At 39.0% G+C, this 67,163-nt stretch overlaps 2 protein-coding genes across 3 annotated transcripts; both read right to left on the reverse strand.

The window, feature by feature from the left end:
- Window positions 1-530: 530 nt before the first annotated feature.
- On the reverse strand, window positions 531-44,112 carry RNF168 (ring finger protein 168). Of its 2 annotated transcripts, XM_019839937.3 has the most exons (8): window positions 43,890-44,112; window positions 43,677-43,770; window positions 38,031-38,367; window positions 21,866-21,942; window positions 19,045-19,224; window positions 16,393-16,514; window positions 6,967-7,048; window positions 531-3,699 (listed from the first exon to the last, which is right to left on the reverse strand). In XM_019839937.3, the coding sequence occupies exons 3-8, from the start codon at window positions 38,329-38,331 to the stop codon at window positions 2,764-2,766; spliced, it is 1,698 nt and encodes a 565-aa protein (XP_019695496.2). In that variant the 5' UTR covers window positions 38,332-38,367; window positions 43,677-43,770; window positions 43,890-44,112; the 3' UTR covers window positions 531-2,763. The 2 variants fall into 2 exon arrangements, with proteins under 2 accessions (XP_019695496.2, XP_003991820.4); XM_003991771.6 differs by lacking the exons at window positions 43,677-43,770; window positions 43,890-44,112 and adding an exon at window positions 38,701-39,064.
- On the reverse strand, window positions 42,811-48,330 carry SMCO1 (single-pass membrane protein with coiled-coil domains 1). The gene is made up of 3 exons (XM_003991752.6): window positions 47,741-48,330; window positions 44,211-44,360; window positions 42,811-43,770 (listed from the first exon to the last, which is right to left on the reverse strand). The coding sequence occupies exons 1-3, from the start codon at window positions 47,788-47,790 to the stop codon at window positions 43,326-43,328; spliced, it is 645 nt and encodes a 214-aa protein (XP_003991801.2). The 5' UTR covers window positions 47,791-48,330; the 3' UTR covers window positions 42,811-43,325.
- Window positions 48,331-67,163: the final 18,833 nt, after the last annotated feature.

The raw sequence follows: 67,163 nt of genomic DNA on the forward strand, positions 1-67,163 counted from the left end.
TATATAGTATTTCATCGTACCATCATTTATTTAGTATCTATTGATGTGACATTAAGTCTGTTTCTAAGCTTATTATTATAAACAATGCCATACAAAAATGTTTTGTGCAGGTCGTTCTACATACATGTGAAGATAGTTTTAGGAAATTCCTAGAGGTTGAATTGCTAAGTTCAGAATTGGGATTTTAAATTTTCTATTGATACCAAGCAACGGGATAAGAGTGCCTACTTTCCCACACTCTTGACAAGATTAAAAAACACACAAGGGCGCCTGGGTGGCTCAGCCCATTAAGCGTCTGACTTAGGCTCAGGTCATGATCTCACAGTCGGTGAGTTTGAGCCCCACATCAGGCTCTGTGCTGACAGCTCAGAGCCTGGAGCCTGCTTCAGATTCTGTGTCTCCCTCTCTCTCTGCCCCTCCCCTGTTCATGCTCTGTCTCTCTCTGTCTCAAAAATAAATAAAAACATTTTTAAAAATTAATAAAAAAATAAAAAAATAAAAAAAACCCAAAATACACATACAGACACAAATACAAAACAAGAAACACCTTTATCTTAATTAATTTGAAGGGTAGAAAAATAAAAATGTATGCACATTAGTGTAAGTGATATTATGAATTTCACATATTTAAGAGTCATTTGTATTTCCTTTCCTGGGAAGGATATTTCTTGGGATTATTTCTAATTTTCCCTCTGAATTATTAGTCACTTTCATAATGTATTGGCAGACACTTCATATAAAGGAAATGACCTCTTTGTGATGAATTGTATCTATTTCTTCCCCAGTTTGCCATGTTTTCCAGTTTTCATTATGGTAATAGTTTTAGTTATGCAGAACTTTTAATTTTTATGCAGTTAATTTTTATTTTTTTAATTGTGGTAAAATACATGTAATAGTCCATTTTTAATTATTTTATTTTCAGATTCTCCACTTCCGCGGTCCTAGGTGCTCTCTGAGAAGTTAATAACTCTCACATCCCTTCCACAAAAAGGAGAGAAGCAGCGATACACTCTAATGACTGACATAACATTTAGTAGTTTCTAACAAAAAGACATATAAGGTCAGATTATCCGAAAAACTAACAGAGAAATTAAAACTTATCTTAAGGTCAGGAAGACTTCTTCACTGACAATTAAGTGGTTAAATGTATAAATCCTAAAGATGTCACACTATTTCCCTTTTTGGTCATGGACTATTCCAGGAAAATTTAATTATATAATTTTTGAGGAGTTCCAAGAGTATTCAACCTAAAATGTAAAGTGAAATTGCTCTTAGAAAAATACTGGTTTGATGAAAATAGATTTTAGCATATTTTAGAGAAATCTGGTTAGCTTCTGACTAGACTTCATTTCAGCACGATCATTACTCAGAGGGCAATCATTCTTTTGTTGAGAAAGGGCAAACTAAATTTCAAATTAGATTCAGAAGTCTACCCATAATTACCCAATCAATACTGAAGTAGATGCCACCAAATATGCAAAGATTAACAGAATTTCAGTTACAAAATTTGGAGGGAAAAATAACAAGGGTATAAAAATACTGACAAATTTAAGCTAGAATTAGCTCCAGGACATTTTATTATACTTTTATTTTAAAAGGACGAATAACTAGAGATCAGCAGAAATGCTGTTAAAACTGTTATTTGCTTAAAGCTGTTCATATTAATGAACAAGAGATTACATCTCTAAGTTAAATTTCACAAAACGAAATCACTGCCTTCTGACTTAACTTTCAGGGTAAGATGGCAAAACTCAAGCATCAGACTTTTTCTGTCCATAAACACAAATAAAAGTCAGCATCAATATAAATGATATTATAAGGAAATAAACACATGGTTATGTCTCAAGTCCCATAATATGAGATGATATTAATTCCCATTTATTCCCCTAGAATACCAGAATAATAGAAATGTGAATTCCCCAAATTTCAGGCAATTTAGTAACTGATTTTTATTTTGACACCAGATACTGCGGTGTGAAAAGCCTAAACCCAAATGTTTTCCATGTCATTAAGCAGAGAAAGGAGGAGGGGGAATCCTCTGCCAAACCCCACCTGCTACTCCATCCTAGACCTTGTTTCTAATTATTCACTCAGTTCTAGCGTTTCCAAATTGTCAATCCATCCCACTGAGCCTCACCCCAACTCTTAACTCCTTTTGCAACAAGAGTCTAGTTTCCTTTGTCAACTAATTCCTAATTTTCCAAGAAATTCTGATTTTTCTGATTTCACATTGATCATAAACCATTTTAAATGGAAGAAAATGCTATAATGCTTAAAATAATTAAAGTGGAGATGAAAACTAGATTACTTTAGTGTTATGGAAGATGCATGTCATGTGCTCTGCAAATATATGGGAAAGTTGTAAGAAAACTCCTAACTACCTGGTATAGTATAATCTTACTTTGATTACTAGTTAGGACAAAAAGGGAAGGAGGCAAAGGCCATAAAACATGCATTTTTTGGAAAGAGAATGGCACTGGAAAATTTCTTGGGAGTTCACCAAGGCATTCTTATATCCATAAGGATTGTCCAACAGTATATCACAGTTATTAAAAAAGGAAAGGATTGGGACTCCTGCTTACCACTGAGTTTGGCAGAAACACATTTATATATTTCTCTCTTGTAATCACCAGTCCTTTAATTAAGGACAATGAGTGTGACCACAGAGCAAAATTAACGAAAAAATTTATAAAGATTCTATGATAGAAGAGAGCTTCACAATCCAGCTTTACTAGATTATGAAACACTCCCTTTACCCACACATTACTTCGTATACCTCTGAAACATCTGAAAAATACTTTTCTGTGACTTACTAGGCTGTAGGGAATGAGCACTTTTAGATACATTACAATTATCTCTAGAAGAATTTGGCACCTTTCTCCCATTAACATTAACTGAATGTTTCAACTGGATCTTAAAAGATGGCTGCCAGTTTTCATTTTTTGAGCCTCTCCGAGATTCTGAATGCTCTATATCAGTCTGTCTTTTGAAGTTCCTGTCTTTGGAATTCTTCCTCTGTCCATTTAGCAACTTGTCTGGTGGTGAAGATGTAGGACGTAACTGATACTCATCTGGGGATCCTTTTTGCCGGTTTGGCTTCATTTGTTCTTTATCTACTTGTTTCTGAAGCTGTAATGCTAACAACCTGTCCTGTTCTTCCTGTTTATGTCTCTCAAAAAGTAAGCGTTCCAAATCTATCAGTTTTTGGGTAAAGTTGATTTCTGTTTCCTCTTGGTCTGAGGAAGCTCTGGGGAACATTTTCCTTCTTTTTGCAGAAATGCAGGGATCCCTGACTGCTTCGAATGAAGATTCCTGGTTTTTTCTTTTAGAAGTATCTTTACTGGTCAGGAGACAAGAGTCTTCATTTTCTGTCTCAACTGTGTTACTTTCAATTATCTGTGTCATACCTGATATAGTGCATGCGCTCTCTGTTTCTCCAGAGCATGGAACTCTGGCTTCAGGTCCCTCATGATTCAGGACACATAACTCTTTATCATGATTGCTTGGTCTCATTTTGACTTCTGCTTCAAGGCACCACTCTCTACCACTGGCATATAACTGAGGCATAGGTGACTCTACTGAAGACTTTGCACCTTGTTCTTGAACATCCATGCCTATTTGCGGAGAAAGTGTTGGCATATCTTCTTCAATTTCTGTATCTTGCCTTGTTGGGCTATTTACAATACTACCGTCAGTTTCCTGTAGAAAACAGAAAAAGACTGAGTGAACCAGGGGAAAACATCTAGTCATAATATAGAAGTCTAATTATACTGATACTCTAGCTTAATTGTAACTATAAGATAGTTAGCATTAAGGGTGCCTGGGTGGCTCAGTCAGTTGATTGTTCAATTCTTGATTTCAGCTCAAGTCATGATCCCAGGGTTGTGGAATCGAGCCCCGTGTCAGGATCTCTGAGCGTGGAGCCTGCTTAAGATTCCCTTTCTTGGGGCATCTGCGTGGCTCAGTCGGTTAAGCACCTGACTGTTTCCACTCAGGTCATGATCTTGTGGTTCGTGGGTTCAAGCCCACATCAGGCTCCGTGTTGATGGTGCAGAGTCTGCTTGGGATTCTCTCTCCCTCTCTCTGCCCCTCCCCTGCTCACTCACTCTCTCAAAATAAACAAACTTAAAAAAAAGAAAAAGATTCTCTCCTTCTCTCTGCCCTTCTCCTCTGCTTGTACTCTCTTTTTAAAAAAAAAATTTTTTTTAACGTTTATTTATTTTTGAGACAGAGCATGAACGAGGGAAGGGGCAGAGAGAGAGGGAGACACAGAATCAGAAGCAGGCTCCAGGCTCTGAGCCATCAGCCCAGAGCCCGACGTGGGGCTCGAACTCATGGACCGTGAGATCGTGACCTGAGCTGAAGTCGGACGCTTAACTGACTGTGCCACCCAGGCGCCCCATGCTTGTACTCTCTCTTAAAAAGAAAAAAAAACACAAAAAACAAAAAAAACACATAGCGTTACTACTAATGATATACATTAATTGTTAATAGTATTGTTATTCTGGGGGTGCCTGGGTGGCTCAGTCAGTTAAGCGTCCGACTCTTGACTTTGGCTCAGGTCTTGATCTCACGGTTTCTGAGACTGAGCCCTGCATGAAGCTCTGCACTGACAGCACAGGGCCCACCTGGCATTCTCTCTCCCTATCTGCCTCTCCCCTGCTTGTGTGCATGAGTTCCCTCTCTCAAAATAAATAAAAACTTCAAAAAAAATTTTGAAATAGTATTTTTATTCTGTGTGCCAGTTTAGATTAAGGCATTCCCTCATTTTCACTCCCATGAATACCTACAGATTAAAATGTACAAACTGGATTCTATATATGGCCAATAAACTGGCACTAGGACCTGACCTCTCTTTCACCTTACAAACTTCCTCTAGCCCAGAGGTTTTTAGCCCCGTTTTGTGCTAGGGACTCTCTACCTTTCAGCATTTTGGTAAAGTTTACAGATGTCTACTGAATATTTTTCAATATAAAAATAAACACCTAGGATTACAAAGGGAACAACCTGTATTGCAACACAATTATTACAAATGTTTTACTTTCTGATGTAATAATGTGTACCCATCAATACACTAAATATTAAGACCTAGTGGCAAGTCTAATAACTTGTAATATTGAAGTAGGGATGAATACCAATATTTCAAGAAACCTGCTATAAATGTAAAGTGATAAAAACCTGTGCTTTCCACTGATGATCAAAGGTACAGCTTTTGCTAATAGTATTATGGTTTCCAGTCTACATTCATAATTAAAGGAATGACAGGTTAGGTGAAAATAAAGATAAACCTTTTCTTCCACTGAGGTTCATATGTACTCCCCGGATTCTAACTGTAGACCTTATCAGGTTAAGAAACTTTGTTTTTGCCAGTATATTTCTTCTCACCTACAGGTCTGAGGTAAGTAAAGACCTAGGATTAGTTTTGACCTTAAATTTTTTACCTACTCTGCTTTGCATTCCTTATAGCATTTCTTATGAACCAATGTGGTTGGGCTGGACAAATTCCAGGTTGCTTACCTAGTTTTGCTGTGGGTATGAACAGGAAAAATATCCCACCCTACAGTGCTTATTCCATCCTCAGTTCCATTATGAGCCAGACCATGTGGACCTGAATCCTCCCTCTATCATCTCTACTTAAGGGACTTGGTACAAGTCTCATATCTCTGTGTGCCTTGGTTTTCTTAACTGTAAAATGGAACAAGAATGAATACCTACCTTACAGAGCTGGTGCTTGTGATGGAGACTGAAGAAAATAATACATACATTATCTGGCACATGGTAAATGCCAATTAAATGATAGGTGAGTTTAAAAAATTTTAAGAACCTCTAGGGGCGCCTGGGTGGCGCAGTCAGTTAGGCGTCCGACTTCAGCCAGGTCACGATCTCGCGGTCCGGGAGTTCCAGCCCTGCGTCGGGCTCTGGGCTGATGGCTCAGAGCCTGGAGCCTGTTTCCGATTCTGTGTCTCCCTCTCTCTCTGCCCCTCCCCCGTTCATGCTCTGTCTCTCTCTGTCCCAAAAATAAATAAAACGTTGAAAAAAAAATTTTTTTTTTTTAAAAAATTTTAAGAACCTCTTAATAAAGTGTTAACAAAACTTCTTTGTAGGAAATCAACCTTGGTGTCAGCTCACTTTTTTTTTTCCTGGTTCTATTTTCCTAGAAACCTGATAAAAGTGAAATGTCACCTGTGTTCCTAGGCTACAGAGCTTATGGTAAAAATGAACTTATTTGTGAACTGCATCTATACTGGAAGAACTGTGAATGATCTATAAGCACTTAGCGGGAAGCCAAATGTTAGGGCTTCTGTAAGTGACTTACAACTCTTTTGGTGTATTCCTTACCAGGACCCCTGGAAGCTACACCCATGGGCTGTTACAACAAATAATGGACTTTTATGGGGCATGGGGCTTCTAAGCCGGGGTGGTTTCCAAACTCATTTGCATTGTCTCATTTGTAGGCTGCCCCTTAGGAGCTCTGCAGTGAAGACTTTTGCTGCACAGATATGGCTGATGCTGCCCTGCCAGCATGCTTTGTTTCCCATCCTGTAATCTTCACTGAAAGTGAAGTTAGTACCAGGCACAGGCTGTTTAATTTTGTGAGTTTGATTGTCTAAGTCAGGGATCCATAAACCATGGCCCATGGACCAAATTCAGCTGCTGCTTATTTTTATGAATAGTTTTTGTTGATCAAAGAAAAGTCCAGTTGTTTATGTATTGTCTATGGATGTTTTCCCATGAAACAGCACAGTTGAATAGTTGTGAAAAAGACCATACAGGCCACAAAACATTTACTATCTTGTCCTTTAGAGAAGTTTGCAGACTCCTAGTGTAGGTAAGCCTAAGATGACTAAGAAAGGGGGTTCCATATACAACAGTGATTTAAAAAAAAAAATGAGGGAACTACAAGTATTAGCAATCTATAGCGTTAGTAAACTTGCCAAACTAAGAACATCTTTAGTACCGACATACCTTGGACATGGAGTTTTTCTTGCTTTCTTGTACAACTTCACACTGCGATGCTGATCCAAATTGAGATTTAGGTGACAAATACCTTAAAAAAAAAAAAAAAAAAAAAAAAAAAGCTTTACCAAAGTTTGAATGCTTTGACAGACAAGTGGTATGTAACCAATATAATACATCACATTAGCTATTTATGTGAAGGTGAAGGTTGTCTGTTTGCTGCTTGGCTAATTTATCAGAAAGAGTATAGTCCATCTCCCTGTCTCAGGTATTTTGGCCTAATTCCAGAGCAAAACTTTATTAAAAGGCCAAATATTGATATTTTAGTGAAAAACAGAAAAGTAAAATCTAAACATTTCTTAATTCTCAAAAGAAATTCAAAAGGTACACAGCATCAAAACAACTCAAGACTATACAGTCTTCCCAAAAGTAATGGAAATTAAATTTTAAATCAGGAGAAAGGATATGTTAGTTTCTTTTTAATGCCAGAAATTATGGCTGTTTACTACATTAAAAAGCAGTTTTTTAAATGTTTACTTCTCTTAGAGAGAGACAGAATATGAGCAGGGGAGGGGCAGAGAGAGAGGGAAGACATAGAAACTGAGGCAGACTCCGAAGCTGAGATGTCAGCACAGAGCTTGACACGGGGCTCGAACTTGTGAACCATGAGATCATGACCTGAGCTGAAGCTGGACGTTTAACCGACTGAGCCACCCAGGTGCCCCTGTTTACTACATTTTGAATTGTTACTATTGAGAAAGTATCCATGATTAGATTCTTTACTATTCTGGCATAGAGATTTTGTTAGATACACATTTTATATAAACTATCTGCCTACAAAAATACACATCTATCAATTTATCAGTATAAGAGCATTTCTCTAAATTTCTAAGCATCTTTAATAGGCTATTTGTCACTGAAAACATGAAGTTTCTAATATGAGAAGAGTTTCTTCAGCTATGAAAAAAAAAAAAGTTTAAATGAGACTAAACTGGGCTCCTGTTTTCTCTTATCAGTTGAAAAGGTAGTTCTTGTACTTATAAGTTTGCAGAGTAAGTGTTTAGAAGTGATTCAACTAAATACGTGGTTTAAATATTCTAGTTTATAAGGGATGTTATTTGTTCTTTATATGAGATCTTGGACTAGATTTTATTTTATTGTTTCACACACTATTTATGGTGTTTTAGACACAATGGAACTTACATATTATTTGCAATCAGATGTTTTTCCATTGTTTTCTTTAACTCTAAAAACAATAGCTAGCTACTCTTTGAAAATCACCCGATGTTACCGTTGCTTGAAGACAGCCAGCATTTTAGGAGATTTTAAGCATAGTTGTGTGTATTTGGATTTTTTCCAGTTTTAAAAATATACTTAACCATCTCATAACCTGTCCTTTTATTCCCATTTCTTTTACAGCATTTTTCATCATATTAGAATGCAAAAGTGCAAGAAGGTTCCCGTTTCTCCACATCCTCTCCAGCATCTATAGTCTCCTGATTTGTTCATTTTGGCAACTCTGACTGGCGTGAGGTGATATCTGAGTGTGGTTTTGATTTGTATTTCCCTGAGGAGGAGCGACGTTGAGCATCTTTTCATGTGCCTGTTGGCCATCTGGATTTCTTCTTTAGAGAAGTGTCTATTCATGTTTTCTGCCCATTTCTTCACTGGATTACTTGTTATTCGGGTGTGGAGTTTGGTGAGCTCTTTATAGACTTTGGATACCAGCCCTCTGTCCGGTATGTCATTTGCAAATATCTTTTCCCCATTCCGTTGGTTGCCTTTTAGTTTTGTTAATTGTTTCCTTTGCAGTGCAGAAGCTTTTTATCTTCATGAGGTCCCAATAGTTCATTTTTGCTTTTAATTCCCTTGCCTTTGGGGATGTGTCAAGTAAGAAATTGCTACGGCTGAGGTCAGAGAGGTCTTTTCCCGCTTTTTCCTCTAGGGTTTTGATGGTTTCCTGTCTCACATTCAGGTCCTTTATCCATTTTGAGTTTATTTTTGTGAGTGGTGTAAGAAAGTGGTCTAGTTTCATTCTTCTGCATGTTGCTATCCAGTTCTCCCAGCACCATTTGTTAAAGAGACTGTCTTTTTTCCACTGGATGTTCTTTCCTGCTTTGTCAAAGATTAGTTGGCCATACGTTTGTGGGTCTAGTTCTGGGGTTTCTATTCTATTCCATTGGTCTATGTGTCTGTTTTTGTGCCAATACCATGCTGTCTTGATGATTACAGCTTTGTAGTAGAGGCTAAAGTCTGGGATTGTGATGCCTCCTGCTTTGGTCTTCTTCAAAATTACCTTGGCCATTTGGGGCCTTTTGTGGTTCCATATGAATTTTAGGATTGCTTGTTCTAGCTTCGAGAAGAATGCTGGTGCAATTTTGATTGGGATTGCACTGAATGTGTAGATAGCTTTGGGTAGTATTGACATTTTGACAATATTTATTCTTCCAACCCATGAGCATGGAATGTTTTTCCATTTCTTTATATCTTCTTCAATTTCCTTCATAAGTTTTCTATAGTTTTCAGCATACAGATCTTTTACATCTTTGGTTAGATTTATTCCTAGGTATTTTATGCTTCTTGTTGCAATTGTGAATGGGATCAGTTTCTTTATTTGTCTTTCTGTTGCTTCATTATTAGTGTATAAGAATGCAACTGATTTCTGTACATTGATTTTGTATCCTGCAACTTTGCTGAATGCATGTATCAGTTCTAGCAGACTTTTGGTGGAGTCTATCGGATTTTCCATGTAGAATATCATGTCATCTGCAAAAAGTGAAAGCTTGACTTCATCTTTGCCAATTTTGATGCCTTTGATTTCCTTTTGTTGTCTGATTGCTGATGCTAGCACTTCCAACACTATGTTAAACAACAGCAGTGAGAGTGGACATCCCTGTCGTGTTCCTTATCTCAGGGTCTTAAACCACATTTAAATAAACAAAGAAATAAATAAAATCCTTTATGTAGCCTCCTCTTTGTCCTCCACCTCAGAGTGTTTCTTATCTCTTGCTTTTAAAAATACTTTTACCACACATTTGTATCCTTAACATGTATTGCTTAGCACTGTGTGATTTTGAATGGAATCGTACTACATGCATTCTACAGTTTTTTTCTTCACCCATTTTCCTGACTCATGCCTGTTGTCCTCAGCTAGATTCATTTTGACTGTTGGACAGTATTCAGTTCTACTTTTGGACATCTGGGTGCTTTTGCTTTTTGCTGTTACAAATAGTACTGCTGGGAACGTTTCTGTACATGTCTTCTAGGGTTTCTTTTTTTTTTTAACATTTTTTTTAAAGTTCATTTATTTTGAGAGAGAGAGAGAGAGGGAGAGAATGAGTGGGGGGAGAGGCAGAGACAGAGGGGGACAGGGGATCTGAAGCATGCTCTATACTGACAGCACAGAGCCTGATGCAGGGCCCAAAGTCATTAATTATAAGATCGTGACCTGAGCAGCAAGTTGGACACTTAACTAACTGAGCCACCCATGTGCCCCTTTTCTGGGGTTCTTTAGTGTTTGTATCCCAGAGTTCTAGAGTATCAACCTTTTACATTCCCACTAAACACATAAGTGTTTCTTATCATCTACAACATTTTATATTGCCGGAAACCTTAATTTTTCCAATAGGATGAGTATGAAATGCTACTTCACTGTGACTTTGTGTTTCCTTCTTTTCAAATATATATTAACTTTCAGGGTTTCATTTTCTGCAAAGTCAAAATTTTTTGCCTCTTTTTCTACTGATCTTTTCTTCCTCATAGGTGGGTATTTTTTTAACAGCACACTTTTTTTTTTTCAGTTAAATACCTTAAAATATCTTCTTAAAAGACAGAAGATTATCATTTTATTCTCTAAAGGTATTTTGATAAAGGCATTCTTAATCTTATAATCTAATCATGTTTTGCTCTCTACAATATCCTTCCCCAAAGATAATCTCCTTCATTATCTTCTTAAAGTTTTATTGGTTGTCTTTTTAATGGACCTTTAATCCACCTTAATTTTTTTAAAAAATTTTTAACATTTATTTATTTTTGAGAGACAGAGAGAGACAGAGCATGAGCAGGGTAGGGGCAGAGAGAGAGGAGACAGAATCTGAAGCAGGCTGTAGGCTCTGAGCAAGCTGTCAGCACAGAGCCTGATGCAGGGCTCAAACCCACAAACTGTGAGATCATGACCTGAGCCGAAGTCAGATGCTCAACTGACTGAGCCACCCAGGCGCCCCAATCCACCTTAATTTTTATATATGGTATGAGTAGAGGTCCAAGCTCATTTTTTCCTCATATAATCAACTGTCCCTGTGGCACTTATGGACAAGTTCATCCTTTTCCCACTGATTAAAATGACTACTACTGTATTACCCAAAGTACCCCAAAACTTAGTGGCTTAAAACAACAAACATTATCTCACAGTTTCTGAGGGTCAGGAATCCAAGAGCAGCTCAGCTGGGTGGTTCGAGCTCAGGATCTCTCATTAGGGTCTAGGGAAGATGTTAGTCATCTGAAGTCTTGACTGGGCTTAGAGGATCACCTTCCACGAAGGCTCACTTATGTAAAAGGCTATTCTGGAAGTCCCATTTCGTTATTGGCTGCTGGCAGAAGGCCTTAGTTCCTTACCATGTGGGCCTCTCCACAGGGCTGCTCACAACAGAGCAGCTAAACTTCCCAGAGCAGGTAACCCAAAAAAGAGAAAAGTCACAGTGCCTCTCAGGACTTAATCTCCCAAGTACACAACATCCCTTTGGGTAATTCTATTTGTATACTTAAGTCCAGCCCACATTCAAGGGGAAGGGAATTGGGCTCTGTCTTTTCAAGGGATGAATATCAAAGAATTTGTGGACATATTTTAAAAATACCAAAGCCATCATGAAGGCACTATAAACTGTTATTTCTAAGCGATTACACTGCCTTAATCATTTTATCTATCTCTGTGCAAAAATATCACATATATTTACTAATAAATTAAAAGCACCCAACTCTCCACCACACATTTTATTTCTCTTTGGTGGTATCTGAAAGTTCTTTCTCTTCCATATAAGTTTTTTTTTAATGTTTTTATTTATTTTTGAGACAGAGAGAGACACAGCATGAGCCAGGGAGGGGCAGAGAGAGAGGGAGACACAGAATCCGAAGCAGGCTCCAGGCTCTGAGCTGTCAGCACAGAGCCTGACGTGGGGCTCGAACTCACAGACTGTGAGATCATGACCTGAGCCGAAGTCGGATGCTTAACCGACTGAGCCACCCAGGCGCCCCTCTTCCATACAAATTTTTAGAGTCAGATGGTTAACCAACTGAGCCGCCCAGGCGCCCCAAACTCTTATTAATTTAAAAAATGTATCTCTGAACTCTTGGATTTTTCAATGTATTTTCTACATTCCACGTCTAATAACAATGGCTTCTTCTTCTTCTTTTTTTAAATCCACAATGGTAATTTACTTATTTTTTAAATGTTTGTTTCTTTTTTGAGAGAGAGAGAGCAAGCACGAGTGGGGGTGGGACAGAGGATCTGAAGCAGGCTCTGTGCAAGTAACAGAGAGCCGGCCGTGGGGCTTGAACTCACAAACCGTGAGATCATGACCTGAGCCGAAGTCGGACGCTCAACCGACTGAGCTACCCAAACTCTCCTAATTAACAATGGCTTCTTTTTCAAGCTCTTATCTTTTGTTTCCTTTTATCATCTCACTGTGCAGACTGAAATCTCTAACACACACTGAACAGAAGTGGTAAACAGCAGGCCACCCTTGTGTTTTCCCAGTCTTAACAGGATATGATTTCAATTTTCTACCATGAAGTATGATATCTGATATAAATTTTCTAGTAGATATCCTGTAACAGGTTAAGTTTCTTCCTATTCCTACTTCATTAAGAAATATCATTCCCTTTCTCTCTAAAAAATAAACATTAAAAAAATGACCATTCCCATGCTTTTCATATTTAAAGTTAATAGCTTAACATTAATTCATTTTCTTTTTCTTGGTATTAAATATGTTTAATATCTTTAATAATTCTATTACTTCTAAGTCTTCCACAAAAGGGCATTGTAGTTCTTCAGTTTATTGCAAATGTACCTTAAAAAAAAAAGCCAACCTTAATGTTGAAGCTGTAATACAAATTTTTAATTACTGGCACTATACTACAAAGCAAAGTAAAGAACATCTTATTTAAATAAAACAAGGATAATATTTCACTGGGGAATATATCCAACACATTTTTTCTCTATATATCTACATCCAACAGTGGTATTTTATAGGCTAATTTAAAAACAAATGCAAATTTTAAAAAGATAAATGAGAGCCATGTTTTTCTCAGGAATACTATTATACACATACCACATAGGTTGTTTTTACAGCAAATACTAGTTTGCCAAACTTCAATGGCAAAACTCTTAAGTCATGAGTTTGGTAGTGTCCACCTAGTTGTTTCTTACTGCCCTGGAGATTCTGTTGGTGGGGAATGTTAAGAAATCATCTTGTTGCTACCATTTCCCTTCTTACAGGTGACTCCACTGTGATAGAATATTCATCTCCTTAAGATGCAAGGCCTAGCAAAAAGCCTCCCACAAATCCACTGGATGTCACAATGTTCTGTTTGAAAAATTCTGTTGCTTCCAGGTGCTGCCGTATTTGCTCATTTCTTAATCTTTTCACTTTGTTTACATCTTTTTCAACTCTCTTCCAGTCAATCTGCACATAGCCACTGTGACCGGCAATCCGAAGAAGAAGGCTACCACGTACTACAGCTGCTGCAAGCTTTCCAACTTTCTGGAACAAAAGTCTTGCACACCTTGGGAATGGGGGTTCCGGGTCGCCATGGTACTGCCAGCGGCCAGCTATGAAGGTGGTCCCTGCCCATCCCCATTAATTCATGTTCTAATATTAGGCCAGCAATGTATTCCTGGCATTATCATTTTGAGTATATTTTCAGCCTTTCTTCTTATTTTCTGATATGGCATTTAAAGTTTTCTAAATATTACTTTAGCCACCTCCCAAAAGTTTTGATGTATATAATACTTTCAGTCCTATTATTTCCACCAAGATTTATTCTTTTTTTCTAAGTAGGCTTCATGCCTTGTGCAGAGCCCAGCACAGGGCTTGAACTCACAACCCTGAGATCAAGACTTGGATGCTTAACCAACCAAACCACCCAGGCACCTCCCATCAAAATTTATTCTTTAACTAAAACGAGTTACTTAGCAGTTTTTCTTAATTTTCACACTTGTGTAGCCTTTTTGCTAATCATTTGACATCTGAGATGAAATCCATATAACATAAAATTAACCATTTTTTTCCTTTAAAAAAATGTTTTTTAGTGTTCATTTATTTTTGGTGAGAGAGAGGGAGAGAGGGAGGGATCAGGGGAGGGGCAGAGAGAGAGGGAGACAGAATCTGAAGCAGGCTCCAGGCTCCAAACTGTCAGCACAGAGCCCGATGTGGGGCTCTAACCCACAAACTGCGAGATCATGACCTGAATCAAAGTCAGACACTTAACTGACTGAGCCACCCAGGTGCCCCTAAAATTAATCATTTTGAAGTATACAATTCAGTGGCGTTTTAGTATGTTCACAAAGTTGTACAACCATCACCTCTATTTAGTTCCAAAACATTTTCATCATCCCCAAAGGAAATCATATATATGTTAAGCAGTAACTCCCCATTCCCAGCTTTCCCCAGGCCCTGGCAACTTTTAACCTGCTGTCTCTACAGATTTACCTACTCTAGCTATTTCATATAAATAAAGTCATATAACAGGCAGCCCTTTTTGTCTGGCTTCTTTCATGTAGCATGTTTCTGAGGTTTATTCATGTCACAGCATGTATCAGTAGGTCACTCCTTTCTAGGGCTGAATAATATTCCACTGCATGGATTATACCACATTTTGTTTACCCATTCATCCCTCAGTGGACATTTGTGTTGTTTCCATCCTTTGGCTGTTTGAAGTACTGACTCAAACATTTGTGTATAAGTATTTGTTTGAATTCCTGTTTTCAATTCTTTTGAGTACATGGGTAGGAGTGGAACTGCTGGGTCATATGGTAATTCTGTTTAATTTTCTGAGCAACTGCCAAATCGCACCATTTTATATTCCCACCAATAATGTACAAGATTCCAATTTCTCTAATCCTTGCCAACACTTACTATTTTCATTTTTTTGGTTTACAGACATCCTAGTGAATGTGAGATGGTATCTCACTGTGGTTTGATTTGCATGACTTACGATCTTGGGCATCTTTTCATATGCTTATTGGCCATATGCACATCACTGGAGTAATGTACATTCATGTCCTTTGCTCATTTTGAAATGGGAATGTTTGTCTTTTAAGTTATATTAAGAATTCTTTAGGGGCGCCTGGGTGGCGCAGTCGGTTGAGCGTCCGACTTCAGCCAGGTCACGATCTCGCGGTCCGTGAGTTCGAGCCCCGCGTCGGGCTCTGGGCTGATGGCTCGGAGCCTGGAGCCTGTTTCCGATTCTGTGTCTCCCTCTCTCTCTGCCCCTCCCCCGTTCATGCTCTGTCTCTCTCAAAAATAAATAAACGTTGAAAAAAAAAAAAGAAAAAAAAAAAAAGAAAAAAAAAAGAATTCTTTACATATTCTAGGGGTGCCTGGGTGGCTCAGTGGGTTAAGCGTCTGACTTCGGCTCGGTTTATGATCTCACAGTTCGTGAGTTTGAGCCCTATGTCGGGCTCTGTGCTGACAGCTCAGAGCCTGGAGCCTGCTTCAGATTCTGTGTCTCCCTCTCTCTCTGCCCCTCCCCTGCTCGCTCTCTGTCTGTCTCTCTCTCTCAAAAATAAATAAATACTAAAAACAAACAAACAAAAGACTTGCATGCTCTACTAACTGAGCCAGCCAGGTGCCCCTATTTTTAAAGTCTAGATTGTGGTTCTTTAACTCTTCCAATTGTTAATTACTATGGGAAAGCTTATATCCTCATAAAATCATCAACTCTACCTACTGCTGGAGGGGCACTGTGAGGAGACTAAATCACTCTACTACTGACTACCTGACTCATGCTTTTTGTATAATAGGGAAGAAATATAATGCATAGACTGGGGAAAAGAGGGTAGGGAAATGACCTAGATGCCAAGTTACAACCTCCTTCAGTAAGGATGACCTTATATAAGACCAGCTTTTTCTTATCTGAATCTAGACCAGGAGAAAAGGGAATCCAACTGGTTAATTTTGAGAAAATGGGAACATGAAAATCCTGAAGAATCAAGATAAAGAAGACTTCGTACCTCTCTTCGTGCTAGCCAGGTGTCTAAGCTATGTGAGTAGCAGCCTTATTTTCACTTTACATCAATCTCAGACCATCTCAGACCATCTGGAGAGTTTTCACAGATTTCATGGACTGAATTTTATTTATCAGTGGACTCTATGAACAAAAACGCCAGCATACAGTAAGTGATCAATAAATAGTTGATAAATAGTCATGTTCACTTACTTCTGAATATCTCCAGTGTTTGTTTGTTTGTTCTTACTCTTCTTTTGAGACTTGGTTGTGACTGTATCAGATTTTCTGGAATTCAAGGGAGAAGTCAAGACACTTCCGTCACAGAAATTGTTCTTCAACAAGAGAAAAAGCATAACAGATATTATTTTTAAAATTATAATAAAATAAGCTATTATTTTGACTACTTCAGACTCCACAACAAAATTTTTCAGGAATTATGCACACATTTAAATTCTACATATCCTTCGAATAATAGTGACCATGCAAAAATTAGTATAAATAAGATTCAATCCATCCAAATTGGTCTACATTAATTGCATTTTTACTCTACATTAAAAGCACAAAGGGCATGATATTACTAATATCCATTTTTCTAATGAATGGCTTCATATAATTATAGCTACCTTAATCTATAGGGGAAAATTGTGGCTATGCCTGGAATATAAGCTAATTTTATGTAAAGATAATTTCATTGGGGATTTAAGAACATACCAATATCATAAATATTTACTTGCTGTTACCAGTCTCATAATATTCTTACTACACTACTGGAAAAATTAATATAATTGGTGGTGGTAGACATTTGGTTTTGGACCACAAACTTTTCCAAGTAAACCCAAGAATTTTTAAATTTTTTTAATGTTATTTTTGAGACAGAGAGACAGGGCGTGAGCAGGGGAAGGATACAGAGGGAGACACAGAATCTGAAGCAGGTTCCAGGCTCTGAGCTATCAGCACAGAGCCTGATGTGGGGTTTGAACCCCCAAACCATGAGATCATGACCTGAGCCAAGGTCAGATTCTTTTTTTTTTTTTTTTTACATTTTATTTATTTTTTTGATAGAGAGAGAGAGAGAGAGAGAGAGACAGAGCACAAGTGGGGGAGGGGCAGAGAGAGACGGAGACACAGAATCTGAAGCAGGCTCTGAGCTGCCAGCACAGAGCCCAACGCGGGGCTCGAACTCACAAACCGTGAGATCATGACCTGAGCCGAAGTCGGACGCTTAACAGAATAAGCCACCCAGGTGCCCCCAAAGTCAGATTCTTAACCGACAGAGCCACTCAGGCACCCCAAGAATTCTTCTAAAATATCAACAGTTCCACTCTTACAATCCCTGTTAAAAACAAGAGGGATCAGAACAAGATTCTTAAAAGACAAGATTCTTAAAAGACATCTCTTTGATGTATTTTCTTACTGATCTCATTTGTTATTCTCCTGGTCAATGTCTTTTATTTAATTTCCTAATTATGTACATTTTTAAAACTATTCTACTATAATTTTAAAAGAAAAAATATATTAAAAAGAGTATATAATCTAAAACTTGGATACACTAATAGGGCACCTGGGTGGCTCAGCCCAGGAAGTATCTGACTTCGGCTGAGTTTGAGGCCCGCATTAGGCTTTCTGCTGTCACAGCAGAGCCTGCTTCAGATCCTCTGTCCCCCACCCTCTGCCCCTCCTCCACTCACGCTCTCTCTCAAAAATTAATAAACATTTTAAAAAATAAAATAAACTTGGGTACATTATTATGAACAGTGGGCCTCTCAAAAAAAAAATCGCAGTTCTGGATATACTTCTTTTTGGTAATTATATTTTAGGATATTTGTTGTTTGAAAGCAGAGGGATTGTTTTTAGAGGCTCTGAAACCCAAAGGCACATCCGACTTCCCTAGATACCTCTGGGAATGGTACTCCCTAAATCCTATCCCCAGAGATTCTGATTCAGTAGATTTAGAAACGGTATGGGAATTTGTATTTTAAAAGAACCCCAAATGAATTCTGCCACCTTCTTTCAAATCACTAGATCTCACTGTACCCTCAGGTCTTACAGTATGGTTTTATCATCTTTTCTTCTATTCATTTTTCCTAAGGCAATAATTTAACTACAGCAAGGTAATAAAATTCATGTCTACTGTAGTATTTAAAGCTTTAATGTGCTTCACTCCCAAAAAGTGATTTACATCCATAGAATGGAATATTCTGCCACTCTTAAAAAAAAAAAAAAATTACATAAGACTGTGTAGTTACACTGGGGCGCCTGGGTGCCCCAGTGTCAGTTGGTTAAGTGTCTGACTTCATTTCAGGTCATGATCTCACAGTTCATGAGTTTGAGCCCCACATCAGGCTCTGTGCTGACAGCTCAGAGCCTGGAGCCTGCTTCAGATTCTGTTTCCTTCTCTCTTTGCCCCTCCCTCACTTGCACTCTGTGTGTCTCTTTCTCAAAAATAAACATTAAAAAAATTAAAAATAAAACAACTGTGTAGTTACATAAAATCTCTAAGACATATCAAGTGAAAAAAGACAAAAAGAACAGTGTGCTTGATACATCCTTTTTAGGTGAATAAGAAAAAATAATAAACTGTTAATAGAATGCTAACCTCTGGGGAAAGAGACTGATGGAACAGGAATGGGAATATAGATGTGGAAGGGGAGAGAGGAAGCTTTCCTATATATTCTGAATTTACTAACATACCAGGAAGAATACTTGAATCAGAGCAAATATATAACAACATGCAAAAAAACAAGAACAAAAAAAAACGTGTTTTGCTTTTAAGTAGAGCAAATGTCAGAAAAACTCCCTCAGATCTTTGAAACCCACGCAAAGCAACAGGAACGTACTTCAAAGTACTCTCCTAAAACTTACAATATTAATGCTTAGCTTTCTTGCTAGTTCTTCATCACTTTTCAGTTGTTCTTCCATCTCTCTTCGCCTCTTTTCTGCCTGTTGTTTTTCCTCCTCTTCTTCCTCTGCCAATAATCTCTGTATGTATGCTTCGCTGGCTTTGTTTTCTTCTTCCTCACTGGCCCGTCGCTCTGCTTCCACCTTAAAAAAATAATTAATAAAGAACACTTCTCTGAACTTTTGATTATACTTGCAATATTTCTCTTTTCTTAACAGCAATTCTTTTTCTTTTCTTTTCTAGAGAGAGAGAGTACAAGCTGGGGAGAGGGGCAGAGAGAGGGAGAGAATCTTGAGCAAGCTCCAGTCTCAGAGCATGGCAAAAGACAAGAACAGACATTTCACTCCCCAAAAATTATAAAAATGTCCCTTAATTATATGAAAAGATAATCTTTCTCATAATAAGAGAAATAACAATTAAATCTACACTGAAATAGGACTTCCAGCTTCCAGTAATGATAGAGCAAAACACTGGTAGAAGATATCTTCCAACAAAAACCGACTTTAAAACCTGGACATTATACTGGGGCACCTGGGTGGCTCAGCTGGTTAAGCGTCAACTTCAGCTCAGGTCATGATCTCACAGTTCATGAGTTTAAGCCCTGCATCAGGCTCTGTGCTGAAAGCTCAGAGCCTGGAGCTTGCTTTGGATTCTGTGTCCCCCCTCTCTCTCTGGCCCTTCCCCACTTGTGCTTTGTCTCCCTTCCTCTCTCAAAAATAAATACACATTAAAAACAAAAAACAAAAAACCTGGGCATGATAAGCAATTACCGAAGGAACTGGAGAGTGAACATAATCAGACAAACTGCTCCTCCTGGCTTCAAGCCTAGAGCTGACATAATCTGACACTGGTGGAAACTGACCCCACACTTAGAGTCACTTGATATTCTAAAAGGTTCAGAGAGAATTTACTGGGGAAAAGATGCTCGTTACAATACATGGGGGTAGAATATACAATATCTGTATGAGTAAAAAATGAATCTCAACTCCACCTCATGTCATACTCAAAAACTAATGGAATTGATTATATATCAAAACATAAGAACTAAAACAAATTCCAGAAGAAATTTTTGTGACCTTGGGTTAAGCAAAGTTATCGAGCTACATACCTAAAATAAGTAAATGTTCCTATACTGAAATTTACCATAGATAAATTCTACCTCAACAAAGCTTTTTTTTTAAAGAAACACTATGCCAATACCATTCTCATACATCAGATTAGCAAAAATTCAAAAGCCTGAAGTACTCTATTTTTCTTTCAAAATTTTTAACGTTTATTTATTTTTGAGAGGGAGAGAGCCCACACGAGAGTGGGGGAGGGGCAGAAAGAGAAAGGGAGACACAGAATCTGAAGCAGGCTACAGGCTCTGAGCTCTCAGCACAGAGCCCAATGCGGGTCTCAAACTCATGAACTGTGAGATCATGACCTGAGCCAAAGAAAGCCTGACAGTACTCTGTTGACAAGTGTGTTTCCAAACAGGTACTCTCATTGGGAATACAAAATGTACCCCAATCAAAGAGAATTTGACAGATCTAACAAATCTATATATCATTTACCTTTTAACCTGGCAATCTCATATCTAGAAATTTGCCCTGAAGGGGCGCCTGGGTGGCGCAGTCGGTTGAGCGTCCGACTTCAGCCAGGTCACGATCTCGCCCTCTGTGAGTTCGAGCCCCGCGTCGGGCTCTGGGCTGATGGCTCAGAGCCTGGAGCCTGTTTCCGATTCTGTGTCTCCCTCTCTCTCTGCCCCTCCCCCGTTCATGCTCTGTCTCTCTCTGTCCCAAAAATAAATAAAAACGTTTAAAAAAAAAATTAAAAAAAAAAAAAAGAAATTTGCCCTGAAGATATACTTCTAATAATATTAAAATATACATGCACAGTATTGCAGTACTATATGTAATTAGAAAATATATAGTATGCAATATTTAATAAATGAGCGGTTATATATATGTTTACTCATAAAAGATACCAAAGGAAGGATAAACTACCCAGTGATAAAATTAGTTATCTACAAGGTGGGTGGACACAGGGTGGATAAGATACAGGAGGGAGTTATTCTGAGAGTAACTTTTATGTAATTTTTATGTTTGGGTGCATGTTAATATTCTACACATTCAGGGGCACCTGGGTGGCTCAGTCAGTTAAGCATCTGACTTCGGTTCAGGTCAGGATCTTGCAGTTCATGGGTTCAAGCCCCATGTCAGGCTCTATGCTGACAGCTCAGAGCCTGGAGCCTGCTTCAGATTCTGTGTCTCCCTCTTTCTCTGCCCCCTCCTGCTCACGCGCACGTGCTCTCTCTTTCACAAAAATAAATATTAAAAAAAAAATATTTTTAAGATAAGGAAGGGAAAATGAAAAAAAAATCACTATCACATGAGTACCAATTATATATAAATAAAAGCTACTTTCTACCTATTTTAAACATGTAAAAAATAAAGCTTTTAAAGTACACTAAAATTAATTTTATTACAATATATATTATTTACATAGGCACATAAAACTGTATGTAAAATCTAAACTTGAAAACACAGCAGAGAATTTTTCCAAAAAAGAATAACCATTTAGGGCACCTGGGTGGCTCAGTTGGTTAAATGCCCGACTCTTGGTTTGGGCTCAGGTCATGATCTCATGGTTTGTTAAGATCGAGCCACATGTTGGGCTCCACGCTGACAGCCTAGAGCCTGCTCAGCCTAGAGCCTGCGTGGGATATTCTCTCTCTCTGCTCCTCCCTCTCTCTCAAATAAATAAACTTAAAAACAAAAAAGGTAACTATTTAGCACCTACCTTGCTTATCTCCTCTTCATATTCTCTTCTCAATTCCCCAGGTTTACTTAATAAGCGAACTGGCTGATAGTCATCAACTGTCAGAGATCAAGGAAGAAAACAATATTATAGGCAACAAAGAATTTTATGGCTAGCTTTGGTCTTTCACTAAACCTATATTAACCTGAAAATGTGATATTAAATGTACAATTATTAACAGTTATAGCAGTATCTTCTCTACAGAATTCCATTTTAAAAGAAAAGTCCATAGATTTTCTGGTTCAAAATGGCACATAAGTACATATACTTAACTCCTGTTCTAGAATCTGTTAAAATAACAGTGAAAGCAGTTTTAAAAAGTAATCCTACAACATCAAAGAGATTAGGGGAAGGGTCCATCAGTAAAAAGGAAACTTTAATAAATTTCTACAAAATGAGAGGCCGATATAAAAGAGGTGACTTATATAGAAGAATGAAGAAAAATGCAACCCTTGGAAGTGCGACACCTGCCCCATATACCTGAAAGGCAGCTCAGGCTCAAAACCACAACGCATAATAGAGACCAGAATGAATGAGTGTAGGACAGGAAATTCAAAGTTTATAATCTGTTAAATCAGAATACTTGGTTGGTAGGCATTTCTTCCTAGATATTAAGTGTACATATCACAAACAAAAGTTATTTTTTAAAGAAACTAAATTGTCTGGACAGAGCCAATGCAGCTAATATGAAAGGTGATGACCCAGAGAAAAGCCTTCTAAAATTTGGCACTCAGGGACAGCAAAGCATAATGGCCAGTTTTAACCTCAAACATTATCTGCCAGTCACCAATGCCAATGTATGCACAAGGAGTTTTATTCTAGGGCCTCATTTTTAAATATGAAAGCAAAACCAAGAATCATCAGACATTTCAAACAAATCTACAGGACTACAGAAACACTAAAATGCAAAGAAGGAAAAAATAATCTTGAGTTGAATCCAGAAAAAGAGAACACAACTGCTTATTTACAGGGGCAGCTGTTACTCAACTCCAGCTGACTACTGCCACCAGGAAACTTAGGTCTGTCTTTGTTATATTTTCTGATTTTTTCAAGACAATCCAGAAATCTATATGTTAGTGTAAAATCTGTAAATTTTAAATGTTGGCACTGAATGGGTAACAGAAAGCATGTCTGTAGCCTTTACATGGCTTGCAGGCCAGTTGTTTGCAAATTCTGCAACAGAGGAACTAAAAACAGTAATGCAACTCCATTACCAGTAGCAAAGAAGTATACTAAATTCTTATTTTAGCTGCTGACGAGGATTCATCTGAGACAATACAGTGGGAAATACAGGAGAGAGAAGTGTAAGGCTCCTGAAAACTTGGTAGGGGTTATAAACAAAGCGCAAGAAGCCAGGAGGGACAGCACTTTAATTATAGCATTTCTAATAAAGGAGGACACGGTATGTGTAGAGAGGTAGTGTAATATCAGATGTGACAGCTTAGGTGGTGGGCACACTTTTTCTGTAAAGGGCAAGATAATAAATATTTTATGCTTTGTGGGCAATGCAGCCTTTGTTGCAGTAATTCAACTCTTGCCACTGTAAGCGCAAAAGGAATCACTGACATAGATGAGTACAGTGCCTCTGTTCTAAAAACACTTCATTTACAAAAAGAGATGTGGGCCAAATTTGGCCTGTGGATGACAAAGTTCTCAGAAATTGTGTGTGTGTGTGCGCGCACACATAAGCGCACATGTGCGGTGGTGTGGTGAACATTAAACAATTGTAGACAACTGGAAAAGGAAAACTGTTTCCTTTTATCATTAAAGGAGTTCACTTAATAAAGAATAAAAATAGCCAGAATATTATGAAAATTAAAAGACAACCCATAGAATGGAGGAAAATATTTGCAAATCATAGATCTGATAAGGCATTAATATCGAGAATATACAAAGAACTCCAACAACTGAACAACACAAAACAAGCTCAGTTAAAAACATGGGCAAAGGACTTCAACAGATTTTTTTTTTCCAAAAAATATGCAAATGGCCAACAAGCACATTAAAAGATGCTCAATATCACTAGTCATTAGGGAAATGCAAATCAAAACCACAAAGAGATACCACTTCATACCCATTAGGGTGGCTATTATAAAACAAAATAGTAAGTGTTGACAAGCAGATGGGGAAACTGAAATCCTGGTGCACTGCTGGTGGAAATGTAAAATGGTACAGCCCCTATGGAAAGCAATATGGTGGTTGCTCAAAAGAATTAAACAGAATTACCATAGGACCCAGGAATTCCTTTCTGGGTACACAGTCAAAAGAGTTGAAAGCAGGAACCCAGATACTTGTACACCAATGTTCACGGCAGCATTATTCACAACAGCCAAAAGTGGAAGTAATCCAAGCATTTATCAACAGATAAATGGATAAATAAAATGTGGTAAATACATACAGTGGAATATTATTGTCATAAAATGGAAGCCAATTCTGATACATGCTATAACAAGGATGAACCATGAAGATACTATGCTAAGTGAAATAAGTCAGACACAATAGGACAAACACCCACTATAATGTTACTTACACAAGATACCTGGAGTAGTCAAATCTGACATAAATAGAATGGTGGATGCCAGGGGTTAGAGGAAGGGGGAATTGGGGAATTATTGTTTAATGGGTACAGTTTCAATTGGAGAAGATGAAAAAGTTCTAGAGATGGATGGTGGTGATGGCTGCACACCAATGTGACTGTACTCAATGCTGCTGAACTGTACGCTTAAAAATAATTAAAACGGTAAATTTTCTGTTATCTGTATTTTACCACAAAAAAAAAAAAAACCCAATAACAAGAAGAAGCAAAACTTCTGTTAAAAAGAAAACCACGGAATGATGGCTTGTTTCCTTCCACTTAGAGAGTCGCATGCTCTTTGTGGTCATTTTGTAGAATAAAGACCATCTTGGCTAATCACCCATTGTTAATCTTGTGTGGCAACATTGGATTTTTACTTAAAGATTTAAAATGGCTTTTCAGGGAGCACCTGGATGGCTCAGTCGGTAGAGTGTCCAACTCCACTTTGGCTCAAGTCATAATCCCAGGGTGGTGGGATCAAGACCCATGTGGGGCTCTGCGCTGAGTGTGGAGCCTGCTTGAGATTCTCTCTCTCTCTCTCTCTCTCTCTCTCTCTCTCTCTCTCTCTCCCTCTTGCCCCTCTTCCCTGCTTGTGTGCTCTCTCTCTCCTCTAAAATAAAATAATAAATAAATAAATAATAGTAAAATGGCTTTGGAATAAACACAAAAAAAGAAGAGAAAAGAAAAAAGAAAAACACAGAGGAGCCATAAAGGAGCCACTAAAGGCCCCACATCAGTAAATCAAGATTTAGTATCTAACCTAACTTCAGCTTCAACCCCCTCAAACGTAACCTTTAACTTCCCAAACTGTAATTTCCTGTAAGCAGTATCCTGAGAGACCCCTTCCTTCTTAGGAGGACAACTTTGCCTAAACACTGCAGTCCTTGCTAATAAATTGTGGTGTTCTTTAAAATTTTTCTAATGTTTATTTTTTATTGAGAGAGAGAGAGTGCACATGCGTGAGAACGCGCAGGGGAGGGGCAGAGAGAGAGAGGGAGAACAGAATCTGAAGCAGGCTCCAGGCTCTGAGCTGTCAGCATAGAGCCCAATACAGGGCTTGAACTCATAGACGGTGAAATCATGACCTAAGCAGATTTCAGACGCTTAACCGACTGAGCCCCCCAGGCATCCCTGGTTTTTTTGTTTGTTTGTTTAATGCCTCTTCTCTGCCTTTCCTTTCCTGCAGCTCAGTGGAGCTCTCCACTGTTGGTTAGATGAGATGCTGCCTGATTCATGAATCATTTAATAAAGTCAATTAGATCTTCAAATTTACTTGGTTTAATTTTTTTTAAATGCTTCTGTATGATGACAAACATCACAAAATTAAAAACAAACAACAAACTGGGAGAAGTTATTTGCAAATACATAAATCAATAGAGATTTAATGTCCAGAATATAACAAGAACTTTTACAGATTAAGAAAAACACACTACATTAATGGGCAAAGAAACATACAATTTACAAAAGATGCTTAACTATAGTAAGCAGAGAGAACTGTAATTTAAAAAAGAAAACAAAACAGAGGTGCCTGGCTGGCTCAGTCAATTAGGTGTCTGACTTCAGCTCAGGTCATGCATGATCTCACGGTTCGCAGGTTCGAGCCCCACATCAGGCTGTCTGCTGTCAACTCTCTCTGCTCCTCCCCAACTTGTGCATGCTCCCTCTCTCAAAAAGAGGAAAAAAAAAAAAACCAGGGAACTACTGAGACTTTTAAAGTTTACTTATTTGTATACAAGGTAAATCTAAACTGAGATCAGTAACTTTCTCAACCAAAGACACAACAAATTAAAATTGTCCTAATAGGCTTCTAATGTCCAGGTGCAATTATTTGCTATTTCTAAGTATATGATGAATTTGAAAAAAATCAGTTTTATGGGCTAAAACTAGACTATGACAGTCAATTTTTGCCATCTGTTGGAAATAACTTATCAACACTATGCAATTTTGGTTAACTCAAATTTCTGTTGTGACACACTCAAATGTTCCCACTGCACTTAATATTGCTGTCTTACAGTGAGTGTTCTTCCTGAGCAGCCAAGATTCATTAAAGGAATTTTATCCCCATACTCTTTATTTTGAAAGAAAAATCCACATTAATCAAAGAACTGAATGTCCAATACTGGACCAAACCCAAAAATCATAATAAACCTAACAAACAATTAATTAAGCTGTTTATACAAATATTTTTTCATCACTCTATTTGACTCTGCTTACATCTTCATGGAAATAAAGTTTTCTTCTCCTAATTAAATTTGCTCAGCCAATCTTCCTCTGAAGCCTGTAGGGTTCCTTGACTCTTCCTAGTTTCTAGTGGTTTACCAGCAATCTCCAGTGTTCACTGGCTTACAGATGCGTCATTCCAACTCTGTCTTCACACAGTGTTCTCACTGTGGGTTTACTGTGTGTCTGTCTCTGTGTGCAAATTTTCCCTTTTAGAGAGGACACCAGTCATAATGGCTTAGGACCCACACTAACGACCTTAACTTGACTACCTCTATAGACGCTATTTCCAAATAAGGTCTGAAGTATTAGGGGCCAGGACTTCAACATATCTTTTGAGGAGACACAATTCAACATATAACAATGTGTAAACTGTCCTCACTGAAAAACTATAAAACATTACTGAGAGAAATTAGAGAAGACCCAAATAAATGGAGAAAGAGACTATTTTCATGGGTACAAGGGCTCTACGTTAAGATGTCAATTCTCCCCAAACTGATCTAAAAATTCAACACAACCCAAATCAACTCCCACTATGCTTTTGGTAGAAATTGACAAGTTGATTAAAATCTACATGAAAATAGAAAGGACCTAGAATATCCAAACATGAAAAATAATTACAAAGTTGGAGAATTATCACTACGTGACTTCAAGACTTTCTATATAGCCACAGTAATCAACAGTGTGAGATTTTTTTCTTATAAAGTCTTTCTAAAACTTTTTTAACGTTTATTTATTTTTGAGAGAGAGAAAGCAAGAGGGAGAAAGAGAGAGAGGGAGAGGGGCAGAGAGAGAGGGAGACACAGGATCCGAAGCAGGCTCTGCGCTGAGCAGAGAGTCTAATCCAGGGCTTGAACTCACGAATCGTGAGATCATGACCTGGTGCTGAAGTTGGACCCTTAACCGACTGAGCACCCAGGTGCCCCTCAACAGTGTAATTTTAACATTAAAATCAACAAATCAACCAAACAGGCTTGTAAGAAAAGTCTTTTCAACAAAGGGACAGGAGTAAGCGATATCCACACAGGAAAAAATTAACCTCAACCCCTATCTCACACAATATTCACAACATTTAGAATGGTCCATAGACCTAAACAAAAAAGCTAAAACTATAAAGCTTTTATTTATTTACTTACTTACTTATTTATTTATTTATTTATTTACGTTTATTTATTTTTGAGAGAGAGAGAGAAACAGAGCAGGAGTGGTGGAGGGGCAGAGAGAGGGAGATACAGAATCCAAAGTAGGCTCTAGGCTCTGAGCTGTCAGCACAGAGTCCTATGTAGGGTTTGAAGCCATGAACTGTGAGATCATGACCTGAGCCAAAGCTGGACACTTAACCAACTGAGCCACCCAGGTGTCCCTAAAACTATAAAGCTTTTAGAAAAAACATAGAAATATTTTTATATTACTACAGAAGATAAAGTTTTTCAGAACACAGAAAGTAATAATCATAAAAGGTAAAGTTTATTAATTAGACTTCATGAAAATTAAAAATTTTAGCTCAACAGGGCACCTAGCTGGTTGATTCAGTGGAGTATGCAACTCTTGATCTCAAGGCTGTGAGTGGAGCCCCACATTAGGTGTAGAGTTTACCTTAAAAAATAGATAAATAAAATCTTTAAAAAATGTTTTCAGCTCATCAAGAAGACACCATTAAGAAAATGAATAAGCAAGACACAGCCTGTAAGAAAATATTCACAAAACAACTTGCAAAGTACTGGTATTCAAAATATATAAAGAACTCCTACAACTTAATAATACAAAGATAAACCTAAGGCAAAAAATTCAGACAGACACTTAATAATGGAAGATATATAAATCATCAATAAACAATGAAGATTCAACATCATTAGTCACCAGGAAAATGCTAATTAAAACTACAATGAGATACGACTACAAATCTATCAGTACGGTTAGATAGGTAACACCAAATGTTGATGAGCATGTTGTAAATGAACTAAACGTGTCACCTAAATTCTATGTTGAAACTTTAATCTAACTGGATAGTATCTGGAGGTAGAAACTTTGGGAGGTAATTAGGTCAGAAGGGTAGACCCCTCCTGACTAGGATTAGTGCCCTTACAGGAGGCTAATAAGCTTAGCTAGCTTTCCACCAGGTAAAGCCATAACCAGGAAGCGGGCTCCCACAAAGAACTAACTCAGACAGTAACTTGATCTTAAACTTCCTAGCTTCCAGAACTGTAAAAAAAATAAATTTCTGTTTAAGCCACCTCGTCTATATACTTCATTATAGCAGCCCAAACTAAGACAGATGTGCAGAAACCAGAATTTGCAAACATTGTTGCTGGTATTAGACAATACAACCATTCTGGAAAATGATAGTTTTTTATATAACTAAGCATATACCTACTCTAAGCAATTCTACTCCTAAGTATTTACCCAAGAAAAAATGAAAACATATGACCACACACACAAAAAAAAACTATTATAAGAATCTTCACAGCAACTTTTTTTTTTAATTTTTTAAAAATATTTATTCATTTTTGGAAGACAGAGACACAGCACAAGCAGGGGTGGGCGGAGAGAGAGGCAGACACAGAATCCGAAGCAGGTTCTAGGCTCCAAGCTATCAGCACAGAGCCTGACGTGGGGCTCCAACTCATGAACCGCAAGATCATGACCTGAGCCGATGTCGGACGTTCAACTGACTGAGCCAAGCAGGCGCCCCTTTTTTTTTTCTTTTTAATTTTTTTTTAATAATAGCAACTTTATTCATAAGCGCCAAAACCTGGAAATAGCTGGGACACCATAAACTGGAGAACCGCCAACAAAGTATAATACAGTCAAATGGTAGAATGATATTTAAAAATAAAAAGAAATTGGGGTGTCTGGGTGGCTCAGTTGGTTAAACGTCTGACTTTAGCTCAGGTTGTGATCTCATAGCTCGTGAGTTCGAGCCCCACATCAGGCTCTGTGCTGGCAGCTCAGAGCCTGGAGCCTGCTTTGGATTCTGTGTCTCCCTCTCTCTTTGCCCCAATCCCGCTCACACACTGTCTCTGTCTCTCTCAAAAATAAGCAAACATTAAAAAAAATTTTTTTTTAATAAAAAGAAATAAATTACTAGTACCCACAACAAAGATGAATCTCAAACATTATTATACTAAGTAAAAGAATCTTACACTAAAGAATATACACGGCATGATTACTACTGTGGGTTGAATTGTATCCCCCAAAAAGATACGTTGAAATTCTAATCCCTGTACTCAGAATGGGAACTTATTGGGAAATACTTGTAAACATAATTGAGTTCATACTGGAGTAGGGTGGGCCCTTAATAAAGGAGAGGGACACAGAGAAGAGACAGCAATGTGAAGACAGACACAGCAGGAGAATGCCATATGGCTATGGAGGCAGAGATTGGAGTTGTGCAGCAGTAAGCCAAGGAATACCACCAGAAACTAAAAGAAAGGCATGTAACAGATTCCCCTCTAGAACCTTCAAGAGAACACGTTCCTGTTGACATCTTGATTTTGGGCCTTTTAGCCTCCAGAACTGTGGGAAAATAAATTTCTGTTAAGCCATCCAGTTTGTGGTACTTTGTTATGTCAACTCTTGTACATTAACAGAATTCCATTTATATGAAGTTCTGGAAAAGACAAAACTCATCTATGGTGGGGAAAAATAAAACCACTGGTTGACTTGAGGGTAGGGGAAAGATTAACTGGAAAGGACATGAGAGTACTTTCAAGGGTAATGGTAATATTCTGTATTTTTATAAGAGTTCATGTTACAAAAGGTTATACCTATGTGAACACTCAATGAAGGCACGATTAAGATTTGCACATTACAAGGGCACGTGGGTGGCTCAGTCAGTTAAGGATCCCACTCTTGGTTTCGGCTCAGGTCATGATCTCACGGTTCATGAATTCAAGCCCTACATCAGGCTCTGTGCTGACAGTGCAGAGCCTGCTTGGGATTCTCTTTCCCTCTCTCTCTCTCTGCCCCTCCCCTGCTCTCTCTCTCTCTCTCAAAATAAATAAATGAATTAAAAAAAAAAAAAGACTTGCATATTATATGTAAATTAATATTAACAGAAAAGTTACAAACTAACATTGATCTTCAAAATATGGATGCTTACATATTTAAGAGAAAGTGATATGAAAAAATAAAAAAGACTGACATGAATAGATCAAAGAGCTGTGACACAGTAAAATATTCTCATATCTGGTTACGGGTACATGAAAGTTCACTATAAAATGCTTTCAACTTTTTTATATGTTTAAAATCTTTCATAATAAAATGCTGAAAATAGTAAGTATACTACCAAAATTTCTTTGAGAAAAAATAAAAGCAAGAAAGACCAAATGTTGGCAAGAATGTGGTGCAACTACAACTCTCATACACTACTGGCAGGAGTATAAATTGGTAAAAGCCACTTTGGAAAACTGGCAATATCTCCTAAGGCTTACCCTACCTGTAACACCCACCAAGGGGTAGTCTTAGGCTTTCCTAAACATTCAGACTCCAAAAATGACCACAGGACCACATTTGGCATCAATCTAACAACATGAGAGCAAGGAAGCCAGATATCCTTTCTCCACAGCAGCAAACATTTCTTATGGGAACAATACAGGTACAGGCTCCCCAGAAGGAACATGCTCAGTTACAATGGTCACTATGTTAGAGGAGCACAAAGCACTATCCCAATCAGTATTTATAATTCCCTCCAACAGGGAAGCAATTTGTCAATTGGGGATAATTTTTCTCATTAAGCAACGTTGCCTAGTAAACATTAACATTCTTATCCTCAGGTTTAGGGGAAACAAAACTAGAAATTTAATCAAAGGATGGATTCTCATCTAGCACGGAAAGGATTTATTTTCACTCATACTCTGTGGCCCCCGAATTCCATTCTTTTGCACTCTCCCAAAAATAAATATTAAAAAAATATGTAAGTATAAAAATACTCACGGTAGCACTATTAATAACAGCCTAAAATGCCTAATGTCAATGGACATAAAACTTTTCATTGCTTTTACTATTTAATATCCACACAACACAGTACCATACAGCAAAGAAAATAAAGAAACCCCAATCACATGGACCAATCTCACCAATATAATGGTGAGCTAAAGATACAAGGGGATTCCTTTTTTAAAAAAAAATTTTTTTAACATTTATTTATTTTTGAGAGAGGATGAGCGGGGGACACAGAATTCAAAGCAGGCTCCCGGCTCTGAGCTGTCGGCACAGAGCCCGATGCAGGGCTGTAACTCACGAACATGAGATCATGACCTGAGCCAAAGTCGGATGCTTAACTGACTGAGCCACCCATGCACCCCAAGATTTCTTTTTTTTTTTTTTAAAGTACGCTTCATGCCCAGCACGGAGCCCAACGTGGGGCTTGAACTTAGGACCCTGACATCAAGACCTGAACTGAGATCAAAAGTCAGACACTTAACTGACTGAGCCACCCAGGCACCCCACAAGATACCATTTTTTTAAAAGGTTCAGAAATAGGTAAAAGCAATCTACAGTGTTACACATCACAATAGTAGTTACAGGAATGGTGAGCGAACAGAGACTGCAAGGGGGCCACAAGGAGGACTTAGGAGTTTTGGGAAAGTTCTAGGTCTTGACCGGAATGCTGGTTACATACACATTTTCACTTTGAAAATTCACTGAACTGCAAATTTATGATTTATATACTTTTGTATATACATCACATTTCAAAAAAATTTACATGAAAAACAAAGAAGGATCAGCTTCCAGAACAGTAAAGTAAAGATCTGCAGACCTGTTTTTCAATCGGAGAAAGGTATAAATCACTGGTCATATAAAATGCCTTGAAATTGCCCTACGAGCATACAGCAAAGAAATACTTCCAAAAATTTTTTACTATATCTCAGTAAGAAAAGTGAGAATCTGTGGCACTTGAGCCATATAAGAGGGAGGCTGTGCCAAGGCAGGGCTCCCAGTCTCCCCAGCTCCTGGTGAAGAGCCACAGCAACCCTCCAGGAGGAACAAACTGCCAGCATTTATCCTTTCCAGCTCACTGTTGCAGAGACTGAATTCCAGGTGAGTGGACCTGAGAGACTGTGGGCTACCTTCCTCTATTCACTTCCCACTCCCAGAAGGGAGACATGACCCCAGGCACAGCAGGTAGAGAATACTAGGGCCCCATCACCCTCATCACAACTCACTCATAGGGCAAAGGTTCTAGGGCAGGCAAGCCAAGAAGACTGGAGGCTACTATGTCTGCCTACTAGCCTATTCACAAAGAGAGAAGTAAGCCATCGTCTCTGCTTCCTGCTCTAGAGCAGTGACTCAGATTTTTGCCCAGGGAAAGAGGCAGGCCGTAAGAACCGAGAGCTCCAAAGATCTCCCTCAAAGAAAATGACTTTATATAGAAGAGAATGTGGAGAATTTCAAGCATAAGGGCATTCTTGAAAATAACATCAGTTTTAGTGGTAAAGCACTTAAGGCTGATGGAGTGCTGCCAACAAAACGGCAGAACAGGCAGTTCCAAGCTCTCATCCCTCCACAAAAACATTAAAAAACAAGCAGAAACTATCAGCGTCAATACTGTCAGAACTCTGGAAAACAATCAAAGGTTAACAGCAGCCAAGAAAATGATGAACCAAGAAAAAGGCAACTTCAAAATAGTAGGAAAGTTTTGTGGCAGTTTTACTCTCTCCCCACCTCCTCCTCAGTACAGTGGCAGTCTTGAAGAAGGAAACCCACATTTCCAGAATGGGACACTGGTCCCTGGTTCTGGAGGGGGTGCAGCAGACCCAAGGCAAGACACATGTTTGGAAGACATGTGAGAAGACTCCTAACTTTCACCTTGGGCTGATCCCTAGGCTCACTATAAGCCTGGCTAAGTGTTGAAGGTCCAAACTTCATCTTGGTCTGATCCCTAGGCTCAGTGCAAGCCTGGCTAAGTGCTGAAGGACCATCTTGGCACTGAGCCCATGTTCCAAGACAAAAAGGCACTTTTTTGTTTCATTTCTTTTTGTTGTTGTTTTTTAGCTCCTGAAATTCAAGGAAATCTGTCAAAACACTAACTGAGCACAAGTTAAGGCACAGAGACTTAGGTGACCATACACAAGGTGGTATAGTCCTTGCAAAAATAGTTTGGGAAAGTTAGCAAACCAATGAACTGTTACAGCTTTCAACAATTTAAAAAAAAAAAAAAAGGTAAACTCTGGGGAAAGGGAAGAATCTGACTTTCAGGGTCACCATACTGTAATATTCAAATGCCCAATATTCTAAAACAAATAAACAAACAAACAAAAAACACAAGGCATACAAGGAAACAAGAAAGAGTATGGATGATTCATAGGAACAAAATAAATTAACAGAAACCATTCTTGGGGAAGTCCAGACATCAGACTTACTAGTTAAAAACTTTGAAACAGCCATCTTATCAACAAATGGCACTAGGAATGCTGGATATCCACATGTAAAAAAAATGAAATTAAACCCTTACCCTGTATCATATAAAAAAATTTAACTCAAAGCAGATTAAAGACCTAAAACTATAAAGTTCCTAGAAGAAAACAGGGAAAAAACTCCATGATATTGAAACTTAGCAATGATTCGTTGGATATGACACCAAACCACAAACAACAAAAGCAAAAATAGACATATAGGACTATATCAAACTACATGATCAGAGTGAAATGGCAACCTATGGAATGGGAGAAAATATTTGCAAATCATACCTGATAAGGAGTTAACATCCAGAATAAAGAACACCATCAACTCAACAACAAAAAATAAATAAACCAATTAAAAACAAGCAAAGGACTAGAATAAACATCTCTCCACAGAAGATATACAAATGGCCAACACATGAAAAGATGTTCAACATCATCAGTCATTAGGGAAATGAAAATCAAAACCACAATGAGATAGCATCTCATACTCATTAGGATGGCTTTATCTAAAAAACAAACAAACAAACAAACAAAAACCAAAAAAAAAAACAAACAGAAAGTAAGAGTAACAAAGTGTTGACAAGAATGTGGAAAAACGAGGCGGGGGGGGGGGGGGGATTTAAAAAAAAAAAAAGAATGTGGAAAAACGAAAGAGTCCTTGCACACTGCTGGTGGGAATGTAAAACAGTGCAGTTGCTATGGAAAAGAGTATGGCAGTTCCTCAAAAAAAATCCATAGAGTTAGCATATGACCCAGCAATTCCTTTCTGGGTACATACTCAAAGGAGTTGAAAGCAAGAACTTAAAAAATATTTGTATCCAATGTTCACAGCAGCATTACTCACAAAAGCCAAAAGGTAGAAGTAACCCAAGTGTCCACTGATGAATAAACAAAATGTGGTAAATACATTCAATGGAATATTATTTAGCCATAGAAAGGACTGAAATTCTAACACATGCTACAACATGGATGAACCTTGAAGACATTTAAGTGAAATAAACCAGATACAAAAGGACAAATACTTACTATGATATCTAAAATGGTCAAATTCAGAGACAGCAAGTAGAATTATGGTTAAAAGGACTGGAAGGAGAAGGAACTGGGGAGTTATTGTTTAATGGGTATGGAGTTTCAGTTTGGGAAGATGAAACTGGTCTGGAGATGGATGGTGGTGATGGTTGTAAACCAGTGTGACCGTACTTAACGGCACTGAAGTGTACACTTAAAAACAACAGGAATCGAGAGCACTTGGGTGGCTCAGCTGGTTGGGTGTCTGACTTTGGCTCAGGTCATGATCTCACAGTTGGTGAGTTTGAGCCCCACATCAGGCTTACTGCTGTCAGCCTGTCAGCGCAGAGCCCACTTCAGATCCTGTTCCCCTCTCTCGGCCCCTCCTCTGCTTGTGTTCCCTCAAAAATAAATCTTAAAAAAAAAAAATGGGAATTGTAAATTTTGTTATGCATACTTTACCACAATTAAAAAGACACAGATACTAAGATACCACTTCACACCTACTAGGATGGCTATTTAAAAAAACAACCAAAAAACCAGAAAATAAGTGTTGGTGAGGATGTGGAGAAATTGGAACCATTATACATTGCAGGTGGGAATGCAAAATGGCACAGCACCAGGGAAAAGTTTAGCAGTTCGTCAAAAAGCTAAACCTAGAATTACTATATGATCCAGCACTTCCACTCCTTGGTACGTACACAAAAGAACTGGAAAAATATCCAAATACTTATACATGAATATTCATATCAGCACTACTTCAAATAGACAAAAAGTGAAAACAACTCAAATGTCCATCAGTGGATGAAGGGATAAACAAAATATAATCCATAAAATGAAAAATTATTCAGATCTAAAAAGGAATGAAATACTGATATATGTCACAACTGTGAATAACCTTGGAAACATTTAACTGAAAGAAGCCAGGCACAACAGATCATATATTGTATGAATGCATTTATATGAAATATCTAGAACAAGCAAATTCATAGAGACAGAGTAAATAAAAACTGGGGGTGGAGGGGTGGGGAAGGAGAAGAATGTAGGGTTTTTGCTTAATGGTTAAAGAATCTGGGTGATGACAATGTTTATAGCAGCACTATCAACAACAGCCAAAGTATGGAAACAGCCCAAACGTCCATTGATGGATGAATGGATAAAGAAGATGTGGTATATATACACAGTGGAGTATTACTCAGCAATCAAAAAGAATGAAATCTTGTCATTTGCAACTATGTGGATGGAACTAGAGGGTATTATGCTAAGTGAAATTAGCCAGTCAGAGAAAGACAAATATCATATGACTTCACTCATATGAGGAATTTAAGATACAAAACAGATGAACATAAAGGAAGGAAAGCAAAAATAATATAAAAACAGGGAGGGGGACAAAACATAAGAGACTCTTAAATATAGAGAACAAACAGAGGGTTACTGGAGGGGTTGTGGGAGGGGGGGATGGGCTAAACGGGTAAGGGGAATTAAGGAATCTAGTCCTGAAATCATTGTTGCACTAGATGCTAACTCAAATGTAAATTAAACAATAAATAAATTTAAAAAAAAAAGAATCTGGGTGATGAAAAACTGGAAACATAGTGGTGATGGTTATACACTGTGAAGACAATTTATGCCATTGACCTGTAACTTAAAATGGTTAAAATGGCAAATTGTATGCTATATATATTTTACCACAACTTTGAAAAAACTGATAATAAATACCAAAACCACTTCACTGTACACTTTCTTTTTAAGTGTTTATTGTCTGGGTTTTTTTGGTTTTTGTTTTGTAATCTCTACACCCAACAAGGGGCTCGAACTCAAGATCTCAAGAGTTGAGAGTCACAGCCGCAATCTCTATACCCAACAAGGGGCTTGAACTCATGACCTCGAGAGTCGCACCCTCTTCCCACTGAGCCAGCCAGATGCCCCAGAACTGTACAATGTAAATGTATCAATTCTGTGTGAATATCTCAATAAAGCTGTTTTAATAAAGTGTAACTACTGTTGAAAACATCATTAAAATGGCAAATTTGTTATACATATTTACCACAATAAAGGTTAACTCCCCCCAAACAAGGCAAGTACACCAGAGCACAGGCACCTTATTCAAAGCCTAGACAAGAAACTGCATGGCTTATTGATCACCTAAGTGTGCTAGAGTCAAATGTTCGGCTTGGGGCACACAGCTGCTGAGTCTACAGGGTGGAGAGCTTTAAATAAAAATGACTGATCTAGGGGCGCCTGGGTGGCTCAGTCGGTTAAGTGGCCGACTTCGGCTCAGGTCACGATCTCGCGGTCCGTGGGTTCGAGCCCCGCGTCGGGCTCTGTGCTGACAGCTCAGGGCCTGGAGCCTGTTTCGGATTCTGTGTCTCCCTCTTTCTCTGACCCTCCCCTGTTCATGCTCTCTCTCTGTCTCAAACATAAATAAATGTTAAAAAAAAAAAAAAATGACTGATCTAGATGGAACTGGTCACTGAAAGCTATTTTATTAGGTTGCATGCTTAAGAGAGGAATTAAATAAATGGAGATGTACAGTCAAGCAGGCTAAAGAAAATACATGAAAGTAAAAGAATCAGCACTACAGCAATCCAGTACCTTCTATACTTCTCATGTTGCTGTACTGACTACTGCTGATCTGTGGATATTTATGTAACTTTCACACGACTGAAGGCTCTATGTGGGCCATTCCTGGGGGTTTGTTTGTTTCTTTGTTTTCATTTTTAACACCAATTGAACGCAGCCTGGGCATTATTACAATGAACACAATCTTGCTATCGACTTCAACCAACATTTTGGGGCCCATGCAACCCAAACCGGGGAGAAAAAAATTCGACAAATATTAGTCGGTTTCTTTTTAATCCTTTTCTCAAATGGATTAGTGGTAATTCACTTAAAGAATTTTGAGTTTCACACAACAAACACGCTGGGTTTTACTCACCGATCTCCTCTGATTCCTGCCCAGAGACTCTAAGCTTGCATTCCTTTGGATAGTGTTTTTGGATTATCTCCCACAGTTCCATGTTGACAAGAGAATTTCTTCGGGTGTGATACCGGGTCCACGAAGAGACCCGGCGGCGACAGAAAGGACAGCATAAACTTGCCTTTTCGACAGTCGCTTGGAAGCAGGGATTACAGAGCGTGTGGTTACAAGGCAGTGTTATGGGCTCAATTAGGATTTCCACACAGATGCGGCACTGACATTCCGACAAGGAAGGGATGGCGTTTTGAGTCACAGCCATTTTAATATGCTAACAAGGCATATTCAGCATCAGTACCTGAAAGAGAAAGAGTCTCATTTCCGTCCCAACTACGGAGAAAGAGAATTAACAGTTTTGTGTTTAAATATTTTGCCCAGCTGCGTATCAGAATTCAGAGACTGGGAACATCACACAGCGTCCCGAAATAAAAAGGCACCCTGTGATCCAGGTAAACAGTACTACCCTGGAAGGCGGCCTATTTGTCCATGTTTCAGACAAACGTCGGGTACGGAAAGGAACGTTTTCGTCGGGAGACCTAGACATTAACCCGACCTTTGTGAGGGCTGGCTGTGGGCTCCAGCTCTCCCGCGCGGCGGGAGGTACGCGCCCAATTGCCCTCCTCCCTCTTACCAGCTGAGGATGCTCCCTTAGCTCAGCACAGCCAAGCCCGAGACCGCCCAGGCGCGAAGGTACGGGGCCTCAACTCCGAGGAACGCCGTTTCCGCCCAGACGCCGGGCTGCGCGGGAGTAGGACTTCCGTTTTACCGTTGCTGTGGCGGCAACACGCGAGACCCCACGTTCCAGCTTTCGTGCACCGGGAGCGGTTTCCCAGCGCTCTGAACCCACACTCCCCTTTCCTCGGTCGGCCCAAAAGCCTAATCTTTGCAGTCGTGCTGTAGCAACCCGACGAGGGCTGGTGACGTCACGACTGCTCACCCAAACGGGCCCTCCCACCCAGAGAACAGCCCTAGAGCGGACACATCTGACGTTAGGCTGGGTGGGACTTCCGGGTCCTGTGCTCGCCTCCCGCCCAGTCCCGCTCCCTTCGGCCCCGCAGAGGGTCCGCCCCTCGCGTTGCAGTCCCTTTCGCTCCAGCTGGAGCGACGACCTACCATCCCCTTGAGCTATGTGCGCCCGGAGGCTGCGGAAACCGGGAGGGGCGCGAGGTTGGTCCCTGGCAGAAAAAGGGAAACCTCCAGACAAATGAAAGACCCAACAGTAATTTTAAAAATTCTTCCCTCTTCTTTTTAAAATTTTACTTCTCAGACTACTTGTCTGTTTCTACCTTGTACCAAGCCTCTTAGGTCGCTTTCTAGAGTTCTGAGGAAGGCATCTCGGAGGTTGATCTCCTAGAAAGACTGTGGTCAGATTTGCTCCAATTTAACACGCACTGACACCTCCTTCTCTAACCCACCCCTTCTTCAGTCTGAGGCCCAGAGAGGTTGTTTTAAGATTGCCTTCCCTTCTAAGTATTGTCCAAAACCGACTTCTGTGCTCTGGGGCCGAATTATGTTTGTATATGATTACTTTGCCTAGGAAAGGAGGCAGCAGTTTAATGCCTCCAAGACTAAAAGCCTGCCCAGGGCAAGAGGCTGAGAGGGTTCGACAAGAAAATACAGAATCTAAGCAGTAGCTAAAGGAATCTGATCCGTGCTGCCCGCCACGTTCCACAGGTGTTCAAGGTCGTGTCATAACTAGTGCTGCCATCGGCCATCCAAGGCTCCTTACTAAGTGTCAACACATCGATATCCACTTCTTGGAACAAAAGATTCTACAGAAAAACAAGTGAAGGGGGGGGGGGGGTCTTCAAGAATGAGGAAGAGAAAAATGTGTTCCGTTTAAAGTCAAGTCTTGCATTAGTGTGTCCATCTTCACTTCCATCCACTTTGACATTTCTATAGCGGTTTCATAAGGGCTTGGAAAACACTGCAGGGCGGCCTCGATCCTGGGGCTTAGCTGTCATGTGCATCATTTATGATATATTCCCATATTATTAAATTTCAATCTAGAACAATCAAAATTACAAAGCAGGTAAAAAATAATATTTTATGCATTTTAAAATAAGTTTTTCCACGTTGGTATTAAGTTCTTGTGCTTATTGTATTGAATCCTACTGTATTGAATTCTATGCAAAAAGTAAATTTTGGCTAGGAAAATGAAGGGGATTAAATAGACTGTTATCTAAGAACCAAGTCTAGAGACAGAAAATATGATGGTTGCCAAGGGCTGGGAGAGTTCTTGTTTAATGGGTACAGAGTTTGTTTTCAGATGGATGGTGGTGATGGTTGCACAAAATTATGAATGTGTATGATACACTGAACTGTACACTTAAAAACGGTTCAGATGGGGCGCCTGGGTGGCGCAGTCGGTTAAGCGTCCGACTTCAGCCAGGTCACATCTCGCGGTCCGTGAGTTCGAGCCCCGCGTCAGGCTCTGGGCTGATGGCTCAGAGCCTGGAGCCTGTTTCCGATTCTGTGTCTCCCTCTCTCTCTGCCCCTCGCCCGTTCATGCTCTGTCTCTCTCTGTCCCAAAGATAAATAAACGTTGAAAAAAAAAAAAAAAAAACGGTTCAGATGGTAAATTCTATGTTTTACCACAATAAGAAAAATTTTGAAAACCAACCAAAACAAGGCCTGAGTTTTTTGAGGAAATGTTACATAGATGTGGAGAAAGAGAAGAAAAAAAAATCACTGTGCATGAATATAGTCTTTAAGGTCTTTTGGGTTTGCTGAGGTCATTCAGGTGGCGACATGGTTTCTGGATGGAGCCAAAGCAAGGAGGTTGTAGGTCCTTGGTAGAGAGCTTTGGGAGCTTTTGTTTTGTTTTAATGAGAATTCAGAAACTTTTGTTTGTCATCCAGTTGTCCATGGTATCAACACTTTAGCCTGCAATTCCAGGCTCTCTGATAGGTCTTGTGGAATCTCCCATTATTCTCTTAAACATTAAACCATGATCTATATTCCCTGTCATCCAAATCTTGTGCTTTCAGGCCATTGTTTGAAGTCATAATTCATCCTAATGAGTTACTTTGTTGCTTTGCCTACTTGAAGGATCACTTCAATGTACTTCCTCCAGGAAATACCCATAGTATTTCTCAATCACATAGTGATAACCCTCCCAAACTCACCCAATCATATATTGCCTAGTAATAGTGGTTTTTATTGTAGTCTTATTATTTAACTCTTGCACTTTGATTTTTTTGGTTATTTTTATTTTTATTTTTTTAATTTTTTTAACGTTTATTTATTTTTGAGACAGAGAGAGACAGAGCATGAATGGGAGAGGGGCAGAGAGAGAGGGAGACACAGAATCAGAAACAGGCTCCAGGCTCCAAGCCATCAGCCCAGAGCCTGACGCAGGGCTCGAACCCACGGACCGCGAGATCGTGACCTGTGCTGAAGTTGGACGCTTAACTGACTGAGCCACCCAGGTGCCCCTTTTTGGTTATTTTTAGACAGCGAGGAGGGGAGCGAGCAGAGAGAGAGAGAGGGAGGGAAAATCTCAAGCATCCTCCATGATCGATCCCACAACTCCAGGATCATGACCTGAGCCAAAATCAAAAGTCAGATGCCCAACCAACTGGACTGAGCCCCCCAGGCACCCCTGCATTTTGATTTCTATGTTCAGGTACTTATGTCAGGTATAATGGATATATTTTATGTGCTTCTTCAGATTTCCTTGTTCTTGTCTACTTTCTGGGCCCACAGTCACAGTCCCTTGCTCTGTCTGGAGCTGAGCAGTTACATTTCTAGAGTCTGTGGCTCTTCCTATCACTTCTGGACTCTAGTGAAACACTGCACTGAACAATGCAGGCACCGGCTTCCAAATGCCTGCTGGGAGGGCTTAGATGGTGCATCCTGGAAGTATGGGCAGCGGCGGGGGTGGGGGGAGGTCATTCCCCATGGAACAAACTTTGACCAACTGAAAACAATAGACTAAGTGAGCATGACAGAGAAATTCCCTTTCCATCTTTCTTCCAAGGCGTGGTTTCTCCAAACAATGTGTCTGGAGAAGGACAAGACTGAGGGCATTTTTTTTTAAAGATTTTAAGTAATCTCTACACCCAACATGGGGCTCAAACTTACAACCTTGAGATCAAGAGTCTCATGCTCTACCAACTAAGCCAGCCAGGCACCACAACACTGAGTGCATTTATCTACCAAGGAAGCTTCTGTGTCTCATGGCCCATTTTCAAGGAGGGGTCAGCAAGGTAACATCATTTTGTATTATTTCGAATCCTCTGCCTAATTTGTATCTCCCAGGGTGCCTGGGTGGCTCAGTCTGTTAGGCATCTGACTTTAGCTTAGGTCATAATCTCACAGTTCATGGGTTCGAACCCCGTGTCAGGCTCTGTGCTGACAGCTCAGATTCAGCTCAGCCTGTTTCAGATTCTGTATCTCCCTCTCTCTGACCTTCCCCTGTTCATGCTCTGTCTCTCCCTGTTTCAAAAATAAATAAAACATTAAAAAAATTTTTTTAAATAAATAAGTGTAAAAAAAATTAAACACTAGAAAAAAAAGTTTGAATTTGTACCTTCCAAATAAAGCATAAGCACTCAACCTTTACCTGGAAGACAGACTCCACATTTTTAAATGTTTCTGTTAATTCACAGCACCTAGCACATGGCATTTGATGTTCAATAAATATTTTAATATATAGTCAATGTATTAGAGTTCCCTTTCTAGTGTAAAATAACTGTGGTTCTGTACCAGAGAGAAAATGTACAACATATAATATATATTAGGTGTTTGTATTGGTTTGTCTTTTAATATACTGTGCATTCATATGGTTCAAAATTCAAAATGTACAAAACAGTACATTCTTTAACAGTGAAAAGAATTCCTCCTACCTTTGACCCCTAGCCTCTTTGTTTTTTCCCTGAGACAGCCAAAGTTACCACTTTCTATCTCTCCAGAAGAAGTGTATGAAGTTTATGGGTATATTAGCTTGTATATGTGTGTGTGTAGATATTGATTTTTGCCCTTTTTTCCCTCCACTTAACAATATATAGGAAATCTTTTAAAACAACACATCTTGGTGGTAGCTCTGTATCATTGTGCAGTTACGCAAAGAGCTTCTTCATTCTCTTACACAAAAAGTATCCATTGTATCAATTTATCATATTTTGTTTAAGGTTCCCCTCACTTTTGCTATAAAAATAGGTGTATGATAAATTGTACATACGTTTCCTACCCCCCCCCCCATTTTTGTGAGATAAACTACTAGAAGTAGAATCCCTTGGTCATAGAGTAAAGTTAGTTTCTGGCTAATGGCATCAACTCTTTTAGGGGGGACTTTTGGTTTTCAGGGGCCTTCACTGCTTTTCCCTTCTCAATGACCTGCACAGCCCTGAGCAAACCATCCTGCAGAGCCTGGTTCTTTACCATGTTAGTGATCAGGAAAGTGACATCTTTGATATACATCTGCCTCACTTTAGCAACATAGTATTCTGCCTTGTTACCATATGCAATAAAGAAGGTACAAAGTGCTATGATATCACCTTCTTCCAGCCCACTTTCCTCCAGGACAGACTCCCAAACACCTCTAATACGCTGGTTCTTGACTTTTCGTCTTAGGACAGAGGCTAAGGTGGGAAGACCTCTCACCAGGTCTGGCAGCTTCTCAAGCACACGAGTGTGCAAGCAGATGAGTACTTCCATGACGTAGCTATATAAAATACTCAGTTCCATTGAAGTGAATCTACAAAAAATGTGGAGAGCTTTGTGAGCAGTGGAACTCTATGTACAAACATAAAATGAATTGTATTAGAATACAAACCCACTAGAAGAACCAGCTGCTGTATTTTAGAAAATACTCACTTTAGAAATAGGGCCTGCACTATACTGGATAGCTTAGTTCTCAGGCCACTCTTACTACACATTTCTCAATGGCAGGGGAGTTACGTCAGCCATCTCTGTATTAGTAAGACATTGGCAAGCAAGAGACTCTGTGATGAGATGTATATGGCAGTGCTGGCATATCAACAGGTGCTCAAATTAATCTCTTTTGAATCAATTAACCTAAGAAAATACGATTTCTTCACAATCCATGTTAGAACCATATTAAATTCAAGTTTAGAATGTCCCCTGCAAGCTCTCACAAAGCCATGACATTCCACTGATTTCTCATTGGATACTCACTTGAGTGCCAGCACTGCTGTCCACAGTTCATCGTGGGCCGCCTGGTTTGCCAAAGCCTTGCTATGATGTTCAAATTTCTGTGTCAGGCTATCCTTGGTGAAGTCCAGTTCTTTAAACTGTGCTTCTAAAACTTGGAGTTTGTGGTCTACTCTACAGGGTAAAAGAATCAAGGGGCACTTTAAGTCGAGAGACAGTACTAAGGTTTTGCCTTAAGATAAGGCTCTATTACATTGTTTATAACCACTATTAATTTGGGTAGCTATCTAAATTTAAGCTTACGAACAGATGTTTCCATTTGCTATTCTCTCTAGCCATCATCCCAGTTCTTATATTCCTTATATTGCCAAACTTCTGAATTGTCTAATTACTTGGATTATCTAACATATCATGTTTTTGTATTGAACTTATACTTTAAATAAAGTATTTTAGGGGTGCCTGGCTGCCTGAGTCAGTGGAGCATGTGACTCTCAGTTTCAGGGCTGTGAGTTCAAGCTGCACATTGGGTATGGAGCCTACTTAAAAAAAATAGTTTTTATTTTTAATTTATTTTTAATTTTTTTAAGTTTATTTATTTTGAGAGAGAGCACATGTTTGCGAGAGAGTGGGGATGGGGCAGAGAGAAAGGAGAGGGAGAAAATCCTAAGCGGGCTCCATGTTGCCAGCTCAGAGCCCGACACAGGGCTTGAACTCCGAACCATAAGATCATGACCTGAGCCAAAATCAAGAGTCAGACATTTAACCAACTGAGCCACCCAGGTGCCTGCTCCCAAAAGTATTTTAAACATAAGCATAACTTTGATTCTCACAACAACCATAAGAAGCGAAGCAGTCATTTTTATTATTTTACAGATAAATCGAGTCTCACAAAGATTGAGATCTAATGTCATAGCTACTTAGTGCTGGGACCACTATTTAAAAAGGTGCCTTTCTCTATTCTGACTACCCAAATTGTATCCTACCTCACTTATATCCCCTAGCCTTTCTGCCTGGAGATCGCCCTGCCTACTTCATTTTCATAGGGACTACCTCTATTACCTGTCACTCCTCACCTCCTGCTTTATTTTTAGAGTTAGGATTTCATGAACAAAATTGTAAACTGTTGGAGAGGGGGAATCAGAGACTATTTCTTGGACATCTTTATGCCTGTCTCCCAATACCTAGCAAAGGCCTTACACAGAAGTAAGAAAATATGTCTCATATTATCGACATCAATAATGTGAATGAGACGCTGAGCCGTGGGCTGAGCCTACTCAAGGGCATTTGAGTAGCTCTGAACAACCTTAATCATCAGAGGGCACTGTGGCACCAGAATTATGTCAAACTGAATCACACAGAACTGGAACCACACAACTCACTTGCCTGAAGGCACCCACATTTTCATGAAAGAAGTGATACACAAATTCAGGTACCACTTCTATGTCCTCAGTGACCTGAATACTTTGTGGTTGCCCAGGTTCCATCCTTGACCATGTTTTCTTCTTGGTGCTCAGTTTATCTCAAGGCTAATTCAGCTTCAGGTACCACCTCCTAAGCTCTAGAGCTGTATCTTTTTTTTTTTTTTTTCAACGTTTATTTATTTTTGAGACAGAGAGAGACAGAGCATGAACAGGGGAGGGGCAGAGAGAGAGGGAGACACAGAATCTGAAACAGGCTGCAGGCTCTGAGCAGTCAGCACAGAGCCCGACGCGGGGCTCGAACTCATGGGCCGTGACATCATCATCTGAGCCGAAGTCGGACGCTTAACCGACCGAGCCACCCAGGTGCCCCTCTAGAGCTGTATCTTTATGTTTTGTGCATCTCCAAACCCAACCGTCCTAAACTGAACCTACTCACTATCCCTCTCCCTCATCTTCGGAAATTACTATGGTTAGAATTTTCTCACTGCTTTGGATATTTTACTTACATATAGATAAGGCCCACTACGAAATGTGTTTCATAGGAGTGTAAGCCTGCGTGACCTAATATGCCAGCAATCTCTGTCTACATATGAAAACAATGTCATCTGGCGTACTGTCTGTAGTAACTTTGACACCTTTGAGACTATATTGCTTATAGGTCCTCTCTAGCTTGAACTCTAGCTTGTCAGTCAGTATAAAAGTTCACAGTTGTTAATAGCTTTTTGGAAGCCTCTCACAAAAAGGCATTCCCACACCATTTGAAATAAACGCTGAACAACATGTCTGCAAATCCAAGTCTGTTTTTTACTATAATTCCCCAGCTCAGTTAGTGACATCACCGTCTATTCAAGTGCTTAAACTAGAAATTTCAGAATAATTCTTACCTTTTTTTTCTTCCTCTCCACTAATGCCTCTAAACTATACCCTCCTCTCCATCACCACTAAACCAGTTAATAACTGTCTTTCACTTTGACTTAGGATTACAGTAGCCTAACTGGATCCCTGCTTTCGATTTCTGCCACCTTGAATCCATCCTTCCAGAAATGTGATTCTAAAATACAATTCTGATCATGTGACTCAACTGATTATGTATGCTTTGTGCTGCCCTGACTTGTCCAAAGACACAGTTATAGCCAAATTGGCTATTCTCAGGAGGAAACATAAAGCCCTTAACGCTTTGCTCCCATCTTCTGCCAATCCTCTCATGCCCTAGTCGGTAATCACACGAGACATCTAGAAGCTGACGGAACACAGTATGTGATTCCAGGCTTCTGCGGCCTCCATGTTCCATTATGTATTCCATGTACTGTTTCCTCAGCCTAGAATTCCTTCCCATATTTTTTTTCTCATAGCCTTTTACTCACACTTTAAGATCCAGTTTAAATGTCCCTCTATGAGGGGCGCCTGGGTGGCTCAGTCGGTTAAGCATCTGACTTCAGCTCAGGTCATGATCTTGTGGTCTGTGAGTTCTAGCCCTACATCGGGCTCTGTGCTGACAGCTCGAAGCCTGGAGCCTGTTTTGGATTCTGTGTTTTCCTCTCTCTGACCCTCCCCTGTTCATGCTCTGTCTCTCCCTATCTCAAAAATAAATAAACGTTAAAAAAAAATTAAAAAAGAATAATAAATGTCCCTCTATGAAGGGTTCCTTTTTCTGGTGTCAAAGGCAAATAAATTGATCCTCTCTTCTGTCCTCATAGCCCTTTATGAACATCACCGTTACAAGGTCAATCACATTAAATTCTAAGTATTTTTGAATAATTCTCTCTATAGGCTTTGAGATCCTTGAGGATAGAAACCACATTTTACTTATTTTGTATACCTAGAATATAGCACATACATTAATTGAATGGAATTCACCTGGGAGTGTATTTTTCTTTATTGTTCACACATATATATGGAAGTTAAATATATATTTAATATATATGTTAAATGTATGTGTTTAAATATATATGTTAAATATATATAGTAAATATATATATTTTAACCTGGAAGACTTAAACCACTTTAAACAGAGACAGAATTTTAATTAGCATGTCTATACTTCTTTGCCTATTTTTATTCCTTATTCTTCTCTTACCCATCTTCCCAGAAAAGCAGACCTATGCTTGTTCCCGCCCTGTAGCCCGTAGCAACCTTTTCATTGCCTCCTTCAAGGATATCAGGGTTGTGGTTTCATTGTTCATCTTCTTAAGGCAAAATGAAAGGAAACAAAACAAGGAAAATAAAAACCTAATGGAGGGGTTTCTGCTGTCTTCCACTCAGCAACAAGCAGCAGCTTGTGTGACTATTTGATCTGAATTCTGCCTCAAAGGTCACTCAGTACAAGAAGCTTTTAATAGCTTGTACATCCAAATATAGTTTCAGAGAACTGATCTTGTGAACACAGGTGTCCTAGAACCCACTATAATGTTTGCCTTTGTAAAGTGAGCTGTAGTACATCAACATAGCACAACCATCAGATGTAATTGTGGCTCTATGTATATTCTGATAAATGTATATATGGGTATACAAATATGTACATATACTAGGATTAAATTTGATGGAAATATTACTCTCAAATTTTAACAGCTTAATTAGTTATAATCTAAATGAGGTTTAAAGAGAGCCCCAGACCATTTATGATATACCAATGCTAAAAATCTAATCATCCTTAGAAACTAATAAATATTCATTGAGAGCTTCTAGTATTAGATTAAGTGTTGAAAATGGAAACAGACATCAAACAGGATTCCTGAATTCAACATGTTTACATTCTAATTGGGAATAAAGGACATATACTTAAAAAGAAAATGTATATAAAATGTGCACTTAATGGGGCACCTGGGTGGCTCAGTCGGTTAAGCGGCCGACTTCGGCTCAGGTCACGATCCCACGGTCCGTGAGTTCGAGCCCCGCGTCAGGCTCTGGGCTGATGGCTCGGAGCCTGGAGCCTGTTTCCGATTCTGTGTCTCCCTCTCTCTCTGCCCCTCCCCCGTTCATGCTCTGTCTCTCTCTGTCCCCAAAATAAATAAACGTTGAAAAAAAATTTAAAAAAAAATGTGCACTTAATAGGTACAGACCATAAAAATCATAGATGAGAGACTAAGTCACCGAAGTCTTGGATAATTGAGAAATGGTCACAATGAAGGTAGGATTTGGGCTTAGCCTTAAAGGAAATGTAGGTGTCTGATTATCAGAGAAGAGAGAAAGGGTATTTTAAAACGAGAAATTACATGAGCAAAATCAGAGAGGCAAGGTACATGATGTGGTCAGGAAATAATGAGTGGATATGCCTTAAGCAAAAGTCACGTGAGGAAAAGAAAAACAACAATTAAAAAAAAAAACCATAACATTTAAACTAATAAGACCCAGGTCATGGATTTACTTATTCGATGAATAATTTGTTCACTTATCTCAACAGAATTCAAATATTGTTCAAGTATTGGGCAGCCATGTGCTTCCAGGGAGGCTGGACCCCTCCCCAGTCATAAGGAATCTTAATCTTGATTAGATTAAGTCAATCATAGTAATTTCACTATTGTTGCCGTTATCATTAGTTTAGGAATAGGCAGGTGGCAGAATTCTGGCCTATGAAATGTGAGAGAAAGTCTACTATGGGACTTCTGAGAAAAGCTTATTTTTACTTGTTATAAAACATATAACAAGATTTACCATTTTGGGTGGGGATGGACAAATTGGGTGAAGGTAGTATACACCCTTTTTGTACAAAAAGGTACAAACTTCTAGCTGTAAAATAAATAAGCAGCATACAGACTATAGTTAACAATATTGTGTTGTATATGTGAATGTTGCTAAGAAAGTAGCTCTTAAAAGTTCTCATATCAAGAAGAGAGTTTGGGGGTGCCTGGTTGGCTCAGTCGGAAGAGCATGTGACTCAATCTTGGGGTCGTGGGTTTGAGCCCCACGTTGGGTGTAGAGATTACTTAAATAAACAAAACTTTTTAAAAACAAAAAGAAAGAAAGAGAGAAAGAAAGAAAGAAAGAGAAAAAGAAAGGAAAAGTTTGTAACTATGTGTGGTGATGGATGTTAACTAGACTTATTGTGGTGATTATTTCACAATATATATTTATATTGAATGATTAGGCTGTACACTTGAAACTAATGTTATATGTCAATTAAATCTTAATTTTTAAAATGTAACCATTTTTTAACCTTTTTTAAGTGTACATCTCTGTGGCATTAAGCACATTTATACTGTTGCCCAGTCATCACCACCATCCACCTCCAGAACATTTTCATCTTCCCCAACTGAAACCATGTACCCATTGAAACCCTGTACTGCACATTCTCCCCTCTCCTCCGCCCTGAAACCACCATCCTGCTTTTTGTCTCTATGAATTTAACTCCTCTAAGTCCTTACTTCCTATACGTGGAATTGTACAATATTTGTCCTTTCGTGACTGGAAGGAAAGTTTTTCTAATGATGAAAAACACACACAGTAGAAATAGTTTCTCTTCATCCCTCATGTTACTGAGTCTTCCTGTAATGCCTGATACTGCAGCGCTCACCCTTTTATGACATGAGGGGAACCGGCCACAGAGAGCAAGCCAGGACAACAGAGCAGACAGATGAAAAGAATCTGTCACGATGGAAAATAGCATGAAAGTTCCTCAAAAAACTAGAACCGGAACTATCCTGTGGTCCAGCAATCCCACTTCAGGGGATATGTTCAAAGAAAATAAAAAGAGGGTGTTGAGGGATCTGCACTCCCATGCTCACTGCATCATTGAATCACAACAGCCAAATGATGGAAACAACCTAATTGTCCAGAAAGAAGGAAATCTTGCTTTTTATGACAACATGGATGGACCTTGAGGGCGTTATGCTAAGTGAAATCATCCCAACAAAGAAAAACAAATACTGCAGGGTATCACTTACATGTGGAATCTAAATAAAAAGCCAAACTCAGAAACAAGAGAGTAGAAAAGTGGTTTGCCAGGGTGGTGAGTGGGGGCAAATAGGGAGAGGTTGGTAAAAGGGTAAGAAAACAAACAAAAAACTTGTCACTGAATTAACCTCCCCTAGGATAATTCCATTGCTAATGTGCTTACGTAAGGAGTAACTTTGCTTTATCAGTTAAGACTTTTATAGTTGGGCTTCTGTTCTTAAGGAGTGAACAGTTCAGCGAAGGATACTTTATCAGGTTCCTTTTTGCTGAGGCTTCCTCTGAAGCCCTTCATTTTTCTGGAGCTAATACTAGTTTTCTTATAGTAGATCAGTGGCCAGAACCTTGACAAAGAAATAAAACAGAGAAGGAAGGAGAGAATAGTGGAGACTGATTTAACCTGGTATCTCTCTGTCTTCTCACTCAGAATAAGCCATTATGGAACCCTGCCCCCCAGAAGAATGTCTAGAACAGGGCAAAGAGTAGAGTTCTGCTCTGGGATCAGAGCCTACCAATTCCACTCGCCGGTACTATTTCCTCTAATACGCTGCCTGTCTATCCAGACCCAGTATTTGTTTTTTTCTCCCCACTTTCATCGACTGCCTCTTGTCTGTGTAGACCTGAACAGTACCCGCTGATCACTCTGTCCTTGATTGCCTCTCTATATTGCCTTTTGTCTGTCCAAACTTTTATGATTTCCTCATCTCTTCTGCCAGGCTCATCTCTCAGACCCGCCTGGTCCCCTGGCATATTGCTTAACTAAGAGCAATTTTAGGTTCCCAGCCAAAAGAACGGAAAGTATAGCAGAAAGTATACCCCTGCCTTTATACAGGCACGACTTCCCCCTGCTATAGACACCCTGCACCACAGTGGTTACATTAATTACTTCTGATGAACCTACATTGACTCATCATGATCGCCTATAGTGTACAGGTTAGATTAGGGGTTCACTCTTGGTGTCGTCCATTCTGTGGGTTTTGACAAATATATAATACCGTGTATCCATCATTGCAGTACCATACAGAATGGTTTCACTGTCCTAAAATCCCTCTGTGCTCTGCCTACTTGCCTGTCCTTCCCTCCCACCCCCAAAACTCTGGTAGCCATTGATCGTTTTACTGCCTCCATAGTTTTGCCTTTTCCAGAATGTCATATAGCTGGAATCATACAGTATGTAGCCTTTTCACATTGGCTTCTCTCACAGGTACTATGCATTTAAGTTTCCTCCATGTCTTTTCATGGCTTGATAGCTCAGTTCTTTTTAGTGCTGAATAATATTTAATGTCTGGATGTGCCGTAGTTTCTTTATTCACTCACCTACTGGAGGATGAGTCTTTTCAAGTCATGGCAATCATTAATGCAACTGCTATGAACCTGTGTGCAGGTTTTTGTGTGGGCATAAGTTTTCAGTTTATGTGAGTAAATTCCCAGGAGCATGATTGCTGGGTTGCACAGTAAGAGTATGTTTAGTTTTGAAAGAAACTGCCAAATTGGGGGCACCTGGGTGGCTCAATCGGTTAAGTGTCTAACTCTTGATTTTAGCTCAGGGCATGATCTCACAATTGATGGGTTCAAGCCCCATGTTGTGCTCTGCACTGACAGTGCGGAGCCTGCTTGAATTCTCTGTCTTCCTCTCTGTCCCTCCCCGGCTCGCGTTCTTTCTCTCTCAAAATAAATAAACTTAAAAAAAAAAAAAAACTGTCAAACTGGGCGCACCTGGGGGGCTCAGTCGGTTAAGCATCTGACTAATGATTTCAACTCAGGTCATGATCTCTCAACAGTTCATGGGTTGGAGGCTCTGTGCTGACTGTGCAGAGCCTGCTTGGGATTCCCTCTCACCTCTCCCTGCCCCTCCCTGACTCATGCTCTATCACTAAACAAACAAACAAACAAACATAAAAATAAAAATAAAAAAGAAATTGCCAAACTGTCTTCCAAGGTGGCTGCACTACTTTGCATTTCCACCAGCAGTGAATGATAGTTTTTGTTGATTTACATCCTTGTCAGCATTTGGTGTTGTCACTGTTTGTATTTTGGCCATTTGAATAGGTGTGTAGTTGTGTCTTATAATTTTAATTTGCATTTCCTTGATGACAAATGATGTTGAACATCATGGCTTACTTGCCATCTGCATATCTTCTTTGGTGAAGTGGCTGTCCAGGTGCTTTGCCCTTTTTAAAATCAGCTTGTTTTTTACTGTTGAGTTTTAAGGATTCTTGGCATATTTATCACTTGTATCTTTATCAAATATTTTCTCTCACAAGCTTTTTTATAACAAAGTTGCAGCCAGGATTCCTACCTGCTTTTTGTCACAGGGTATAGATCTTTGGAAGAATGCTGTATTCAAAAGCTAAGCAGCAGTGCTGAGAGATAAACAGTACTTTGCTCTGCTAAAACAAAGCATCTAAAGCTGCAGCAGGTTTCTGCTGTTTGTTGTAGAGCTGAATCAAGTACTAACAATTGAATACTTTGAGTCCTATGCTTTGAGTGCTAAACTCAAAGTGCTGAACTCCAAGTACAGATACTAATAGAGTAATGTTACTTGCAAAGGCTTCCAACTCAGGGGAAAAGATCTAGGAGTTTTTGCCATTAGTAAATTTACTAATGGTCACCTTGCCCCAAGAGTTTTGTAACAGTAGCACATGTGGATGGAAAGAGAATTTGTTAAAATGATACTTTGTCAGCAAGCTGCCAACCTGGTTTTTTCCACTTTGCACTTTGCTCTTAGTGCAATCTTCTGGAAGATGCATTCAGCCCAGATACTTACCTACACCAATACATCAGAGAAAGGAGTCCCTCAATGTGTGAATTTATACAGACTACAGAAGAATTCATCTACAATGTCTGAGCTTTCTTTCTAGAAAGAGAATTCCATACATTTTATCAGTTCCATCACCAGACTCAAACGCACCTGGCCCAGTCACCATATAAAAACAAGATCCAGACAGCAGTGCTGATTCACTCTATTTGCTTGCAACCTGCTTGTGTTTGCTTCCTTCTCCCCCGTTTCTAGATTCCAGTTTCTAAAACCTGGTTTAGTCTCCTGGAGACTAAACTATTCTTGGCTCTGATCAGATTGATACAAATTCTTGTTCCACCACTTCTTAGCTCTGTGAGCCTCTGAAGAGTACTTTAATATCTCTCAGTCCCTATTTCTAGATTTATAAAATGGGGATCATAGCAGTAGCAAAAAACCTTTGGAGGCGTTGAGCCTCAGTTACTCACAGGGGGAATTTACAGTTCATGTACTGCTCTGTGTCGAGTTCCTTCCCTTCTCTCATTCTTCTTCTGTACGACGTGGTTCCTGGAATCGCCTCAGTTCTCATTTATGTGAATTTGTGCAATTCTCATCTTAGGTCTTGCTCTAAACCAAATTAAGACTACATCCCTAGTGACTGTGTGATGTTTTTTGTTCAAGCATTAATCTCAAAGAACCTTGGCAGACCCTATTAATTAGATCAACTATTAACTTCAAAATGTGTGTTAGTTTCAATTTTATTTTACAGATGTAGGCATATTTGTAGACAGTGGGGTTCTTATGGAAGCTTCCATTAAGGAACTGATTAAAAAAACATACAAATTATTTACCTGAATATTTTAAAATTAATAAGATTTTTATTTATTTTATTTTATTTTATTTTATTTTATTTTATTTTATTTTATTTTATTTTTGAGAGAGAAGATCCTGTAGATGAGGAAGGCAGAGGGAGAGAGAGAATCTTAAGCAGGGGCTTAATCCCACAACTCTGGTATCATGACCTGAGCTGAAATCAAGAGTCCGACACTCAACCATCTGAGCCACCCAGGCACCCTAATAAGACATTTTAAAAACTGAAGTATAAGATATACACAGAAAACTGTTATGTCATAAGCTTGATGACTATGATGTGATATAATAAGAAATTTATATTTGGTCTTTGTCCCAGCTCTCGGCACAGAGATAATCAAACTCTTGTAACTTCCTAAGAGATAAGAACCATAGGAACATCTTCTGTTATATATATTTTTTGTCCCCTGCTCCTAAAACAGGTGAAAGGAGCATCTTTCACTATAATATTTGGTTTTTACCCCTAGTTACTGAAATAGCTCTAGAATGGTAAAAGTGAAGGAGTGCCTTTTGTTGTTTATAACAAACCCCTTTCAACCACACCTCAGTTTATGGTAATGAGGCAATTTTTAGAAAGCTTCTAAGGATGAGGCCTGGTAGCTAGTGAACTGACCATGTGATTGGAGAGTTGGAATTTTCAGCCCCACCCCTCAACCTCTGGAGAGGGAAGAGGGCTGGAGTTTAATTTTTTTTTTTTTTTTTTTTTTTAGTTTATTTTTTGAGAGAGAGAGTGAGCAGGGGAGGGTCAGAGAGAGAGGGAGAGGGAGAATCCCAAGCAGGTTCTGCACTGTCAGCGCAAAGCCCAATATGGGGCTCAAACTCACAAACCGTGAGATTATGACCTGAGCCGAAATCAAGAGTCAGGGGCTTAACTGACTGAGCCACCCAGGCGCCCCTGAAGTTTAAGTTAATCACTAATAGCCAACAATTTAATCAATCATGCCTACTCTAATGAAACCTCCATAAAAATCTCCTAAAGCATTTGGAGAGCTTCTGGGTTGGTGGACAAGAACACAGCCATATGTCAAGAGAGTGGTGTAGCCCAAACTCCACAGAGACAGAAGCTCCCACACTCGGGACCCTTCTGGACCTCACCTTAGGTATCTCTCACCTGGCTATTCATTTATATTCTTTAATATATCTTTTGTAATTAATCAGCAATAATGAGTAAACTGTTTCCCTGGATTCTGTGAGCCATGCTAATAAATTATCAAATTTGAGGAGGCGGTAATGGGGACCCCTGATTTATCATCAGTCAGAAGTACACACGACAACTTGGGACTTATGACTGGCTTCTGAAGTGGGGGCAGTCTTGTCGGACTGAGCTCTTAACCTCTGGGATCTGTGCTAACTCTGGGGAGTTAGTTTTAGAATTGTATTAAATTGTAGGACACGTCAGTATCGCCAAGGACTGGAGAATTGCTTGGTGTGGAAAACCCCACACGTTTGGTGCCAGAGTATTGAGCTTGGGTGTTTTTCCTTTGAATGATTTATTACAAAGTGAACACTCTCATGTAACTTTAACCAAAGTTGAGAAATAAAATATTACCTACATGCCAGAACAGGCACGGACCTCACGGCCCCTCCCTACTATTGCTCTCCTTTTCTTCCCAAAAGATAACTACCATGTTTAGTTTTGCCTATTTTTGACCTTTTTGTAAATGGAATCATATGGTACATGTTTTAATAGCTTTATTGGATATATAATTCATATATCATACAACTGACCCATTTTAAATGTGAATTCAAGAGTTTTTAGCATACTCACAGAATTGTGCAGTCATCACCACCATCAATTTTGAACATTTACATCACCACAAAAAGAAACCCTGTACTCAACAGCAGTCACTCTCCCTTCTTCCTAATCCCCCCATCCCTGCCCCAGCACCAACAACCATTTATCTACATTTTGTCTCTGTAGATTTGTTTATTCTAGACATTTCATGTAAGTGGAATCATACAATGTAGTCTTTTGTGACTGCTTCTTTTACTTAGCATAATGTTTCCAAGGTTCATCCATACTATAGCATATATCTACTTCGTTCCTTTTTATTGCTGAATAATATCCCATTATGTGGTGATGGACTAAATTGTATCCCTCAAAACTCATATGTTAAGACCTTTACCCCCAATGTGACTATATTTGGAAATAGGGACTTCTAAGAGGTAATTAAGGTTATATGAGGTCATAAGGGTAGCAGTCTAATCCAATAAGGCTAGTGTCCTTATAAGAAAAAGAGACACCAGGGATGTGCATGCACAAGAGAAAAAGCCATATGAGGACACAATGAGGAGGCAGCCACCTGCAAGCCAAGGACTGAGGTCTTGGGAGAAACAAACCTACAAACACTTTGATATTGGGCTTCCAGCCTCCAGAAATGTGACACATAAATTTGTGTTTTTTAAGCCATCCAGTCTCTGGTATTCTGTTATGGCAGCCCTAGGAGGTTAATACAAGAACAAATGGAAATTCTTGAGCTGAAATGTGCCACATCTGAAATTAAAAAGGCACTGGATAAATTAGGAGCTAGAGATGAAAAAAAAAAAAAGGATCCATGAATCTGAAGACAGGTCAATAACAACTCTTGAAACTGAAGCACAGAGAAGTACGGCCGAAAAATAATTAACAGAGTCTCAGTGATCTGTGAGACAATATCAAGAATTCTCACATTTCTATATTAGAGTTCTAGCAAGAATGGGAGGTAGAAAAAAGATTTGATGAAAGGAATATTTCCAAATTTGATGACATAGGTAATTTCAAGAAGTTCAAAGAAGCCCAAGCATCATATATATAAGGAAAAGCATACCAAAGGTGACTATAGTCGATGACACTGTTGTGCAATTGAAATTTGCTAAGAGAGTAGAAATTAAATGTTTTCATTGGGAAAAAAAGTTAAATACGTAAGGTCATGGACGTGATAATGAACTACATGGAGAGAATCCTTTGACAATGTGTGCATATATCAAACCATCATAGTGTGCACTTTAAATATCTTATGATTTTATTTGTCAATAACACTGGAAAAAAAAAAGAAAGAAAACCATACCAAAGCACATCAAAATCAAATAGTTGAAAGATAGTGATGGAGAGAACATTGTAAAAGCACCAAAGAGGGGCACCTGGGTGGCTCAGTCAGTGAAGTGTCCAACTTCGGCTCAGGTCATGATCTCACAGCTCGTGAATTTGAGCCCCGTATCAGGCTCTGTGCTGACAGCTCGGAGCCTGGAGCCTGCTTCATATTCTGTCTTCATCTCTCTCTACCCCTCCCCTGCTCACGCACTGTCTCTCTCTCTCTCTCAAATATAAGTAAACATTAAAAAAAAAAAAACAGCACCAAAGAAAAAAGATGCATTACATACAGAGAAACAAAAATAAACATTTCTGCTGATTTCGCGTAAGGGACAATACAAGCCAGGGGGAATTGGATTGACATTTGAAAACAATAAAACAAAACAAAAGCAAAGGGAAAAAGCCTACCAACCTACAATTCTCTATCCAGCAAAAATAACCTTAAAAACTGAAGGTGAAATAAAAAGACATTCACAAACAAAACAGACGAGATTGGACTAGGGTGGGACTTTAATCCAGTAAGACTAGTATTGCCTTAGTCCTGTCAGACTGCTATTAAAAAAAATACCATAGACAGGCTAGCTTATAAACATAGAAATTTATTTCTCACAGTTCTGGAGGTTGTAGAGTCCAAGATCAAGGCACCAGCATGGTCGCCTTCTGGTGAGGGCCCTCTTCCTGTTTATAGCTGGTGCCTTCTTGTGTCTTCATATGGTGGAAGAGGCTAGGGATTTCTCTGGAGTCTCTTTTATAAGGTATTAATCACATTTATAAGGCTTCCACCCTTATGACCTAAGCACATTCCCAAGACCCCACCTCTTAATACCTTTGGGGTTAGGTTTCAACATGTAAATTTTAAGGGGACACATTCAGACCATAGTAAGCATCTTTATAAGAAGAGAAGAGATAAACACACAGACAACACATAAGGGCAGACTCTTATGTGATAACAAAGGCAGATTGTAATCCTATAGCTATAAGCCATGGAATGCCAAGGATTGCTAAACTAGCAAAATGCAAGGAAGTATTCTCCCCTACAGGCTTCAGATCCTGATGACACCTTGTTTGTAGACTTCTAGCCTCCAGAAAATTCTTAAGACATACTCAGTTTATGGTACTTCATTATGGCAGTCCTAAGAAATTAATATGCCATGTGTCCCTTGAACAATTAAAATGTATATCTACAAATATACATGAATGTTTACAGCAGCTTTATTCATAATAGCTTGAACTAGAAACAAGTCTAAGTTTATCCAATCGGTGGATAGCTTGACAAAATGTGGTATATTCATACAATGGAATATTACTCACCATTAAAATTGAATATCCCATTGGGAATGCAAGCTGGTGCAGCCACTCTGGAAAACAGTATGGAGGTTCCTCAAAAAACTAAAAATAGAACTACCCTACCACTCAGCAATTGCACTACTAGGCATTTATCCACTGGATAGAGGTGTGCTGTTTCAAAGGGACACATACACCCCCATGTTTATAGCAGCACTATCAACAATAGCCAAAGTATGGAAAGAGCCCAAATGTCCATCGGTGGATGAATGGATAAAGAAGATGTGGTATATATATACAATGGAGTATTACTTGGCAATCAAAAAAGAATGAAATCTTGCCATTTGCAACTATGTGGATGGAACTGGAGGGTATTATGCTAAGTGAAATTTGTCAGTCAGAGAAAGACAAAAATCATATGACTTCACTCATATGAAGACTTTAAGAGACAAAACAGATGAACATAAAGGAAGGGAAACAAAAATAATATAAAAACAGGGAGGGGGACAAAACATAAGAGACTCATAAATGTGGAGAACAAACAGAGGGTTACTGGAGGGGTTGTGGGAGGGAGGATGGGCTAAATGGGTAAGAGGCACTAAGGAATCTACTCCTGAAATCATTGTTGCACTATATGCGAACTAATTTAGATGTAAATTTAAAAAAATAAAAAATAAAATAAAAAAAAATTGAATATCCCATGGATAAATATAACAAAATATGAAAATCTCAAGATCATTATACCAAGGGCAAAAACGGGGCTATACTGTATGATTCTATTTTCCTGAAGTTTAAGAATAGACAAAACTAATCTATCATGAGAGATAGTGGTTCTATGATAGTAATGCAGATAAATGGTTGTAAACATTTGTCAAAACTCACTGAGCTATATACTTAAATTTTTACTTATGTAAATTACACTCAACATGGTTGATCAAAAATATATACCATAAAAACTTGTAATGAATATTCATAGCAGCATTATTCACAATAACCAAAAAGTGGAAACAACCCAGATGTTGTCCATCAGTTGATGAATAGGTAAAATGTGGTTTAGCCATATGTGCTAGTCTGTGGCTACCATGACAGAATACACATAGGCTGAATGGCATTTCATCTTCTCATAGTTTTGGTGGCTGGAGGTCCAAAATTAAGGTTTTGCAGGTTTGATTTGAAATTAAGGTTTTGCAGGTTTGATTTCTCCTGAAATCCTCCATGGCTTGCAGACATCTATCTGCCTTCCTGCTGTGTCCTCACCTAGCTTTTTCTCTTGTATATTCACCTCTCTGGTGTCTCTTCTTCTTATAAGGACAGTAGTCATATTGGATTAGGGTCCCACCCTTATGACTTCATTTAACCTTAATTACCTCTTTAAAATCCCTACTTTGAGGGATGGCTGGGTAGCTCAGTTGGTTAAGCGTCCAACTATTGATTTCAACTCAGGTTATGATCTCACGGTTTGTGGGATAGAGTCCCATGCTGTCAGCTTCAGCACAAGCCTGCTTAGGATTCTCTTTCTCCCTCTCTCTGCCCCTCTCCTGCTCATGCTCTCTCTCTCTCAAGATAAATAAATAAAACTTAATCAATAAAATCCCTATTTCCAAATACTGTCACATTTGGAATTAAGGGTTCACTGCGTGAATTTGTGAATGTTGAGGGGAACAATTCAGTTCATAACAGGTTTTTTTTATAGTTTTCATTTCTGTCCTTATTTGTTCATCTTTTCCTTAAATCCTTGACAACATATATTTATTAAAAAAATTTTTTTAATGTTTATTTTTGAGAAAGAGACAGAGAGACAGAGCGTGAGTGGGGGCGGGACAGAGAGAGAGGGAGACACAGAATCCAAAGCAGGCTCCAGGCTCTGAGCTGTCAGCACAGAGACTGACATCAGGCCGGAACGCACGAACCACGAGATCATGACTTGAGCTGAAATCTGTCCACAAGATCATGACCTGAGCCGATGTCAGACGCTTAACTGACTGAGCTACCAGGCACCCCTCCTTGACAACATTTATAATAGCTCTTTTAAAAAAAGATTTTAGGGGCCCCTGGCTGGCTTAGTCTACTGAACATGTGACTCTTGATCTTGGGGTCATGGGTTTGAGCCCCACATTGAGGGTAGAGATTACTTAAAAAAAAAAAAAAAAGGAGGGGGGGGCGCCTGGGTGGCGCAGTCGGTTAAGCGTCCGACTTCAGCCAGGTCACGATCTCGCAGTCCGTTGAGTTCCAGCCCCGCATCAGGCTCTGGGCTGATGGCTCAGAGCCTGGAGCCTGTTTCCGAGTCTGTGTCTCCCTCTCTCTCTGCCCCTCCCCCGTTCATGCTCTGTCTCTCCCTGTCCCAAAAATAAATAAAAACGTGGAAAAAAAATTTAAAAAAAAAAAGATAAAAATATTTAAATAAATATAAAAACAGATACTGTCATTTAATTCTATCATATATTTCATATAAACTTCTGTTTCTCCTAATTTTTCTCCTAAATACAGGTCATTTTCTTGATTCTTCAATATCTAGAGGATTTTTTAAAAATGTCACCCATTTGAAGTGACAATTCAATAGATTTTAGTATATTCACAAAGTTGTGCAACCATCACCAAATCTAATTTTAGAACATTTTCATTCACCCGGAAGGAAATCCCATGCCATTAGCAGTCACTCTCCAATCCTTTCATCCCCCAGCCCTAGGCAACCACAAATCTACTTCCTATCTCTATAAATTTGCCTATTCTTGCTATTATCTAGTGATTTTGATTGGATTCTGGTCATTATGTCTGTTACATTGTTGAATTTATGGATTTTGTTGTGTTCCTTTTAAAATGCTGAGTTTTAGGGGCGCTTGAGTGGCTCAGTTGGTTAAGCGTCCAACTTCAGATTATGAACCATGGTTCATGAATTCAAGCCCCAAGTCAGGCTCTGTGCTGACAGCTCAGAGCCTGGAGCCTGCCTCGGATTCTGTGTCTCCCTCTCTCTGTCCCACCCCCACTCATACTCTGTGTGAGTCTTTCTCTAAAATAAATATTAAAAATTTTTTTTTAAATATTGAATTTTATTTTGGTAGGCTATTTAGTATAAATCAGAGTGGTCCTTTCAAGGCTTGTTTTTAAGCTTTCTGGGTTTTGTTGTTTGTTTCTTCTTTTTCTTTCTTTTATTTAGTTGTTTATTTATTTATTTAGACAGAGGGCCCGAGTAGGGGAGGGGCAGAGAGAGAGGGAGAGAGAATTCCAAGCAGGCTCCACACTGTCAGCACATAGCGCTGATGCGGGCCTCAAATTCACGAAATGTGAGAGCATGACCTGAGCTGAAACCAAAAGCCGGTCACTTAACTGAGCCATCCAGGCACCCCTATTTGTAAGCTTTGTGATGATAGCTCTAGAGTAGCCTTTTCTATAGGTCTAACTTAGTCCTACTAAATGCATCAGGTCATCAAAGTCTCTCAACACCAGTCTCCCAACAAGATCTCTTAATACCAAGGTCTCTCTGATGGCTGTTCAACTTGCAGTTCTCCAGTAAGTTTTCTTTGCTCAGCCTCATAGGGTCTCATTCTACTCTTGTACAGCTTTGTATTTGACCAAAGTCAGGGAAACTCCTGTGCAGATTTCTGAATCTCATTCTCTGTATAGTTCCCATCTCTCTGGTATTCTGCTTTGTAACTTTTAGCTGTCTCAGTCTCTACAGGCTCTTTTTCCTCCTCAGATCATCAAGTCTGCCATGCCTTGCTTGGGATCCTCCTTCCTATGCTGATATTTGGTAAATGACATCAGGAAGAAAGCTAAGGAAACCGTAGGACTCACTTCATTTTGTTCCCCCTTCTCTCAGTAATGACTGTCCTGTGCTGCCTTGGTCCAATGACCGAGAATAACTATTTCACATTTATGGTACAGTTATCCAGTTGTGTATGACAGGAGGTTTAGTCTGGTACCAGTTACTTTGTCATGGCTAGATGTGTGTGTTATTTTTTGACTGGCTCCCTTTTTGCTCAATATTATGTTTGCGGATTCATGCTTATTGTTGAGTGAAATATTTAGCTCACTTCTTATTTCTATATGGTATTATATAACTGAATATATCACAATTTACTTATATATTCTATTGTTGGACATTTGAGTAGTTTCCATTTTGGAGCTATTGTAAATAATGCTGTTATAAACACTCTTCTACATGTCTTTTGGTATATGAACTCCTGTTGGGCATATGTCTAGAAATGGAATTGCTGGATAGATTATGCATATAGTCAGGTTTATACATATTGCCAATTAATTTTGCGAAATAGTTGTACCAACTTTCATGCTCATGTACAGTTGTATGTGAGTCCCAGTTACTCCATGTTTCATTAACACTAGGTACTGTCAACTTTTTATTATTATTACATTTATTTATTTTTGAGAGACAGAGAGAGACAGAGCACGAGCAGGGGAGGGGCAGAGAGAGGAGACACAGAATCTGAAGCAGGCTTCAGGCTCCGAGCTGTCAGCACAGAGCCCAATGTGGGGCTCGAACTCACAAACTGTGAGATCGTGACCTGAGCCGAAGTCAGACGCTCAACCAACTGAGCCACTCAGGTGCCCCTGTATATTTATCTTTTTATTCAACAACCTTACTAAATCCATTTTTAATTTTAGCAATCCATCTCTAGATTCTTTTGATTTTCTTCATACAGAATCATGTCTATAAATAACTGTTTTACTTCTTACTTTCTAATCTTATGGCTTTAATTTCTTTTTCTTATCATATTGTACTTTCTAGGACCTCCAGTAGAATGCCAAATAGAAATAATGGTGAACATATCCTTCATCTCTTGTGCCCAATATCAGGGAGAAATGTGTCAATATTTGCCATGTTTCCAAATAATCCATGTATCAAAGAATAAATCACAATGAAAATTTAAAATGTTACATTGAAAAAAATGTTACATTGGAAGTTAATGAGTATGGCATATGAAACTAGAAGGATATAGCTAAAGTCATACTTAGAAGAAATTTTATAGCCTTAAATGCATATACACCAAAAAGGAGGAGGGCTAAAAAATCAATGAACTAAGCATCCATCTCAAAGTGTTAGAAAAAGAGCAAATTAAACCTAAAGATAGCAGAATGGAGGAAATACAATTAGGGCAGGAATTAAACAGAAAACAAATAAACAGAAAACAAAGGATTATCAAAGACGAATATTGGTTCCTTGAAAAGGCTATAAATATTAAAAACACTCCTGACAAGAACAGTAAAAGAGGATATTATAAACAAATTCATGACAATAAGCTTGAAAATACACGTGAAATCCAGTTTGCTACATGCATCAATAGTTTGTTCCTTTTTATTCTCAGTAGTATTCCACAGTATGGATATGCTGCAGATTGTGTAACCATTTATCTGTGTAAGGAATCTGGGCTAATTCAAGTTTGGGGCTATCATGAATAAAGTTGCTATAAATGTTCGTACACAGGTTTTTACGTGAACGTATGTTTCAATGCCCAGGAGAACAACTGCTGGCTCATATGGTTCTGGCATATTTTGTTTATAGGAAAATGCAAACTGTTTTCCAGAGTATCTGTACCATTTTACATTCCCACCATCAACAGATGAGAGATTAGTTTCTTCACATCCTTACCAGCATTTGGTGTTGTCACCAAATTTTTTATTTTAGCCATTCTTACAGGCATGCAAATCAATTAAAAATATTTCATTCAGATTATTTAGTATATTTTTAATGATATTGTTTTTAAGTAATCTCTTCACCAAACATGGGGTCAGACTCACAACCCTGAGATCAAGAGTCACATGCTCCACTGACTGAGCCAGCCTGGTGTCCCCAAATTATTTAGTAATTTTGGAGGGTGAGTTGACCTGCAACATATTTAACCTTTATAATCAGTGCTGAATTGGGTTTTGTGGGATAGGACCCAGACATCTGGATATTTTAAAAATCTGCATTGGTGAATCTGATTTGCAGTTAAGATTATGAAGACACCTTCATCTCAGAGGACATAAGCTTTGAAGAAAAAGTCATCCTTTGAAGAAACAGCCATATCTAATGATGGGAATATCATAGACAATGAAAATATGTGGTAGGATAGTAGAGCTGAATGACATTTCAGAAATAATAACCAAGGATTCTATAACCATGGAAAATAATGTTTTTTGGAAAATAATTTTTTAAACTTTTGAAAGTTCGGGCGCCTGGGTGGCGCAGTCGGTTAAGCGTCCGACTTCAGCCAGGTCACGATCTCGCGGTCCGTGAGTTCGAGCCCCGCGTCGGGCTCTGGGCTGATGGCTCAGAGCCTGAAGCCTGTTTCTGATTCTGTGTCTCCCTCTCTCTCTGCCCCTCCCCCGTTCATGCTCTATCTCTCTCTGTCCCAAAAATAAAATAAACGTTGGAAAAAAAAAATTAAAAAAAAAAAAAAACTTTTGAAAGTTCAAAATATAATTTTAAAGGGGTCTAAGTAGACCAAAAAATAATTTTAAATTTTAAATTGATATATAAATTTAAAAAATGGTTACTTAGAGCCATGGAGAATTTCTTATTACCAAGAAAGTTCAGGTAGGGATGAATCAAGTTACTTGACTAATTTGAGGCTATCAAAATCTCTGACAACCAAGAAAATTGTGGATTATGTCTCTAGAGGGCGCTGAACCTCTACAGAGCAATGCAGGAAAGGAAAATCTTGAAAATTCTAAGAACCAAACAAAAGTAATGCTTCATGAATAGCAGTAACATCAATTAGAAAATTAGTGTGTATTATTAAGAAAGGAGCAAGTCTAAGAGTAAAAGGTTTAAGGGAAACAAAGAGAAAATGTCTGCCTGGTTCCCACTCTGGCTTAAGGAGTCCAGTAAGATTCCAAATCACCCCGACCTCTCCAGTGCAACCAGACTCCTGACTAATAACAACACCTATATGCCATTTTGGAGATGATGGTCATGACACCAGAATGGCAAGGGCCAGTCAGGGCAGATTAGGTAGGTCTAAGTAGTCAAACCTGCCCATCCTCTTGTGCTCACTACCTGAAATTATGGCCGTAGGATCCACCCAGTCACTGAAACCAAAAACTTGGGCTTCATTCTTGACTCTAATACTTCCAACTGATAATATGACTAGTTTTCCTACGTGACTTCTTTAGAATTTATTCTGAACAATCTATGCTTCTCCAAAATATCCTCTCCCACAGCAAACTATGGGTTCCACCCTTGCTATTTCCCCACATTCCCCAGCAACATCACTTAGTCCTAGTCTCATATGAAGATGCTAAAGGTCACTCAAGAAGATTTTCAGGATTCTGTCTACAAGTCGATTCCTTTAAGCTTGAGTACTGCAAGGTTTTAAAAGAAAAATTATGAGACTTCTAGGATTGATTAGTAATTACTTGTTATACGGAAATGACGTTTTAGTATAATGTTGCTTAAATATGTCCAAATCCAACATTAGGTATAGACTTCTTATAACTCTTACGTGACTATAAAATCAAAAGAAACCTACATATTGGGTGCCTGGGTGGCTCAGTCAGTTAAGCATCCTACTCTTGGTTTGGGCTCAGGTCATGAACTCACAGTTTGTGAGTTCAAGCCCTGCATCAGGCTCCACGTGGACAGTGCAGAGCCTGCTTGGGATTCTCTTTCTCTCTCCCCCTCCCCTGCTCTTGGGCATACACTCTCACTCACTTGCTCTCTCTCTCTCTCTCTCTCTCTCTCTCAAAATAAATAAACTCAAAAAAACCCTACATATTAAATACAAACCAAATTATAGCTAATAAAATAAGCTGTCAACATTATTTTAATGGCTGATGCTGTTTTGCTGAAACTAAATTACCTCTCACATGAATTTGGCACTAATTGCTTTAGAGGAGGTTCTTTGTATTTGGCAAGTTGATGCTACCTTGGGCAGAGCAGTGACTCAATTATAAGACATTTCTCTAATTGAATTACATGCATCACTTGGTTCATGCATTCTCAGTTTATCAATTTTAGATTTACAGAATTAAAAAAATGTTTTAATGTTTATTTATTTTTGAGAGAGAGATAGAGCATGAGTGGGGGAGGGGCAGGGACAGAGAGACATAGAATCTAAAACAGGCTCCAGGCTCTGAGCTGTCAGCACAGAGTCTGACGCAGGGCTCGAACCTGGGAACAGTGAGATCATGACATGAGCTGAAGTTGGACGACTGAGCCACCCAGGCGCCCCCCGAGTTCTTTTTTTTAGGTATACCTATTTTAAAAGACTTTTAATTAGTTTTTTTAAGCCAAAAATGCCCTATGACATGATACGTTCATCTGTTAACTTCTATTAAACAACATCTGTACCATTCCCCTACTCCACCAACCCCTCATAACCATTTCACTTTCTGCTTTTACAATTTTTTTTTAATTCCACATATAAGAGATAACATACAGTATTTGTCTTTCTCTATTTGACTTATCACATTTAGCATGTTTTCAAGGTCCACCCATGTCGTAGCAAATGGCAGAATTTCTTTTCTCATGGCTGAATAGTATATATTCGTATGTATATAAATGTGTGTGCGTGCACGTGTGTGTACACACACACATATGGCGCCACATCTTCTTTATCCATTCATCCTTTGCTGGACACCCAGGTTGTTTCTGTATCTTGACTATTGTGAATGATGCTACAATAAAAATGGGAGTACATATGTCTCTTCAATAACGTGTTTTCATTTCCTTTGGATACATATCCAGAAGTGGGATAACAAGATCATAT

The sequence above is a fragment of the Felis catus genome, chromosome C2 (assembly GCF_018350175.1).
Source record: "Felis catus isolate Fca126 chromosome C2, F.catus_Fca126_mat1.0, whole genome shotgun sequence".
Classification (NCBI taxonomy): domain Eukaryota; kingdom Metazoa; phylum Chordata; class Mammalia; order Carnivora; family Felidae; genus Felis; species Felis catus.

Excerpts from the sequence above, each read along its gene's own strand:
- SMCO1 (XM_003991752.6), bottom strand. The coding sequence starts at position 47,790 with ATGAACAATGAAACCACAACCCTGATATCCTTGAAGGAGGCAATGAAA. Across the intron at positions 44,361-47,740 it reads TTGAAGGAGGCAATGAAAAG|AGTAGACCACAAACTCCAAG; the intron begins GTTGCTACGGGC and ends TTTACCCTGTAG. Across the intron at positions 43,771-44,210 it reads ACAGCAGTGCTGGCACTCAA|ATTCACTTCAATGGAACTGA; the intron begins GTGAGTATCCAA and ends CATTTTTTGTAG.
- RNF168 (XM_019839937.3), bottom strand. The coding sequence starts at position 38,331 with ATGGCTGTGACTCAAAACGCCATCCCTTCCTTGTCGGAATGTCAGTGC. Across the intron at positions 21,943-38,030 it reads GCAGGAATCAGAGGAGATCG|TTGATGACTATCAGCCAGTT; the intron begins GTGAGTAAAACC and ends GATCTCTGACAG. Across the intron at positions 7,049-16,392 it reads AACACTGGAGATATTCAGAA|GTATTTGTCACCTAAATCTC; the intron begins GTAAGTGAACAT and ends TTTTTTTTTAAG.